The 70,000-nt window shown below is 51.7% G+C and overlaps 1 protein-coding gene and 1 long non-coding RNA gene across 6 annotated transcripts; both read left to right on the forward strand.

The window, feature by feature from the left end:
- The first annotated feature begins 743 nt into the window (after window positions 1-743).
- Window positions 744-23,322, forward strand: FRMD8 (FERM domain containing 8). Of its 5 annotated transcripts, none has more exons than XM_036860864.1 (11): window positions 744-926; window positions 1,704-1,788; window positions 3,242-3,409; window positions 6,132-6,233; window positions 6,594-6,652; window positions 6,782-6,948; window positions 9,416-9,640; window positions 11,487-11,610; window positions 12,534-12,677; window positions 18,695-18,899; window positions 21,570-23,322. In XM_036860864.1, exons 2-11 carry the CDS (start codon window positions 1,704-1,706, stop codon window positions 21,686-21,688), a joined length of 1,398 nt encoding a protein of 465 aa, XP_036716759.1. In that variant the 5' UTR covers window positions 744-926; the 3' UTR covers window positions 21,689-23,322. The 5 variants fall into 5 exon arrangements, 4 of the variants coding, with proteins under 4 accessions (XP_036716759.1, XP_036716758.1, XP_036716760.1 ...); XR_005020931.1 differs by lacking the exons at window positions 744-926; window positions 21,570-23,322 and adding exons at window positions 1,247-1,399; window positions 17,084-17,216 and having other exon boundaries at window positions 18,695-18,823; XM_036860863.1 differs by lacking the exon at window positions 744-926 and adding an exon at window positions 1,247-1,399.
- Window positions 23,323-36,217: 12,895 nt separating this feature from the next.
- Window positions 36,218-39,596, forward strand: LOC118898892. The gene is made up of 2 exons (XR_005020848.1): window positions 36,218-36,731; window positions 36,926-39,596. It is a non-coding gene; the product is annotated as an uncharacterized LOC118898892 (long non-coding RNA).
- The last annotated feature ends 30,404 nt before the right edge of the window (window positions 39,597-70,000 follow it).

A 70,000-nucleotide genomic window follows, 5' to 3' on the forward strand; every position in this document is an offset into this window, starting at 1 on the left:
CCCAGGCCGCACACCCAGTAAGCACTCAACACACTGAACTGTGTTCACACTTCAGTCCAGCTGGTTTAGGGAGGCCACCAAGCCACTGTGGCCTGTCCCAGAGCTGAGAACCTGGAGGGAGATGCCGATTCCCACTGCTCACATCTGAGCTTCCTTGAGCCCTTAGATCATGCTGGGAAGGAAAACATGATGTAATGGGCCAATCGTGGGGCAGTGTGGGTCCCGCAGGGCAGGCAAAGAGCTGTTTCAAATACTGAGGAAACTTGGACTGGGTTAGGAGCTGGAGCTGCCTTCCAATGCGCTGGAATCAGGGCAGGGCGAGCCCTCTACCTCCCACCCCCCCACCCCCCCACCCTCCTGATCCCCCAGCCCATTGTTGTCACTTAGAACAACCTCTGGCTACTCTGGCTTAGGAAGGCACCGTATGGACCTGTTTTTCTCTCTGAGGCACCTCTACACCTCAGGCACACACATGCTGGCCTTGCCAGGACATACATGTTAGTGACATGACCCTGGGGATAAGTGGTTTCACACCTGCTTCTTCGGGGCCCCAATGCCTCTCCCAGCCTGCGAACGACGCAAGGTGTCCCAGGCTGTGTGTCCAAGATAGTGAAGGCTCATGTGACTGCTCCCTGGAATAACAGGTGTGCCCAGCCTGGATTTCTGACACGTAATCTGAGGATCTCTGGAAGTCATCGAGTACAACCTCTTCATTTTACAGAGGAGGGAACTGAGGCCCGGAAGCGAAGGGGCTTGTCCAGGATGAGCCGGGACAGGGACCCTGTCTCCTGACCACCGCGGACAGCCTATCACCCCTCACGGCCTCGAGGCGCTGCAGTACAGGGGGCGGCTTGCGTCACCTTTACCCAACGCCCAGCACAGTGTGGCTCCATGATACGCACCCACGAAGCATCTCCCTTTTACAGGTGAGGGGACCGGCCCAAAGTCACACGCGTTTGAGCACCAGAGCTCGCGCCCCCATTCCCGATTTCCTTGAACCTTCGCCACACCCTGTTACCGGCCAATAGACGGGACCCGTGTGTGTGGGCCACTGGCCCCCCCCAGTGACTCGGGTAGGTGGCGAGGCAGTTTCGTAACGCAGCCACAAGAACCTGGAGGCGTGAGGCCGCGATAGCCGCGAGCGGGCAAGGGGCGTGAGCGCGTGGGCGGCAGGCAGGGCGCGTGCGCGGCGGCTCCGAGCTCCGATTGGCTCCTGCGGGCCGGAGAGGCGGGGCCGTGTGCGGCGCTTCCTCCGCCTCTGCTTCCGCGTAGCAGCCCCGGGAGCTGGAGCCGAAGCGGGATTCAGAGTGCCGGCCGGCTGTGAGGCCGGGGCAGCAGCTGGCGGCCAGGGTCAGGGCAGGAACCTGGACTGAGGCGGCGGGCGCTGCGTCTCTGCGAGGTGAGAGAGCGGCGACGCCCTGCACGGGCCTCCGCCCCGGACAGGGGTGCGCCGTGCCGTGCCTGGGCACCCCGGCGAACCGAACTTAACCCGTCTTCTGACCACCACGGCCCCAACCCCTTCCACCTGCCCCGACCTCCAGTTGGCGGAGGACTCCCACCCCTCACCCCGCTAGTCAGCACACCAGTGCCTCTAGCCCTGGTTGTTCACCTTCGTAGATCAGTTCGGGACCCCTTCCTTACTCAGTGAGAGCTTGAAGGGCTCCGGACTCTCCAGTAGCTGCTTTTTCTCTTTTCCTCTGCAGATGGACGGGACAGAAGACAATGCTGGGCAACCCGGCCCCGCTGATCGGTCCCATCGAAGCAGCGTGTCCTCCGTGGGAGCCCGAGGTGGGTCCCTGTCCCCAGTCTTCTCCCCGCTGTACCCTCCTAGGGCCCCAGCCCTGAGGAAGTGGCCCTGGCTTGTCATCTCTTTCATTGAAGAGAATCTTATTTATTAATTAACAAATAAGGTCTGTTGAGGTGTGGAAAAGTGACAAGTCAGTCCGGGGACCTGGGCTCTGTCACTAGGCTACTGGCTGAGTTGGGTACCCTTCTTGAATCTCTATTTCCTCACTTGTAAAATCTTAGGTAGCCATGAAATTCAAACGAAATCTCATGAATGAAAAATGACATATTCACTTTCTTTGTTTGGTAAATAGCCTTTTGAAAGCAGAGATCATTATCTACATTTTATAGGAAGGAAATTGGGCCCTAGAGAGGTTAAGTGACAGGATACTGGAGCCTTCACTGTCCCAGATTTCCCTTTGAATTTCAGCCTCCTGGACATTATTTTATGATCTCTCAAGAGAGTAGCTGTTAGAGCAGGACAGACTGGGGATCCAAAAAGCACCTTCATTTGTGTTAGTAATAAACTGTACTTTTGCGTTTCACAGGCTTCATCTTATTTGATTCACAGAAGCTCGTGGGGGGGTGGTGCGGGGGGGGGGGGGGTTGGTATTAGCGGTACTTTGCACCTGAGGCATTTGACACACTGACTTACTGAAATCAGTCAACTAGCCAGAGGCCAGGCAGGATTGGAACCCAAGTATATTGGCCTCGGAGCTGAGTGCTTCTTCATGGTACCTGTGGTTCCAGTGATGGAGATTTGAATCCGGCTGCTCTTTCAAGGGTCTCCTTTTGGCTCCAGGCTCCAAATAGGCATCCCACAGGCTGTCACAGGGGAACACTCAACTTTTTGGATTGTACTTCTGTTTAACACTGAAAGGCCATCGTGTTGAGTCCCGAGTCTTAAAGAGTCCTAAGGAAGCTGAGCCCTGGAACTTGCTTTACCCTGGGATGGCCTTGAGAATCTTCTGTCCCCATGTTAGCTTGGGTCAGAGAGAGATAGTGATTTGCTTAAGGATAATAGCTCTCTCCCTCCCTGCTTGATTTACTAACTACTGTAACCTCAGGATGGGTTCAATCTACCTCTGCCTCAGTCCCACCTGTAGAATGTTCTCCTTCAGGGAAGAAGCACACCAGAGTCCTTGGGGCTGCCAGGGGAGTGTGTGGGGGTGGAGCAGCCAGCCCTAATTTGAACTTTTGGGGGTCACGGTGGGTCTAGGCTGGTCCCTGGGCTGGAATTGCTGGGTTTCTGGGTGGTTTGAGGGTCTTCAGTAAGTCCTAACAGCACTCTTCACGGGGTCCTTCGGGGATGCTGGGGCTCTGCCTCTGGAATGTAACCTTGGTCACCCCAAGGGGTGCAGGCTGGGGGCTGCAGCCCCAGGGCGGGGAGTGGAGGGTGCCTGGTTGGCATGCCTGGGCAGTGGGCCCAGCTGACCCTGCCTGGCCTCCATTGCAGCAGCCGACGTGCTGGTGTACCTGGCGGATGACACAGTGGTGCCCCTGGCCATGGAGAACCTGCCCTCGCTCACTGCCCACGAGCTGCATCAGACCGTCCGTGAGGTCCTGCAGCTCCCGGATGTTGCCCTGGATGCCTTTGCGCTCTGGCTTGTCTCCCCTCTGCTGGGTAAGACTTGGCTGGCAGTGAGAAGCCCAGGCGGAAGGGCTGGAAGGGCGCTGACCGGTGGGGAAGGAGGGGGCAGCTTCTGGAACCTCTGGCCGCTATACATCAGGGGAAGGTGGGACTTGTTTATGTCCTGGAGCTAGCCTTGGCTTTCAGGACCCAGAGCCCTGAGAGGTGGCCTGGCTCCTCTGCCCCCGCCTCTCCTTTCTTTGTGCTGGAGGCAGAGGAGGGGCCAAGCCTACCCCTCAGCCTCAGTGCTGCTGGAGCCTGAGCATCAGGAGGGGTGGGGGCGGCGGACAGGGAGGGAGGGGGTGCGTGTTCACCGAGCACGTGGTCTGTGCCACAGCCTGAGCTGGCATTTTGCAAGCAGAGTTTCACCTTATCCTCATGGCCCAGCCTGGTCACGCAGATGAAGAAATTGAGGTTTGGAGCCGTGGGACCAGTGAGTGGTGGGACCAAGATCAGAATGGAAGCCTGGGTGGCCCCCAGCCAGCCTCCTTGAGCTGCATCCTGCTCGGTGGAGGCAGGGAGGAAGGTGGGACCCGGCCCAGGAAGCAGCCACCCCTGAGGATGAGACTTTTCCTGAGGGTGGGGAGGATGAGTGGGAACCCAGCTTCTCTGCAGGGGGTCTCCAGCCTTGCCTGGTTTCTGGCCCGTGATCACCCTGTCCTGCCCTTTCAGGCTGAGATCCCAAGGCGGGCGGGTGGAGTGGGGATGAGGGCAAGTGGGGGCCCTCCAGCCCGCAGGCCTGGGGGACATGAGGTGGGGGGGAGCGGGGAGCTCCCTGGGGCCTCAGAATAGGGCTGCTAGCCTGCTGGCTTGGTCAGGAGAGGGGCCAGGAGAGGATGCCCCAGCTGGTGCCGGGACCAGGCATGTTTTCTGTGCTCATTCTCCTCCCTTGTAGAGGAACAGGGGCAAGAAGGGTGTGCCTGGTCCCTGGGCCCCTAGGAGTTTGTGCCTGTGCCCTGGAGGGAGGGTGTGCCCGCTTGGTAGGAGAGGGAGTGCCTGTCTCCCCACCCCCACCCTCTAGTGGGAGCTTCCTGCCCAGCTGCCGCTCTCGCCCACCCTCTTCCTGCTGGTCGGTCTCTGGTCTCTTTCGGCCGCTCCCCACCCAGCTCAGCTGCCCCTCTTTCACCCTTCTGGCTGCTGGTCAGGACCGCGGGCCCCTTGGCTTGTGTCTCTGGAAAGCTGGGGGTGGTTTCGTGGGGCCCCTGCCCTGCCTCAGACGCCCTGTCCCTGCAGTGGGGCAGCTTATTTCCTCCCCCACTCCCTCGTCGTCGCATTCCTGCTCCCCCGTCACGGGAACATGAATGGGCTGCCTGTGTGGCCAGTGGGTCACCCTGGGGCACTGCCCCATCCCAGAGGCCCCAGCACGGAGTCAGCGCCCACTTTGTTCGCAGGCTGGGTTCAGGAAGGCTGAAAGGCCACTTCAGCTTTGACTCGGGCCCTCAGAGCTCTTGGTCCCGCACCACGCCCGGAGTGGGTGAGGCGGTGACATATGCCCCAGGGACAGGGTGCTGTCTGCTGGAGCCGCCCTTCAAGCTGGATGTTTGGGAGGGTTTGACCTTCTCCACGCCACTGTCAGTCTGCATGGAAAAGGGCTCCAGGGACTGTCGGTCTCGTTGGGGTGACAGCCTCCAGGCAGGAAGGCCCCATCTGGAAGCGTGGGACGGCAGGGTCAGCGCAGGCCTCTTCTGATAACGGGAGTCCTCTGAGCTGCTGGGGCTCAGGGGGTGAGGCTGGCTGGGGACCGTGGACAGTGTCCCGGGGTCCCAGCTATCCAGTTACCTCATTCGTCTCGCAAGTATGTGCAGAGCAACCCGCCCACAACCTCGTGCCGGGCAGAGAGCTAGATGCTAGGGGTCCGGTGGGGAACAGGAGTGAAAGTGTCCCTGCCCTCAGGGGACTCACCGTCTAAAGTGTGCTGGGAAGGCTTGCCAGGAGCAAGTTGCCAGGAGTGCTTCCTGGTGGAGCCAGTGATTCTGGTGGCAGCTGGGTGGCATGGCGTTGAGGCAGGGAGCTTGCAGGATGGAAGATCAGCTGGAGCCCAGAGCCCCCGGGGGAGATGCTGGGGTGGAGGCTGGCCGGGGCGAGGCCCAGGCAGGGCCAGGAGCAGGGGAGAACAGCCCCTTGGGCCTTTGGGCCTCAGTTACCAGCTTTGGGCTCTGCTTCCTAACGGCGGTGCTGGGGCCATCTGTACCACCGGCCCCAGCACCTTCCGTCTGCCACAGCCTCTCGGCTCCAGCCCATCCTGGGCACCGTAGGGAACAGTCAGAGACTGACTCTGCCTGGAACCTGACCCCCTCTCACTTGCTATGTGGCTTTGTTTTTTTGTTTGTTTGGGTTTTTTTTTGTTTCTTTGGCTGAGCCATGCAGCACGCGGGATCTTAATTCCCAGACCAGGGATCGAACCCGCGCCCCCTGCAGTGGAAGCGCGGAGTCTTAACCGCTGGACCACCAGGGAAGTCCCTGTTGTGTGACTTTGGACAAGCACCTTAACTTCTCTGAGCCTCATTTTTCTTCTCTGAGCCTCATTTTCATTGGATGAAATGAGGGTAGGGTTATTGCAGGGCAGTTGCCTTTAACCACTTGAAATGGTTTTGGACACTTCGTACCTACTTCAGTTAATATTGGTCATGACTGCGTCATCTTTGCATTGTTGTTGTTAGTGGGTGGCAGTTGCACTGGTCAGGGCTTCATGGCCGCTTCCCCTGTCGTCCTGCAGAGGTGCAGCTGAAGCCCAAGCACCAGCCCTACAAGCTGGGCCGCCAGTGGCAGGAACTGCTGCTGCGATTCACCGACGCCCCGGACGATGACGTGGCCATGGGTCAGTGCTGCTGCCTGTGTGTCCCCGTCCCAGGGGCCTCCCGGGGTCTGGAGCACGGGCTCCGGGCCCAGCCAGGCCTCCCCTGGCAGGTGGAGCTGCCCTGGCTGAGAGGCAGGGCCGGCATCTGCCCCGGAGGAGGGAGGGATCCCTGAGAGGAGCCCAGGAGGGGTGGGCTGGGGGGGCAGTGAGCAGCTTGAGATAAGCCACGCCTCCTGTCTCTGCACAGCCCGGGGGTTTTCTCAGTGGTGGTGGAGGAGGCTTGGGGACTGGAGACTGGGCCAGCTGGGGAGAGGGCAGAGCTGGCTGCGTGGGGCGTGGGGCGTGGGGCGGCCGGCCGGTGACCCCCTCCTCTCTCCCCAGATGAGCCTTCCCTGCAGTTCCGGAGGAACGTGTTTTTCCCCAAACGGCGGGAGCTCCAGGTGAGGCAGGGATTCCCAGGCGGTACCACCCAGGTCTGGTGCCCTGTGTCCAGCCTCCCCTTGTCCTGACCCCTGGACACTGGTGCCCCACCCAGCTGAGCCACCCCTCCCTGCCACACCGGCCTGCAGATCCACGACAAGGAGGTCCTGCGGCTGCTCTACGAGGAGGCCAAGAGCAACGTGCTGGCCGCTCGGTACCCATGCGACGTGGAGGACTGCGAGGCCCTGGGCGCCCTGGTGTGCCGCGTGCAGCTCGGGCCCTACCAGCCTGGCCAGCCCACTGCCTGTGCCCTGAGGTGAGGGCCAGCGTGACCTGAGGCAGGGGCCCGAGGTGGGGAGGGTGACCTCGGAATCCTGGGTACAAGTGGTCTTGTTAGGTCCTGGAGTCAGGAGGCCCTGACGCTGTGTGACCTTGGGTGAGTCACCCCACCTCTCCGAACCTCCTTTTCCTCGTCTGCTCTGGGCTGAGGGGCCTGGGCAGTGGGAGACGGGGGAAGTGACGTCCGTGAGAGGACCCCCAGAGGTGTGTGAGGGTGGAGCCCGGACTCCGTGTGAGGTCAGGGGGAGTTGGGCTTGTTCTTTTTGCGGGTCGCAGCCAGGGAGTGGCCAAATACTGAGTCCCAGTTGTCAGTGACAGTCTCACTTAGTCTCAAACTCCAGGGACGAGGCCCCATTTCCTGGATGCTCCAGTATGCCGGCTCTGTGCTTCCTACCCGTCTGTCTAGAAGCCGTGCTCTTTGCTGTGGGAATTGGCAGGGCCTGGGGTCGTGACGATTGAGTCTACCCTGGAAGCAGACCAGGCTGTCTCTGACCTCTGTGAACAATGATCTTGAGGTTTAGAGATATTTCCAAAGAAGATGAACTTTTTTTTTTTTTTTAAACTGGTAACAGTTATGTAGTCTTTTATTTTTAATTTTTAAAAAAAATTTATTTATTTTATTTATTTTTGGCTACATTGGGTCTTCGTTGCTGCGCGCGGGCTTTCTCTACTTGCGGCAAGCGGGGGCTACTCATTGCAGTGGCTTCTCTTGCTGCGGAGCGCTGGCTATAAGGCGCGCGGGCTTCAGTAATTGTGGCGCATGGGCTCAGTAGTTGTGGCTCGTGGGCTCTAGAGCGCAGGCTCAGTAGTTGTAGTGCATGGGCTTAGTTGCTCCGCGGCATGTGAGATCTTCCCGGATCAGGGCTCGAACCCCTGTCTCCTGCATTGGCAGGTGGATTTTTAACCGCTGCGCCACCAGGGAAGCCCTGAAGATAAACTTTGAACACAGCCTGTCCTAGACCCAGGGCTCCAACCCACACCAGCCCTTCAGGGTACAGTTGTGTCGGGGGGGGAGGATTCACAGAGACAGGGCCCTGTGTCGGGGCCCAGCAGGGGCCACCATGGGCTCAGTGGAGCCTGAGTGATCCCAGCTGAGCTGGCTGGAGGCTGGCAGCCGTAGAAATCCTGGCTCTCGTGATGGGCATGTCTGATCCTATTGCAAGTGACAGCAAATCCAGCTCAGACTATTTGGACTTGAGGTACTTTGTCAAGAAATGGATGGGTCTGGGGTGACTGAGATGCAGGGGCTCCGGTTGGGTACCCCCAACCCCAAGACCCTGTCCTCACTCTCCTCGCCCAGCCCTGTGTCCTCTGGGCCAGCTCGCACTCAGGCTCTTGCCTCGTGGTGGCCAGGTGGCCAAAATAGTTGCACGTTGGCAAGGAGAGACCTCGTCCCTCACGTGACCAGAGTCCTAAGACTCATCTGGTGACTGGGCCCAGGTCCACCCAAAGGAGACAGAGTGGCCAGGGTGCTGATTGGCTGAGGCCCAGATCCTCCCTTAGGACCTGCCATGAGCCTGCACAGACCCTGTGGACTGAGAGTGGGAAGGTGGGATTTCCAATGATGAGTGGGCGCTGTGGCTGGAAGCAGGGATGTCGGGGGACAGATGATGAAGATGCCCACGGCAGCCCTGAGAAGTGGGGGCAGCCCCCTGGATGCCCGTCCTCATGCCGCCCTGCAGTTGGGCCTCTCTGGGCATCAGGGTCTTTCCTTGCGTCAGCCCTGCTGCAGGGCCAGCCATCCCTTCCCATGGCCCGGGGTGTTGGTCCTCCAGAAGCCCCCGCAGGGACCCCTCCCCTCTTCGGTGACAGTGACAACCTCGGCCATATTTGTTTGGCACCCACCACATGCCATGCACATGCCGGCGCCCGTCCATGTGAGTAGGGATCCGTGTCCTTATTTAAACGTGGAGACATAGGCTTGGAGAGGGCGCTCACTGCTCGTAGGCTGGGCCCCGGCTGCAGTCCCCCTGGAAGGGCCAGTGCCTGGCCAGAGTCAGGGGGCTGCCTGAGGGGGAAGAACGGTGCCGTCACGCCAGGATGCTTCCCGACTCTGTGTGTGATTGAAAATGCCCTTTCCTTCATGAACCTGTGCTGATGAGTTGTAGGTTGGTGGTTTTTTTACCTCCCTATTTGGCAGAACAGAACATTGATAGCTCTAGGTCACTTGGACCATTTCTTGGTTGTAAAATCACCAGTTTAGAAATCGAAACCTTCCTCTGGCCACAGTCTGCTTCTGGGGTGGGCCTGGTTTCAGCTCTCATCCCAGTCTCCTGACTTCTCCTTCAGGCCTCTCATGCTGCAGGGATCTCGGCAGTGGGCTCTCTGGGGGTCCGTGTGCAGGGCGCCCCCTGCCCTCCCCACGCCCTGGGAACCTCGGCGCCTCCCCAGCCCGCAGGCATGGAGCCGTCCTCATGCCGGGCCCCGTTTTCCTTCCTCCACAGGGAGAAGCTGGACTCCTTCCTCCCTGCCCACCTCTGTAAGCGGGGCCACGGGCTCTTCGCTGCCCTGCGGGGCCGTGGGACCAAGGCCGGAACTGGCGAGCAGGGCCTGCTGAACGCCTACAGCAGGGTGAAGGAGGTGGCCGGCAGCGAGAGCGAGCACGAGGCCTCCCTCAGCCCCCACTACCGCGCCTACCTCCTCAAGTGCCACGAGCTGCCCTTCTACGGGTGAGCGGCTCCCTGGCCGCGGCCACGGCCCCAGGCCCACTGTCCCTCCCTCGCGGCCCGTGAGCCCATCTCCGTTCCCGCCGAGCTCTGTCCTCACGCGAGGTGTGTCCGGATGCCAGCACCTCGGGCCCCGCGGGTCCCAGGCTGGACACTCGTCCTCCCCCTTCCCCGTCACGGGCTAGGACACCGGACAGGTCCTCTCCTTCCTCCTGCCTCAGCCACATGGTCCACGGACCTGCCCACCTCCCCCTCAGCCAGCTCTCATTCATGCAGGCACGTCTAGCCAATAGCTCCTGTGTGCCTGCTGTGCGCCAGCACCCTCTAGGTGCTGGAGACACCTCGGTAAACAAAAGAGGGTCTACACCAGCCCGGCGAAAGGAGGTGTTGAGGAGGAGGGAGTGAGCAAGCCTCAGGTGCTGCTGCTTCAAGGTCAAGTTCAACTGGTCCCTAGTGGTTGATAGTTGACCTTGGCTCCAGCATCTTGGGGGTAGCAGTGGGTGGAGGACAATGAGAAGAAGAATCAGTGAGTGTAACCAGCTCTCTCAGGAGCTGCGCTGTGAGACGGAGCCCAGGGGCGGAGCAGCAGTGTGGGCGTGGGGCGGCAAAAGGTCTTTAGCTTTTATGGTGAGTGAGATGCGTGTGTGCTGATAGGATCGAATAGAGAGTGAAAAATTGAGGTGCGGGCGGCCAAGTGGCCACTCTTTGGGTTGCTTCAGTTCCTCAGCGGATTAGGAGTCCCAGCCCTGAACCGAGCCTGTGGGAGTCTTCCCGGAGTGGGAGCACCGGGCCGTGCTCAGCGCTGCTCTTGGAACTGAAGGTAGAGCGTGCTTGTCTCCAGTCCTGTCCTCGGGGCTGCAGGATTTTTTTTTTTTTTAATAAATTTATTTTATTTTTTTATTATTTTTGGCTGGGTTGGGTCTTCGTTGCTGCACACGGGCTTTCTCTAATTGCATTGAGCGTGGGCTGCTCTTCGTTGTGGTGCGCGGGCTTCTCATTGCAGTGGTTTCTCTTGTTGCAGAGCACGGGCTCTAGGCACGTGGGCTTCAATAGTTGCAGCACGCGGGCTCTAGAGCGCAGGCTCAGTAGTTGCGGCGCACAGGCTTAGTTGCTCCGCGGCATGTGGGATCTTCCTGGACCAGGGCTCGAACCCATGTCCCCTGCATTGGCAGGCGGATTCTTAACCACTGCGCCACCATAGAAGCCCGGGGCTGCAGGATTTAACTAGGGCTCTGGCTTAGCCAGGGGTGAGGGGGCGTGTGGGCGAAGGCCCAGGGCAGCCAGAGGAGAGGAAGAGGCCGTGGCGGGGCAGGATGGAGGGGGGACAGCTCAGCGGGTGGGCGTCCCAAGGCTGATGCACCCTTTCCCTTTCTCAGTGTCGAGTCCTGAAGCTGCTTCCCTGCCTGGGCAGCCCCTGGGGGACGGTGGGCAGCGGGGCTCTCCCAGCCTCCAGCAACCACACCCCCCAGACCCTGAGCCCTCGGGCTCCTGGCTGTTCCCTGAACGTAGCTTGCTCTGTCCCACACCCGGGCTCATGCTCTGCCCTCTGCCTGCAGTGCCCACCCTTCTCTGTGCCACCCAGTTCCTCCTCTGCCTGTTCAAACCCGCCTGTCCTGCCTGATCAGCTCAGATGCCACCACCTCCGCGAAGCCTCCCTCTCGCCGTCCCCTCAGTTTCTCCCTCCCCTGGGGTGGGTTTCCATTTAACCTTCAGTCACCCAAACAGCTTAAGCTTCTCAGGTGCCTGGGACAGGGCCTGGCCAGAGCATCCCCTGGTGGGTGAACCCAGACCCTGGGCCATCTGTTCTCGCTGCTGGAGGGGACAGCCTAACACCGCTTTCCCTCCCCAGGTCTGCCTTTTTCCACGGCGAGATTGACAAGCCAGCCCAGGGCTTTTTGCACCGCGGCGGGCAAAAGCCAGTGTCTGTGGCCATCAGTCTGGAGGGCGTGCATGTCATTGACAGCAGGGAGAAGGTACCTGCTGCTCCTCCAGGGTGGGACCTGGAGTGGGGGCCTCATTGCAGAGGAAGGGAGTGGGGTCATCACCCAGGCCTTCCTGGTTCCCTCGGGCTTCTGGTTGGCCTGGGAGCAGGGTGGGCGGCCTGTCTGGCCTCCTTCCCTCAGATGTCCCTGGGGCTTCCACTGTCATCCTGGGGGCTTCCCTGGGTCTGCTGTGGGTCAGCCTTTCTGCCCAGCCTGCTAGGCAGGGCGGTGGCCGGGACAGGGGGAGGCTGCAGCTGGTGGAGAGAGGCTGGTAGGGCCTGGCCGCTCTGCCTGGCCAGTGGCTGGAGACTAGCTGGTGGTTTTCCCAGAAAGCCCTGCGACTGGGAGCCCGCCTGGCTGGCTGAGTCCTGCTCCTCCTCCCGCATGTGGTGCTGGGTGTCTCGGCTGCCTGGGTAGAAGATGGTGTCAGCAGCCTGCCCTGTGGGCCTCTCTGCACCTGGGCAGGGGTCCCTGCTAAGCCAGCAGAGAAGTTTGGGGGAGACTTCTGGTTGTCCCCAGAGAGGGATCCCAGCCCTTCCTGGGCATCTGTGCCCCAACATGCCGGGCCCAGATCCGGCCTCCTGCTGAGATGCTACCCAGCTGATCTCAGGGGAAAGGTCTCCCCTCCCCACCTTCCTTCCCCTGAGTCACTGCCCCAGCTGTCAGGAGCTTGACCCGCTGATGAGAAGTGCGTGGTTTAGGGGGTCTCATGCTCCCTGGACCACAGCCTCCTTTGAGGGTCTGATGGAAGCGGGGCTTCTTCTCCTGAGAGAAGCTCACACCTGAGCTTAGGCTCAGCCTTGGAGGTAAATAGCCTGGCCAGGTGTATCCTCCTGGTGATGCCCGCGTGGGACGGGGCAGGGGAGCAGGCCTCTGCCCAGAGGAGTCCAGGCTCTGTGTCTCCCGCTGGCCAGCACGTCCTGCTGGGCCTGCGCTTCCAGGAGCTGTCGTGGGACCACACCTCTCCCGAGGAGGAAGAGTCTGCCCTGTGGCTGGAGTTCGACGGGGACAGCGAGGGCACGCCGGTCAACAAGCTCCTCAAGGTCTACTCCAAGCAGGTAGTGGTGGGTGCTGCCTGCGCCGGGGCTGGGGATGGGGCTCAGGGGTCCCAGACTACTGGAGGCTCCAGGCTGGGTGGCAAGGAGCTGAGAGGGCTGCTGAGGGCCTGGGGACCAGGCGGCCGGCTCCTGCTGACCGGGAGCCACCCTTGCGGGTTCGGGAGGCCCGGCCAGCTGGCGGGGCAGCTGCCGTCGGGGCAGTGGTTGGTGGAGGGCTGCCCGGTGCTGTGTGACCAGCCCGCACTGGCTCCCTTGGTCCTTGAGCCCCCGGTGAGCGGGGCTCTCAGGTGACGAGCAGGCATGGAATGGCTGAGACCCCTCTTTGCCTTTGTTTCACTTTCATCCGTTTGGCACCTGGTCTTCCCACCTGAACCTTCATCCCCGCCCTTTCCCCTCCCACCCTGGTTTCTCCAGGAGGGCCCTTCCAGGACTCAGAGCCTGTTGCTCTCCGCCCCAAGCACAGAGACGGGCTCCAGGGACTCCTGTGAAAGCACGTGCCCCCTCCTGCCACCACCTCGGGCCCCCCGGCCCGCCACAGCTGGGCTTCTCCCGTTGCTCCCTCTGCGCCTTCCTTCCCACCACTGCATCCACTGCTCCAACCCCAGCAGCCTCTGCCCTGCCACACCCGCTACCCGCCACCCGGGTGCCTGCTCTCGCTCCTGCAGGCTCCTCCCGCCTCCTGCCTTTCCCCCCCGGTCTCCCCTGCTGGGCCTCCTCTCCAGGGCCTCGCAAGGGAGCTCTCTCCCTGTCCAGCTCTTCCCTCTCTCATCTTTGAACACTCAGCCGTCCCAACCTTTATGCTGATGACATCATATTTTCTACATCACTCTTAGTTCCCCGATCAGGGATCAAACCCATGCCCCCTGTGGTGGAAGTGCGGAGTCCTAACCACTGGACTGCCAAGGAATTCTGTAGACTTCTTTTTTAAGTAAACGTTTTATTGAATTATAATATACATGCAGAAAAGTGCCCAACTCTCTTTTTTTTAAAATATATAAATCTATTTATTTATTTATTTATTTATTTTTGGCTGCGTTGGGTCCTGGTTGCTGTGCGCGGGCTTTCTTTAGATGCGGCAAGAGGGGGCTACTCTTCGTTGCGGTGCACGGGCTTCTCATTGCGGTGACTTCTCTTGTTGAGCATGGGCTCTAGGCGCGCGGGCTTCAGTAGTTGTGGCACATGGGCTCAGTAGTTGTGGCTCACGGGCTCTAGAGTGCAGGCTTGGTAGTTGTGGCGCACGGGCTTAGTTGCTCCGCGGCATGTGGGATCTTCCCTGACCAGGGCTCGAACCCGTGTCCCCTGCATTGGCAGGCAGATTCTTAACCACTGCGCCACCAGGGAAGCCCCCCATCTCTTAATCTCAACAAATTTCCCCAAAGAAACCTATGTAACACCTTTCAGATTAAGAAAGACCCCTTGAGCCCCCTCCCAGCCTTGCCCCCCACCAATGGACCTCCACATCCTGACTTGTGTCACCCCAGAGTCGTTCTGCCTGGTTTTGAGCCTTAGGGCAGTGGGTTCCCACAGTGTGTTCTGTTCTGCCCGGTGTCTTGCGCTCAGCCCTGTGTCTGTGAGCTCCGTCCTCGTCCCCACTGCAGGTGGCAGTGCTTTGGTCTTTCATGCGGCTCTCGGGTGTTTCCACATGTGAATTTGTTAGTGTTGACTTTTCCGTCCCATTGCGGACGGGCACTTGGGTCTCCAGTTCGGGACTGTTGCAGACAATGCTGCGTGATCGGTGTTGCACATGTCCTCTGTGTGCGTCCAGGTGCGCGCCCAGGAGCCGACAGGCCGGGTCGCAGGCAGGCGCCGTGCTCGGCGCTCGCCCACGGTGGCCGCATGCTGGCTGCTCCAGTAGTTAGTATTGTCATCTTGAACGTTCAGCCAGTCTGGTGGGTGAGGAGGGGTATCTCCTTGTGTTTTCTTCCTTTATTATTTAGTCAACTTTATTGAGATATAATTTACAATAAGAGTGAGTTGTAACACGTTCACACACCCTTGTGACCACTGCCACCGCAGGCAAGCTATGGAGCCGCTTATTTGCCATCCGTGTATCTTCCTAGAGGCGAAATGTCTATTCACATCTTTTGCCCATTTTTTAATTGGCATTATTTCCATCACCCCCAAATCTCCGTGTGGTTTTAATTGGCAACACACAAACACACACACACACACACTAATGAGGTTGAGCATCTTTTATGTGTGTATCCACCATCTGGATATCCTGTTTGTTGAAGTCTTTTGCCAATTTTTCTTTGGGGTTGTGCTTTTTTTTTAAATTGTTTTGTACATTCCGCTTCTGATTGAAGACTCATCTCTTCACCTGCTACTTGACACCTCCCCTTAGCTATCCCTAGAGTTTAGCTTTCTCCAGAATGTCATATAAACACATGCATCATATTTATCCAGGAGAAATGGAGATATATGTCCACACAAGACTTATACTAAGATATTCATAGCAACTTTGTTTGTCTTAACCAAAGAATTGGAAACAACATACATGTCTGTCAACTGGTAGATAGATAAACAAATAGTGGTCCAGCCCTACAGTATATATACTGTATGCAGCCCTTTGACGCTGGCCTCCTTCACTAAGCTTCATGCTCCTGAGGTTCATCCACATTTCGTGGTATAACAGTTCGTTCCTTTTGATTGTTGAATAGTATTCCAGTGTATGGATACACTACAGGTCAGCTCTTCACCCACTTGTTTGGGTTGTTTCCAGTTTGGGGCTTTTGTGAATAAAGCTGCTCTAAGCATTTGTGTACAGGCTATTGTGTGGGCGTATGCCTTCACTTCTCTTGCATAAATACCTAGGAATGGGATTACTGGATTGTATGATAAAACATATGATCAGCTTTACTAGAAACTACCAAACGGTTTTCCAAAGTGACTGTACCATTTTGTCATCCCACCAGCAATGTCTGAGAGTTCCAGTAGCTCCGCATCCTTACCCAGCACTTGGTGTTATCAGTTTTTGTTTGTTTGTTTGCCATTCTAATAACTGTATGGTAGTGATAAGTCATTGTGGTTTTAATTTGCATTTTCATAATGAGTAATGATGTTGATCATCCATCCGTGTGTTCATTTGCTATCCATTGGTCTTCTTTGATGGAATGTCTGTTCAAATCATTTGTCCATTTTTTTTCTTTTTTAATTTCTTTTTTTAACATCTTTGTTGGAGTATAATTGCTTCACCATGGTGTGCCAGTTTCCGCTCTACAACAAAGTGAATCAGCTATACATACACATATATCCCCATATCTCTTCCCTCTTACATCTCCCTCCCTCCCACCCTCCCTATCCCACCCCTCTAGGTGGTCACAAAGCACCAAGCTGATCTCCCTGTGCTATGCGGCTGCTTCCCACTAGCTATCTATTTTACGTTTGGTAGTGTATATATGTCCATGCCACTCTCTCACTTCGTCCCAGCTTACCCTTCCCCATCCCTGTGTCCTCAAGTCCATTCTCTATATCTGCATCTTTATTCCTGTCCTGCCCCTAGGTTCTCCATAACCAATTTTTTGTTGTTGTTTTTAGATTCCATATATATGTGTTAGCATACGGTAATTGTTTTTCTTTTTCTGACTTACTTCACTCTGTATGACAGACTCTAGGTCCATCCACCTCACTACAAATAACTCAATTTCATTTCTTTTTATGGCTGGGTAATATTCCATTGTATATATGGCCCACATCTTCTTTATCCATTCACCTGTCGATGGACACTTAGGTTGTTTCCATGTCCTGGCTATTGTAAATAGAGCTGCGATGAACATTGTGGTACATGACTCTTTTTGAATTATGGTTTTCTCAGGGTGTATGTCCAGTAGTGGGATTGCTGGGTTGTATGGTAGTTCTATTTTTAGTTTTTTAAGGAGCCTCCATACTGTTCTCCATAGTGGCTGTATCAATTTACATTCCCACCAACAGTGCAAGAGGATTCCCCTTGTCCATTTTTTTTCCTTTGTCCATTTTTAAAATTGGGTTATTTGTTTTCTTACCGAGCTGTAAGAGTTCATTATGTATTCTACCTACCAGTTCCTTATCTGATACATATTTTGCAAATGTCTTCTTTCAGTCTATAACTTGATTTTTTTCCCTAAAAAATGTCTTTTAAAAAGATGTTCTTAAATATTCCAGTCCATTTATTTTATATCTCCATTTATTTGTCTTTGATTTCTTTCACTAACATTTTATGGTTTTCAGCATACAAGTCTTGTGCATCTTTTATTAGATTTATCTCCCCCTCCCCCTCTTTTGGTGCTACCAGAGATGGTACTATTTTTAATTTCAATTTCCAGTTATTCATTGTGGTGTATAGAAATGCAGCTGATTCTCTTACCATATATCCTTTTATCCTGTAACCCTGTTAAACTCACTCACTATTTCTAGTATCTTTTTTGCAGGTTCTTTGTGATTTTCTGTGTGGACAGTTAACATTGTCTATGAACAGGGACAGTTGTATTCTCTAACTTTCCAGTCTGTGTGCCTCTCAGTTGTCTTGGCCGATAGCACTGCCTCGGATCCCCGTTAACGGTGGTGAGTAGGTGTGAGCAGACATCCTTGACTTGAGGGGAAGGCATTCAGTCTTTTTTTTTTTAATATAAATTTATTTATTTATTTTTGGCTGTGTTGGGTCTTTGTCGCTGCTTGCGGGCTTTCTCTAGTTGCGGTGAGCCGGGGCTACTCTTCATTGTGGTGCGCGGGCTTCTCATTGTGGTGGCTTCTCTTGTTGCGGAGCGCGGGCTCCAAGCGTGCGGGCTTCAGTAGTTGTGGCACGCGGGCTCTAGAGCGCAGGCTCAGCAGTTGTGGTGCACGGGCTTAGTTGCTCTGCGGCATGTGGGATCTTCCCGGACCAGGGCTCGAATCCGTGTCCCCTGCATTGGCAGGCGGATTCTTAACCACTGCGCCACCAGGGAAGCCCAAGCATTCAGTCTTGCTCTGAGTAAGTGTGGTGTTAGCTGTGCGTTTTTCATAGACGCCCGTCATCAGGTTAAGGAAGTTCCCGTCCATTTCTAGTTTGCTGAGTTTTATCCCGAATGGATATTTCATTTTGTCGGATGTGGCTGAGGTACAGTGGCCGCGTCCCCGAACCTCAGGAGCATCAAGCGGTGTTAGAGAAACTCAGAGGGCTCAGGGCCTGTCCCCACCGGCTGCCCGCTGCCCAGCGCCCCTCTCAGCTCAGCGCAGTTCCCTCAGGGAGGAGAGGAGGCCGGTGTGGAGCCCGGACCTGCCTGTGCACGGTTTCCTGCCCTGCTCCTCCTGCGCAGGGCGGCTTGTGTGGCTCTGGGGAGGCCTCGGGCCACCCCGTCGGGCAGGTGGGCACCGGCTGCCCCCTTGGCCTCTGACCCTGCTCCCCAGCGGGTTCTCTTCTTACGACACGAGGCAGGCATGTGTCCACCTCAGTCCCTGCTGTGTCCTGCCGCCTGCAGCGGGGTGACACTTCATAAACACGTGCTGCCTAAGCGACACCACCTGCTGGCAGCTTTCTGTCTGTGGGTCTGCGATCCCCTGCCATCCCCACCATCTGGTGCCCAGACCGTGCCCGCTGACATCTGGTCACATCACCTTTTATGTCGATGTGCGTAGTGTTTCCAGTTTGTTGAGAAGACGTCACTTTAGAAGAATGTGCCCAGAGGGAGCCGCCTTCCCACCCGGTGACCTCACCACCGCCTTCTCCTTGGCTGCGGGTTCTTCTCTCAGCAAATGCACATGCCGAGAGCCCTGCCCTCCTCCTCCCTCCCGACCTGCGCCTTCTAACTGCGTTCCTTCTTTCCCACCCCATCTCTGACCCCTGAAGTCCCCCCACATGGGAGGCCTCCCCTGCCCCTGGCCCACAGAGCACACCCCCCCCCCCTTCCTTCCTTGCGTAAAGGGTGTTGGTTTCCTCACTGCCTCCCCCACCAGAGGGCAGGGGGCTGTGGGTTCGGTTCATCTGGCTCTGCAGCAGGTAGGGAGAGGTGGGCCTGGGCCAGGGCTCCCCCCCAGGCCTCACGCCGGCCCCCTCTCCCCCCCAGGCCGAACTGATGAGCAGCCTCATCGAGTACTGCATCGAGCTGAGCCAGGCCGCGGAGCCCGCGGCCCCCCAGGAGAGTGCGGCCGGCGCCGCCTCGGCCCCTGGCAACTCACCACCCGCCACTCAACGCCCCCAGCTGCGGAGGCAGGGCAGTGTGGTGTGCAGCCGGATCCAGCATCTCTCCACCATCGACTACGTGGAGGAGGGTGAGTGACCCCCTCGCGGTGTACACGTGTACCTACACGCGGGCACACGCACGCCACGGGGAGCTCTGGAGGGTAGGGAGGTGGGGAGCAATTCCAGACCCGGTGAGTTAGCCTCCAGCGGCAGGACCTGGCTTGGGGGGTGGGGGGCAGGCTGGGCACCAGTGTCCCATCGTCTGGACTCTGCGACAGGGAATCTGAGGCCTCCGGGGCTCCGGCAGTAAGAGCCCCTCTCCATCCCTTCTCACTGCTGCGTCCGCAGACGTGTCCAGATGTGAAAAACTAGAAACTACCGGTGCCTGTTATTAAAGGTGTGGGTACAGGAACGATGGGCCCACACCCTGTGGGATCAGTGCAGCTGGTAAAGATGCCATACGTACCCTAGTGCACTGTGGTGTCTTAGATCGAGTCCCAGAACAGACAGCGGACATTGTGGAAGAACAGGTGAAATCCACAGGTTTGCAGCTTAGTTAATAAAGCTGTACCAGTGTTCTTAGCTGTGGCACGGACTGTGGTAACAGACGGACCGTGCTAACACAGGAGAGGCTTATGAGGATATGCAGGAACTCTGTGTATTATCTTTGCAACTTTTCTGTAAGTCTAGAATTATTCCAAAATAAAAAGGGTTTTTTTTGTGGTTTTTTTTGGTTTTCAAATGGCAAGATGTTCACAAAATAGCACTGAGTAGAAAAAATCAGGTACTAGGAGAAAATCAGGTACGAGTACTAGGTACTAGGTGCTCATTAGCATGCGAGACAGCGTCCACGTGCACAAGGAGGGAGAGACCCCTCTGCAGCCATCAGCTGCTGTAACTTTCCTTTTTTATTCGTGCTTCTTTCTGGCATTTAAATTTTTACAAGCATGTCATTTTTATCATCGGAAAAAGCAAAATAATTTATAATTTTTCTCTGACACACTTGTTACCACAGTTGCTGTCTTCCTCTCCTAGTGAGCTCAGCCCCTTCCCCCCCCATCCCCTGTCATTGGACATCATAGTTACAGTTGACCCTTGAACAACACCGGTTTGCGCTGCGCGGATCCACTTACACGCGGGTCTATTTCAGTAGTAAATACTGTAGTACTACACGATCCATGGTTGGTTGAATCGGTGGATAAGGAGGAACCATGGGTATACGAAGGGCCAACTATAAGTTATACTCAGATTTTCGACTGCGCAGAGGGTTGGCATTGTCCGAGGGCTGACTGTATTTCTGGTTCTCAGCTACTACAAACAACATACCTGTAGCCAAATCCTTACCTGGAATCTGAACTGTTTCCTCAGGATAAATTCCTAGAAATGGGGTTGCTGGGTCAAAGTGTGTGCCCACTGTACCCGTCCCAGGAGAAAAGGAGGCACCTGCCTTCCCCACCCTCACCCACGATGGGTGTTATCGTCCTGAGGGGCAGAGAACTCATTGGAGTTGGGGTTTGGATGCTGGTGAAGTGGGATCATTTTTACATGCTTGATCACGTACAGTTTCTTCATGCATTACTGTTCATTTCTGTTGCCTATTTTTCTTTTGTTGCTTGATTTTTTAAATTAACGTCTTAGGTTAATATGGTGTATTTGTTAGAATTAATGAACCGATGCGATGCAGTATTATTAACTGAAGTCCTTAGTTTTAACCTAACGTCCTTTTTCAGTCCCAGGGTCCTGTCCAGGACACCACACTACATTTGGTTATCATGTCTCCTTAGGCTCCTCTTGGCTGTGACAAGTTACTCAGACTTTCCTTGTTTTTTGATGACCTTGACAGTCTTGAGGCGTACTTGTTGGGGATATTGTAGGATGCCCCTTTATTGGAATTTCTCTTATGATTTTCTCATTATTAGACAGGGTTATGGGTTTTGGGGAGGAAGATCACAGAGGTAACATGCCATTTTTACTACATCATATCAAAGGTACCTTATCAACACGATCTATGACTGTTGATATTAACCTTGATCACCTGGCTTGAAATTTTTAACTTTTAAGAAGTCTTTTTAGGTACTTCCCTGGCGGTCCAGTGGTTAGGACTCCAGGCTTCCACTGCCGGGGCCCTGGTTGGGGAACTAAGATCCCACAAGCCTCGTAGTGAGGCCAAAAAAAGGAAGTCTTTTTATCTCATTGAGGGTTACCTTCAGCCAGTAGTATATGTTATAGGTATTTTGTGGTTTTGGTCTGTTCTTTTTTTCTTCTTCTTTTTTTTTTTGTAATTGAATTATAGTTGACATACAATATATTATATATTGTGATATATATAGTGATTTTGACAAACATAGTGATTCAGTATTTTTATATGTTACGAAATGATCATAAGTCTAGTTACCATCTGTCACCATACAGAGTTATTACAATGTTATTGACCATATTCCGTATGCTGTATATTACATCCCTGTGACTTACAGCTGGAAGTTTGTACACCTCTCTGGTCTCTTCTTGAACAGGTTTAGACAGCACAGCAGGCCCAGCATCAAACGCAAACCCTGGTGGCCTCTGATTTGGAGGCTGGCCACCCACCCCACGTGTCCTGTCGCTGGTGGGAGAGCTGGGGTGGGGCTGAGGCTCACAGAGCCGGCAGGAGTGAAGAGGGGAGCTCATCCTGAACAGGCTCCAGAAGGGGCTCCCCTGGGGCTGGGCCCCCTTCCCGGGAAGCCCTCCCCTCAGTGTGTGTCCCTCTTGCTCCCCGACAGGCGAGCAGATCAAGCGGGTGAAACCGAGACGCAGCACGTCCTTCTTCAGCCGGCAACTCTCCCTGGGCCAGGGGAGCTACACCGTGGTGCAGCCCACTGAGAGCCTGGAGCAGGGCTGAGGGCCGCAGTGCCTGGCAGGAGGGCATGGGGGCAGCCCCCGGGCCTGGCCCTGCATCATGCTACCTGAGGGGGAGCGCTGGGAGGAGGGCAGCCTCGGCGTGTGGCCAAGTCACTTCTGTACCTGGGACGCTGCCCGGGCTGTGCTGTGCGGAGCCGGCTGGGGGCTCCTGCAGGGTCCCTCCCCCCGGACGCCAGGCCCCGCTGCAGTCTCAGGACCAATCTGACCAGGTTCCGGCCGCCCCCTCCCACCCAGGGACTCGCCTTTGTGCCCCTCTCAAAACGGACAGTATCCCCTGCCCTGAAGTCCCCGCTGGAGGCAGGTGTCCCCACTGGAGGAGGACTAGGGCTCAGGACACTTGGGCGTACTGTGTGTCTTTGGTCTTTCCCCTGGACTTTGGTGACCACACCCCCGCATTCCTTCTGCTGCATTCCAGCCCACACCACCAGGCTGGGACGTGGCCCTGCAGGGAGAGGGCAGGGGACCTCCCTGGATTGAAACACAGCAGGAACAGAGAAGGTGAGGCCCCCACCAAGCCCTCCCCAGCTGGATGGAACTGGATGGCCCCTGCGCCCTTCACTCAGGCCTCTCTTGCGGGCAGGAGACACTCTGACCAGAAGGAAAGTGTGCTTGCTCATCTTTGGTGATGTCACTGTGCTGGGAGCTGGCTGTCCTGTGGACCAACAAGTCCACTGGACCCACACTCCACACCCGGAGGAGCTCCCAAACCCCCTTGGGCTGCAGGTTTTAGTTTTGATCTTTCTTTGTCTGCTTCGGTTCCATGAAGCTGTGAACTTGGGCAACTCACAAGGATGCTGCCGCCGGCCTCGGAGCCGCTGGCGCTCCTTCCAGGATGGCGCTGTGGTTTCACCTGGCCTGAGCCAGGGGGCCGGCCCATGCACGGGAAACCCCAGGACGGGAGTGGTCTCCTCCTTCCCGAGGACCTTGTAGGGAGGCTGGATGTGGCCTGGGCATGGCTCTTCCCACACCCACCTGCCTTCCCCCAGATGAGCTGGCCTCGGGGAGGGCCTCCCAGCCCTCGGGCTCCTCCGTGGTAGGTCCCTGGCTTTCCTGAGTGCTTCCTGGGACTTGAGGCAGTCCCAGCTCAGCACAGGCTTTGCTTTGTCTTCCCTTCCCAGGGGAGAATGTGGGGGAGGAAATGTGAATCTCTTGTCTCCGGATTTCCAGTCACCTCCTTCTCCCTTTGGTGACTCTTGAACACTCCAGATGTTTCGAGGTGGCTTGCCTTTCAGCAGTAGGGACTTTGTTATCTGTCATCATAAATAGGCATCTCCAGTCTTTTGGAATGTCCTAGCCAAAGGACGTCTCATCTCTCCTCCTGGAGTCCCTCTCTGGCTCCCAGCCCTCTGGTTATCTTATCCCACTCACTGTTTTGATGCCAGGTGAATTCTTATCTGATGGGTTGAGGGGCCTGAGGGTGTGTGTGTGTGTGTGTGTGTGTGTACACACAGATTACTTGTTTTGACTCTTCAGCCTCTTTTTCCTATTTTCTTAGCATCCATTGTGCCTTAACTTTTTCTGCCTGCCCTTTCGGGCAAAGCAGTATTTTACTAAATGTCCTTTGAATATTCTTATCCCTTCGTATCATGTGACTTATTAATAATAAAATCAATTTCCAGCAAATTTTGGGGTGGTTTATGATATGAAATAACGAGAGTGTGTTAATTACAGCCTGGGAGTTAATTATAGGCTGTGTATTTGCTTTTCATCAAATGTGCATGAAGGAATGCAGCCCGCTGGGCTTGCCAAGCTAGACACAGTTGGAGAACCCAGAGTAAAGCTTTTTAGTCTCAGCGGTTGGTGAGGGACTCCCAGGGTAGGAAGGTCCAAGAGGGCTTTTGGGGTTCATGGTGGGAGCCAAGGTGACAGCTCTGCAAGGAGCAGGGGAACGAGAAGCTGGCGGTGGGCAGGCAGACGCTTTGTCCCTGTCCAGTGAACCTAACTGGCCCAGCCTGCTGGACCCTGTGCTGTCAGCTCACACCTCACACTCTGGGCTTGGGACCCAGGGCCCAGTCTGGATGCCAGTGCCTCAGGGGAGAGGCCAGAGAACCCAGGAGGTCTGGGGGGTTCTCCTGCCAGCCCTGAGGTCTCCTCGTGCCCCCGGCCTGGCCAGGAGGCAGTCTGTTTCCCACAGGTGCTGTTGGCGGGTGGGCACGGGACAGCACGAGACCCACACACCAGAGCACTGGGAGTCCCGCAGGAGGCAGCAGTGGTGACTGTGGGCTTGGGCCCTGGGCAGGTGGGGCACTGTCTGGGGGCTTGGGGTTCACACTGAACATTCAGGAGCTGGAAGGAGCAAGCCACGTGTCCCGGTAATAGTGCAGTTCCAGGACTAGGGCCCCTCCCCTTGGGCGTCTGTGACAGTGAATGGGGTCCTCTGCGTGGCATGGGCAGCAGGACACCACGGTCGTGGGCACTTACATGAGGCATCTTGAGCCTCTTCTTCTTGATGGGAATGATAATAGTACCCACCTCCTAGGGTTATTGGGGTGCTTCAGGGCCTGGTGTTGACAGGCACTCGATAGGCATTAGCTATTTTCATCATCTCTAAAAGTCCTGTATCTGGAAAGCTGGGTGGGAGAAAGGGATCCATCTGAGAGGCCAGGCCCTGCCGATGGCACACCCCCCCCCCCCCCCCCCCCCGCCCTGTTGGTGGGAAGGGAGCGCCAGGCCGACTGCCTGGGGCCTCGGCAGGCCTGGAGCCCTTCCTCCTCACCCAGGCCCCTCTTGCCCTTCACCCACCTGCGCTAGTTTCCTAGGCTGGTGTTGTGTAGCAAATGACCACGACCTTTTATTTCATTTTTTTGGCCGCTTGCAGGATCTTAGTTCCCTGACCACGGATTGAAGCCGGGTCCACAGCAGTGAAAGCTCCGAGTCCTAACCACTGGACTGCCAGGGTATTCCCAACCATGGTCTTTTAAAACAACACACAGTGGGGACTTCCCTGGCAGTCTAGTGGTTGAGACTTCCCCTTCCAATGCAGGGGGTGTGGGTTCGATCCCTGGCTGGGGAGCTGGGATCCCACATGCCTTGCGGCTGGGAAGCCAAAACGTAAAACAGAGGCAATGTTGTAGTAAATTCAATGAAGACTTTTTAAATGGTCCACATCAAAAAATTAAGTAAGTAAATCTTTTAAAAAATAAGTAAAACAACACACAGGGAATTCCCTGGTGGTCCAGTGATTAGGACTCCATGCTTTCACTGCCGAGGGCTGGGGTTCTATCCCTGGTCGGGGAAGTAAGATCCCACAAGCCGCGTGCTGTGGCCAAATAAATAAATAAATATAAAACAACCACATTCAGGATCTCACAGTTCTGGACATCATAGTCTGAAATGAGTCTCCCTGGGCTGAGATCAAGGTGTCGGCAGGGCTGCATTCCTTCTGGAGGCTGCGGGGAGAATCCATTCCCTTTGCTCGTGGCCCCTTCCTCCATCTTCACAGCCAGTCATGTAACCTAACATTCATCGGCCCCGGGGTTAGGATGCAGACATCTTGGGAGGCCTTTTTCTGTCCACCACACCACGTTCTCTGCCATGGGCCCCCCTGCTTTGTGCTCCGGGCAGCGATGCTTGCCTCTTCTCTGCCCGGCTCTGACAAGGCCTCCCTGCGCTGTGGCCTGGTTGTCAGGTGAGAAGGAGCGGCTGCCAGTCTGTGCGAAGGCTCAGCAGACTCAGGGACCCCCTCCCAGGGCCGCGGAGGCACTTGTGCTCCAGGCTGGCCTCTCTGTGGCTAGCTCCGCCCAGGCCTCCTCCCCAGGACCACCGCCCAGTCTCCCCCTAGTTCTGCAGGTGTTTCATGGGCATAAATTCAGAACGTGTCTCTCCCACCCCACGGGCGCACACCATTTCAGTCACCAGCGGGCTCTCCTCCACAGAAGGGCCTTTGTGCTCTCCTGTGCCCACCAGGCTGGCAGAAGGAGAGAAGGGGGACACTGCCCACCCAGACCACCTCACTGTCCTTGTCGTTCCCCTGCCCCGCCCCCTTCTCCCAGGCTCAGTTCAGCCTTCACTGCTCGTGGCGTGCCGGCCACGGCCATTGCTCCAGGTGCAGCTGGAGAGAGACCGGCCAACCCCTGGAGACCCCGCCTTGTGTCCTGGAGGGGGACGTGCACACGCGAAGATGGAGAGGCCTCTTGGTTCTCTGAGTGCCGGGAGCCCATGATCCCAATTCCATGCACCCGTGAGATGGCCAAAGGGGACAGGGCAGGGAGCCCCGCTGGGAACCAGATCCTGGTGGGCAAACTGGCTCCGCGTGGCCGGCAGGGTGGGTCCTGCAAGGTCCCCTGGGAGTCAGCTTCCTGGTCTGTGACACACTCTGCCCCCCTCCCTTCCATGCAGGTGGGGCGTTTTCCCACTGCCTCCCCATGGGCACCCCAAGGCCAGGCCCCGGTTTACCCATCCCCACGAGGCAGCACTGGCCCAAGTCCAGGCTCCGTCGCAGCGGGTGCTTAGCAATGTGGACAGGACAGTGAGGGCAGCAGCATCGACTCCGGGCCTCCCTCCCCCACCCTCTGCACACAGACACGGGCTTGCCCGGGGCTGAGTCACCTGGACTGAATGAAGTTCAAGCTTCAGGGCCCTTTCTTTGGCAGGAGTCCCTTCCGAGTCCCTGGGAGGGCCTAGCAGTGTGTTCTATGGTTTTGTAAAATTTTTGAAAAAGTAGGATTTAAATAATTTTCTTTTTTTTTGGCCACGCCACGTGGCTTGTGGGATCTTAGTTCCCTGACCAGGGATTGAACCCGGGCGCCTGGCAGTGAAAGCGCTGAATCCTAACCACTGGACTGCCAGGGAATTCCCTAAATAATTATTTTTTTTAAAGGAGGCCCCTAAAATTATTATTTAAAAAAAAAATATATATATATATATATATTTTTTTTTTTTTTTTTTTTTTGGCTGTGCTGGGTCTTCGTTTCTGTGCGAGGGCTTTCTCTAGTTGCGGCAAGCGGGGGCCACTCTTCATCGCAGTGCGCGGGCCTCTCACTATCGTGGCCTCTCTTGTTGCGGAGCACAGGCTCCAGACGCGCAGGCTCAGTAGTTGTGGCGCACGGGCTTAGTTGCTCTGCGGTATGTGGGATCTTCCCAGACCAGGGCTCGAACCCGTGTCCCCTGCACTGGCAGGCAGATTCTCAACCACTGCGCCACCAGGGAAGCCCCCCTAAAATTATTTAAGCTTCAGGCCATACAAGTCCTGGATTGGTCCCCGCCCACCAGACACACTGGCTCCACTTGTTTCTAGAACATGCCCTGCAATCTCCCTGCTCTGGGCCTTTGCTCTCCAACTGCCTCCCCATCTTGGCTTCTCAGCACACCCAGCCCATTCCCTTCACCCTGGCCTGTGAGACTGGACGGCTGTCCTCCCCTGGGAACAGACTGGTCACTCAGTCACCCTATTTATTGTTAAGTCTCCTCTGTCCCTGCTGTGCAGCCTTTGGTGAGTTACATCACGTTTCTGGGCCTCCATTCCCTCATCTCTACACCAGGGTGGCACTACCTACTTCTTCAGGCTAGTGGCGGAGGTATGATGCCTGTCTAATGGTTTCTTCTCCCACCCCCCAAGGGCAGAGTGTGGTGCTCTCACACATGTGCAAATGAGAGGCAGGCACCTGGTTTCCAGACGTGGGGCGGGGGGAGGTGGTCCTCAGGGTCAGCAGCCCCTCCCATCGTTGTGGGGCCACAGGTCAGCTCCCTGACCTCAAGTTTCTTCATCTGTGAAATGGAGACAATCACCCCTGCTTTCCAAGGTTGTGGGTGACACACGTGAAAGCATCTGCGGCCTGCATGGCTGCCTCTGTGTGTGATCCTGTCAAGTTCATTCAGTCACTGATCCCTTGAGACCCCCCTCGCGCCAGGACTCATTTTCATGCACCCTTCGTTCCCTCCTGCATGAGTTTCCTGGAGCTGCCATGACAAAGCACCTCAAACTGGGGGCTGAAAACAAGACATTTATTGTCTCAGGTTCTGGAAGCTACAAGTGCAAAGCAAAGATGTTGGTTGGCAGGGCCACACTCCCTTTGAAAGCTGTAGGGGTATCCTTCCTTGTTCCTTCCAAGCTTCTGGCGCTTTGCTGGCAACCTTTGGCCTTCCTTGGCTTGCAGCTGCATAAATCCAATCTCTGCCTTCATCATCATGTGGCTCCTCCCTGTGTGTCCGTCTTCACGCAGAGTGTGTCTGTCTTTTGGGGGTTGGGGGGTATTGTATTAGTTTGCTGGGCTGCTGTAATAAAGCACCACAGACCGCGTGAACAGAAATCTATTTTCTGTCTTTGGGGCTAGAAGTCTGAGATCAAGGTGTCGGCAGGGTTGATTCCTTCTGAGGCCTCTCTCCTTGGCTTGCAGATGGCCGTCTTCTCCCTGTGTCATCACATGGTCTTCCCTCTGTGTGTGTCTGTGTCGTAATCTCCTCTTCTTATAAGGATGCCAGTCATGTTGGATCAGGGGCCCACCTTACTCCACTTCGTCTTAACTACATCTGCAAGGACCCTATTTCCAACTCAGGTCATAGTCTGAGGTCCTGAGGGTTAGGACTTCAACTTTTTTTTTTTTTTTTGGTGGGGAGGATACAATTCAATCCAAAATACCACCCTAATGGTTTATTGTCTTGGTCTTCTTTGGGGCTTTTGAGAAGCAGTAGTGGCCTACCCCAGCCAGCCTGGCACATACAGCCTGGCTCAGCCAGCACCTGGCTCCAGTGGCCCCCCAGACCAGAAGAGGCCCAGCCGAGGCTGCCCATGGAGGTCGGGGCAGTGGGACAGGGTCTTCCCAGCCCACAGACACCCCCTAACCAACTCTGCTGGTTGCCCAGCAGAGATCACTAGGACAATCAACACAGGCAATCCCGTTGTCCCTTCTGAGGCTGGGGCATTTCTGGGTCATCCTCCACCACTTACAGCCTCTGGGACACTCCTGTAGGCCTTCCCATTTCTGGCCTCTCTGGGCTAGCTGGGTACAGGCAGCCCTGGCCACACTGCAGCTCACCAGGAGGCCAGCTCAGATCCATCCACAGGAGGAGGGCTTCCTGCTTTGAGCTGCAGTGGCCCAGCAGCATGCTGACACATGGAGAGATCCACAGGAGGCCAGAGGCCCCACTGGATTCAGAAAGGCTACAGCTGGGCAACCAAGGAAGCTTACATGCTCAATCTGAAAAGATATAAGGCTCAAGAGACAAGATCATATAAAGCTGGGAAGGAGTGGGCTGGAGTGACTGTCAGGGAAGTCTGATGTGTGTTAGTGAGTGACAAGGATTCTACATGCCCTTGCACAGGGAGTTGCAGAATTAATGACCAAGTTGCCCAAGAGGATGTCAGCTCAGAGTTCAGTCAGCTTTTCAGGGAACACTGGGGATGGGAACACAAAGGACCAGGAAATCAAGCCACTTTGCACATACATGATAGCCCTGATAGATGAGCCGGCCACACCCAACACAAGACAAAGGGGAACAGACCACAGATGGGGTGGCAGTCAGTGATCCGGGAAGGCTTCCTGGAGGAGGGGGCTGAAAGGTTCAGTAGGATAGAGACAAGTGGAGCAAAGTGAGAGGGTAAGGGGGCAGGGCAGTGGAGCCAAGCAAAGCCTGGCTGTGACCTTGATGCTGATGGACACTGAAAGCTCTGAGCCAAGGAAGGACAGATTCTCACTGCTCCTTCTTCTTCCAGGCCAGAAGGATGCCTTAGAGCCACCTGGCCCTCTCTCCCTGCCCAAATCAGCCCATTTCAGAGAAGGCAGGCAGGCTACCCAACATCACCCAGAACTGGGGTGTTGGGGCCGGGCCTGGGTCAGAACTTCAGTTTTAGGCAGTAAGTCTGGTGCCCCGTGGTCCCCTGCTTTTCTGGCCCCCACCAGTTGACAATTCTGGGCGGAGGGTGGGGGGGTGGTGTTTGGAGGGGAGTTGGCCACGGTCACTGTCTGTAGGGTGCTGGTCCGGCTGTGGCCGGCAGGGGGCAGTTGAGCCCGCCCTTTCCTCCTCCAGCTCAGCTACAGAGGTGGAGCCGGCACTTCCTGTCCAGATCTACACAGCCTGGAACCCAGGGCAGAATCTGGGGTCCTTGGGTCTGGCGCTGCATGCCCACCCCCTCTCAGAGTGGGACCCCTGGCTCCTGACCGCTGCCACCTTCCTCTGGTCCATGATCGGGGGTCCCGGACCTCCAAGAGCACCAGAAAGAGGGTTTTCCCCCTGTGGTCCCCAGTTGGTGAGGAGACCCACATTTTCCAAAGATCAGGATGCATGTCCCAAAAACAGATTCTGCTCTGGAATTTTTTTTTGGTTTTTTGTGAAATGAAAATTGAGTCAAAATATTTAAAACAAGGGCTATATGGGGGAATCCGGGAAGTGGGGTGGGCACACCCTGGGGCTAGTCATCTCCCCCCGGCTCCACCGCTTGCCCACATGAGCTGACTGTCCCAAGCCCCTGCCCGCCAGGTGCCCCCCTTCCCAGCAGTCCCGCCCCTCTCTCAGCACCTCCTCCCCTCCCTCACCCATACTGAGTTCTTTGGCTGTTTTATTTTATTTTAAATTATTTATTTATTTATTTTGGGCCGCGTTGGGTCTTCATTGCTGCACGTGCGTGGGCTTTCTCTAGTTGCACGAGCGGGGGCTACTCTTCGTTGCAGTGTGCGTGCTTCTCATTGCGGTGGCTTCTCTTGTTGCGGAGCACAGGCTCTAGGCATGCGGGCTTCAGTAGTTGTGGTGCGTGGGCTCAGTAGTTGTGGCTCGCGGGCTCTAGAGCGCAGGCTCAGTAGTTGTGGCACACAGGCTTAGTTGCTCTGTGACATGTGGGATCTTCCCGGACCAGGCCTCAAACCCGTGTCCCCTGCATTGGCAGGCGGATTCGCAACCACTGCGCCACCAGGGAAGTCCTCTTCAGCTATTCTAAACTACTTGTCAAAGGTATAATTTGCAAGTGGGAGAATAATAATAGTCCCCGCTCTTCCCAGGACTTCTGTGTCCCCTGCCCATTTGACCTTTGCGTTTGGGGGTGGGCCATGACTGCTGGCTCTCTGGGTCAGTAAGAGCACAGGCCTCCCTCAGAGCATTAAGGTCAGCAGCCTCCAGGGGCAGAAGGACCACTCGGAGGGGTTCGCTCTGCCCACAGAAGCCACGGCACCACACACACGTCTCTCGCGGATGCCACTCAGGCAGGCCAAGGGGAGTCAGAACAGAAAAGTCTCCTTCAGAGGTTCAAGGCCAGTCTGAACAACCAGCGCTCCAGTGGGGTCACGTGGCGGAGAAACAGGCCTGGGCATGAAGACGTTTCCATCCACGGGGATGCAGCTGAAGCAGGCCCCGGCAGTGGGGGAGGCAGGCGGGCCCAGGAGACAGAGAGTGTTTCCTGGGGGGCTGTGCAGCCCTAGGCGTGGGAGGTGGCGCGCGTCAGCACCACCGGGCTCCTGAGCCAGAGGAGCTGTGGCCAGGATTCCTGATGGGTAGGGCTTGGGGCGAGGCTGGCAAGATGGACACAGGCCAAAGGGTGGGGCCTACAAAAGCTGGGACTTGCTCAGTCGGCAACAGGGAGGCTGGCCAAGGAGGTCTGGGGGCCACTGGTGGGGCAATGCCTGTGGGACCAGCTCCCTCATTCCACAGGCCTTCCCTCGGCTGGGGGCGGGGGTCTGGGGAGTGAGGACACAAGCGCTCCGGTGGGGGAGGGAGACAAGCGGGTCCGGTGCGCACGTAGGGGCAGGGGCTTCAGGACACAGGGAGGTGACCATGAGACAGTGAAGGTGCTGGCAGGAGAAGGGCAGTGTGAGCTCCAGGCAGGAGGCCAGCTGGGGCAAGGCTCAGGGACAAGGGTAGTGGGGTAGGAGGGCTGGGGCCCCGAGGGCCTGATGCCCTTGTACGGGGCAGGGAGTCCCAAAGATGAGATGCAGGAGACTGACACCATCAAAGTGATTTCCTGGAGCCAAGGCCCGAGGCCTGAGGCCTGGCCCTAAGCGCAGGGGGGCTCGTGGTTGGAGCTGCAGCAGTGGCTAGGTAAGGGCTTCAGGAACCCAGAGCCCACAGGCCCTGCGACCCCCAGAGGAGGCATGGGTCACATGTGTGAGAAGCCCTCTCCTAACTCAGGATACCCTCACTGCTCCTCCCCTCTCCTTTTGACACACATGGACCCCAAAAATGAGAGCATGAAATGCAGGTGGGCTGGCCCACTTCCTCCTCTGCTTTATAAACCAGGGCCTGGGGAGTATCCACCCCGACGCCCTCTCCCTCGAATGCCTCCTGCCAGCGTTGGCCGAGAGACGCTCCCCTGGTTTTTTAGCTGCACCAGACACTTCGTGTGAGCTGCTGGGCCCAGGCCACAGGGAGCAGCGCCTCCCCTTTCTCCTCCTCTCCAGACCTGGGAGTCCAGGGCTGGACAGGCCCCCAGATCTGGGCCTGTCATTGAGTTTGTGGGCCTGCTGCTGACCTGAGAACTCATTTCCTTCCTTCAATCAGTCCCGAAACATCACAAATATTTACTGAGAGCCTCACAGTGGATAGTGACCTTTACTGTAATATTGATAATTGTTTGGTCAACACATTGATGGAGGTCTGCTCCATGCCAGGGCCGTTTCAGGGACTGCTGGACACAGAGATCCGGGGGAGGACAAAACAGACAGAAACCCCTCACTTGAGGAGCTCAAGTCCCAGTTGGGCAGGATTGGGGGGCTCAACGAGAAGGTGACCTCTGAGCAGAGGCCGGAAGGAGCTGAGGGAGGGATGGGCCAGGAGGCCACTGGGTGAAGCGCTTTCAGGCAGAACAGTATTCATCAGAATTATGAAGTGAGCACAACAAGGAAAGCACGCTGGGGGAGGTTAAGGGCCTGCCAGGGTCATGCTGCAAGGGGGGGTAGGGGGACCTGGCCAGAGCCCAGGCTGAGGCCCTGCTTCCTGCCAAGGCAGGAGAGGCCAGTGGGCGTTGGGCGGGGAGTTCCTGTTTGTTGTTCCTGCTGGGCTGCTGTGAGGTGAGCCAAGGCAGGAAGGGCTCTCAGCCAGCACGCGGTGACTATGCAGTTCCTCACCCAGGCTCACCCAGGCCCTGAAACCAGGGGCCTCAGGGCTCAGAAGGAAAAGGCCTCAGACAAGAGTCTCCTGTGAGTGGAGAGCCCAAGGTGATCCAGGAGGCCACGGTTCTGGAACTGGACCTGTGGGGATGGCGGCAGGGCTCTGGCACATTCTCTAGTGGCAGCAGCAATACTGTCATCCTTCTACCCATCTTGAACCTGAAGTATCACCTCTTTCTCACTCTTCCTTTTTTTTTTTTTTTTTGGTTGTGCTGTGCAGCTTATGGGGTCTTGGTTTCCTGACCATGGATTGAACCCGTGCCCCCTTCTGTGGAGGTACAGAGTCCTAACCACTGGACCGCCAGGGAAGTCCCTCACCCCTCTTCTTCTGTCTCCTGGGTCCTTTCTCGGGCTGATGTGAGTTCGGAAGCAACAGAGCTGAGCTAGCTTCAGAACAAGAATGGGAGGTGACCATGGCTGTGAGAAAAGGCTTGGAGCCTGGGTCCTGACCCTGAAATCTGGATGTTGCCCAAGGGGTCCTTCCTCTCCTCCTTACCCCTCCAACCCTGAGCCCTTAAGTGGGCCGCCCAGGAACGAGCAGGCTTCTGCCACCCACCTGGGTGGGGCAGACCTATCACCACCCAGCCCCACCCAGGGAACCAAGGTCCTCTTGTTTACTGCTGTTTACTGGAACAGCTTGTTTTGATCTAGAAAAATCTGCTGACGCACTGGCTGCCCTGCCCTCCCCCTCTGTCAGGGTGGAAGTATTTTTAGCCCCATTTGCAGAGGAAGAGGCAGAACCCAAGCCCCACATTTATCCACCTTACTGTGAGTACTGCCTTGGCCCCTTCAGGCAGGACAGAGAGGTCCCTGTGTGGTTTTCTACCCTCATCTCTCCTCAAACACATTCCATCTCCAAAGAACTCCGAGGCCAGGAGAAACTGAAACCAGGACCCGCTGAAACTGTGCCATTTTGTCCTTGAAAATGGAGTCGGGCCCCTCCAGACACAAGGGCACAAAGCAGGGCCTTAGTTCCTTTTGTGTTGGGACTCCTAAGCTTTGTAGTATCCTAATGCTTTGTGTGTTGCTAATTCCACTTACTCCTGCTCTAAATCTAAGATAGTTTGCTTCTGGAATTTGGGAATAATATGTGTGAATGAGGAAGGTTATTAGACCAGGTAGAGAACAGCAAGCTGAGACATCAAGTTGGGCCTGGGAAGCTGACACACAGCAATGACCAGCTCCTCTCAGGCGCCGCCCGTGTAGATAAATACAGGGCTGGGCCCACAGTCTGGCACAGTGACACAGCACAGAAGGCACTTGCTTGATATTACACACACCTCCCGGCCTTTCTAGAACACTCTGACAAGCAATTCCCTCTTTCCACACTGTTCTTTCAGGCCAAGTCTTCCCAACCCACCCCTAGCAATGTTGCCAGTACAAGACAGATGAGGCAGATCTTGGGGAAAAGTGAGCTGCCAGAATCTTTCCCTGGCAGGAGAGGGCAGCTGAGCAGCCCTGTGAACAATCCTGGGCTTGCCACGTACTCGACGTTCTGTGACAAGGGTCACAGGAGAGTCACCAGTTTTCCAAGGACTCAGGGAGGGTGCCCCAGCTGGGCCCGGCCCCACCTGCAGATGCCATCTCATAGAGGCAGGGGAAAAAACCTGCCCCAGTTTCCCCCTTGCTGCCAAGGGAGCCTGTTGTCACAGGCGGGTTTGTTTGGGGTGTGGGTGGTTATCCTGGGAGGAGACAGGCCCTTCTCAGTTGTTTGGCACCACTGTCCTTCCAGCTGTGCGCAGGGGGCCAGGGCTGAGAGGAGGCCCCGGGGGGGTCTAAGGCTGTGGCTCCTCCTCCCTCTGGTCCCACACTGGCAAGGGAGACGCCAACGACCCATTTCAAAATGGGTCGCCTTGGTGGAGGGGACAAGAGCTCACCGGTTTGCTTTTGCCTCCGCTTTGGGAGACCCAGGTTGGGGGCCTGCTCCACGTGGGCAGCCAGCGAACAGTGCCCCCAGCAGCCACCAGACGGGCTCCCTGAGGACCATCACAGGCTGTAAACTGACCTGCATAAACTAGTTTTTCCCCCCAAATCTCCTTTTTCCCCACCTCGCAATCCAAAAGGAAAGCGGGTTGAATATCTATACTCTTTTGGTCTTGTTGCCACCGTGCGATTACACGTATTGTTTTCTGCACAAACAAGATCTTGCTTTCCACTACCTTGCATCTGCCTTTTCCCATTTAATACATAATGAATAATCATCAAGTATTCTTACCCAGCAGGGACTTTTCTGAGGAAATACTTCAAGCCTCCAAGCCCCTGGTAACAGAGAATAACAAAGCCACGACACACGCCCCTCAAGCTACCAAGCAGCAACGCGGTGGCTTAACTTTTTTTTTAAATTTATTTTTGGATGCGTTGGGTCTTGGTTGCTGCACACGGGCTTTCTCTAGTTGCGGCAAGCAGGGGCTACTCTGCGCTGCGGTGCACAGGCTTCTCATTGCGGTGGCTTCTCTTGTTGCGGAACACAGGCCCTAGGCGCGGGGGCTTCAGTAGTTGTGGCACGTGGGCTCAGTAGTTGTGGTGCACGGGCTTAGTTGCTCCGCAGCATGTGGGATCTTCCCGGACCAGGGCTCGAACCCCTGTACCCCTGCACTGGCAGGCGGATTCTTAACCACTGCGCCACCAGGTAAGCCTTGAGCTTAACTTTTTAATGAACTTTTAAAATTAAAAATCACAGCAGGGTTTCTTAACCAGCGACACTAAGCACAGTTACGGGTGCGGCTCCCCGTAGGAGTGTCCCTGGATCCAGCCCCGCGGAGCTCGGGCCGCCCCACCCCCCACCGCAACCGGCGCGCCTCAGCACTGACATCACAGGCGCTCACGAGGCCCAGCCGACGCCCGAGGAGTCACGCGCCTCCACCCCACCCCCACCCCACCCCCACCCCCACCCCGCCGCGGGGAGTGATGCGCCCTCTGCAGAGATCCCTCCGCCGCCGCCTGGAATTTTCCAGACGCTCTGCCGGCCCTTCTTTCGGGCTGCTTCTGGGCGGGGTGACCTGAGGCGACCCCAGAAGTTCCCTTCGACTCCAGCCCGCCTCCGCCATCTAGCCCCCCCTCTCCAGGACCGGGATGCCTCCCCACCCCTGGCACCATCACCGGCCGAAAAGAGGACTTACTCCCCTCTCCCCGTTGGAATCCGCCTCCCCAAGTGACCTTGACATCTGTCGTCGATCTCAGGAAGCATTTGCTAAGGAGAGTGGGGGATAACTGGAGAATCCGAGAAGGTGGACACCCCGGAAGAACGGGAGCCGCCCCGAATCGTCTCCTTGGCCAGGGTCGGGGAGGGACTTTTTTTCCGGTGGCAGTGGAGGAGTCGTCCCGTTGAGCAATGCCCCGGGTAACGCGGCCCAGCCTATAAAAGCAAAAGTTGTGGGCCGTCCAGCAGGAGTTAGCGAAAGGGAGGGCCGGGGCCTGGGCTTAGTTTTGGGGGAGGAGTTGGCCAGTTTAGGGTCTCAGGGGACAGGTGGGGGAGATGGCAGAGTTAGATGGGACTGGGGGGGTGGGGGGTGCCAGGAGAAGGAAGGTTAAAGGGGAGACTAGATGTTGGGGGAACTGTGCTGGGAAGAGCTGCGTCGGAAGTGCCCACAGTAACCCGGGGGAAGGACAACACCCCAGGCCTGGCTGTCGCAGCTGCCTGCTGGAGAAGGGGAGCCTGACCTCTAGAAGGGCGCCGCTCCTTTGTAGGCTGAGCGGCCCCCAGTGCCCTGGTTTGTATGGAAGGAGGAAGGCAGAGAGACAGGAGGAGGAGGCTGATGGTCTCGCGGCCCTTGCTGGAGGCACACTTGGGCAGTCGACGCCCTGAAAATGAGCAGGAAGGAAGGCAGTGGGGTACAGGGACGCAGATGGGCAGGGAAGGCAGAACTTGAACTTGTCAATACCAGCAGCCCCCTTTTTTTCCAGACAGAGGGTTGTGAACCCGCCTGGGGATGAGGCCTGGTGTTGTGGAAACTGAACTTAGCTTCGCGGGGCTGACAGTTCTGGCCCAGGGCGGTATGTAATTCTGGCTCGGCCTGGGACATGGTCCAGCCAGACCCAGCTGGGTGGAACCCAGGTCTGGGTGTGAGGGTGGTCTAGGGAGTGATGGAGGTCAGGTGCCATCCTGAGCGGTTACTGGTATGGCGCCTCGTGTATCTGACAGGCGGGAGCTGTAGGCAGACAAAATTGACGCCCACTTTATTTTCCAGGTGGCAGTGCACCCCTTTGGACTTTTTCTCTAGGTTCCATGCTTACCTCTTCTGTGACCTCACTCTGCCCCTCCTCCTCCCTCTAACTCTCTCGAGGTTACCCCTTCACTTAAAACGTTGCTTCTGGTAATCTGGTAAGCCGGGAAAGTTGCTGGAGTCCCTGCCGGAGTCGGTGTTGTCGGTAATCGTGAAGGAGGAGAGGCGCCCCCAGCGGAGACTCTGGGTGGGCGGGTTGGTCTTGCTTGCCGGTGGAGAGGGTGGGGATTGAAGGTGCACCCTTGGGTGGACCCACAGCGATGGTACCAGCTGAACGCTACAAAAATGCTTCATAGACCGTGGTTTGTTACTATAGTGTTCATCATGGCGAGCTGATGGCACCAGGAGAATGGAGCCCCTGGCCAGTGTGCGTCGTAGCAGTGCAGGAGGGGAGACCCTGGAGGAGGAGAGAGCCCGCCTAAATTGATGTCTACAGATTGAATTTCCAGAGGCTTAGGAGGAGGAGGAGTTCTCCAATGTCCTGTTTCCAGGCCTTGCTCAGGAATCCCTGTATTCATTCAGGAGACCATCCTTTAAGGTTTTCAGATGAGCTTATGAGGGGGCAATCTTTAAAAGTCCAAAGCAGATGCATCCGGGGCCTTCAGCAGATGTGTTGCTTTGAGTGTGTAATCCAGGAGCAGCGATCTCTGGGCACATGAATGCCAGCAGGCACCTCTCCTGTTCTGGGGTGGAGGTTTTCAGATGCTGCATCTTCTAAATTCAGCTTCCTGTTGTACTAGTTCTGTGCTACGAACCTTGCTTCCAGAGGACTCTTAAGCTGTAGAACATTTTAACGCGATGCCACAACACAGAGTGCTGCCTTGTAGATGGAGCTTGCAGATGGATCCCAGTGACCCTCTCATCTACCGGCCTGCCTTCCTGTGCATTGGTCGGAGGAATTCTTAGTGTGATGATAATCTGTGTGTTGGGAAAGTGTTCAAGATTGAAATGAATGCCTTAGGCAAATACTTAAGTGAGCCAACTGGCAAATTGAGGGGGTCATTGTACTGTGCTGGAGGTACGAGTTGGTCATGCCCAAATTGTGATAGAAATGGCAGGTCTAGTTTGGGCATTCCTACTAAGAAGGGAGTGGTCAGGGTACCCATAGTGATCTTTGATTCATCTTGCTCTATGTACTTTTTAACTTCAATTTTACTTGATTAGATTTCAGAGTAATCTTAGTGTTTAAATGGGAGGACCCTGAGGTGAGGGGTGGTGGGGAGGGAAAAGCCTGCCACAGGTGCTGGGAGGGGTGGGCGTGAAGAAAGGGAGAAGCGGGGGAGGGTTGTGGTTAGGTGTGGGTTGTAGTAGAGGGTGGGAGTGGTAGGGGGGAATGTGGGTTGAAGGGAATTCTCTGGAGAAAAGATCAGTAGGCAGAGCTTTGGGGAATTATATAGAGCTCATGGGCGAAGAAAATACTAGTTAATAGTAAATTGTTAATGCTAGTTAAATTGTTGCTTGGAAGCACAAAAAAAAAGTTGCTTGGAAACTTTCTAAAATGCTTAGAACTCTGCTAAGTGCAGGAGAAAAAGCAAAATTGTTTTGCTTTGCTGCAAGATGGGGAAGACTGAAAAGGTAACTGAAGACCTGGTCATTGGTGATTTGAAAGATTGGTGTCAGCAACTTGCATCAGCAGGTTAACATCCTTCACTGCTTTCAAGCTTAAGTGGTTTATCTGGAGGTGTGTGGTATTTGGGAGAGGTCTTCGAAAAGACTTTAAATACCCATATTGTGGGCTTTTAAAGTAAGCTTGAGATTCTGGAGTGCACTTAAGATGGTGAGATGTACTCTTCTGGGTTTGCAACATTTTTATTCACTGAGGTTTTGCAGTTGAAAACTTGAGCAAAGTGAAAATGCAATGATTTCTAAAGGAATTTTGTGTTACTTCCTGCCTTATAAGCACATTTCTTTTTTTCTTTGTGATGAGTATTAGAAACAGCAAGAGTTTTTAGTTTTCGTCGTCATTGTAACAAGGAGAACTTAATGACTTTTTGTGATCACTGTAAAATTACTGTAATATTTGGTAGCAAACAATCCATGTAGCCTTGCTAAGGTTACAGTTAGTAATCCACTGTATCTTTAGTTTGAATGTTTGTGTTTTTTAAGTGATAACCGTACTAGAGGGGAAACTATCAACCAAAATCAGTTTGGGAAATAAGCAAAACTGGGGATGGGGAGGCGCTTTATTACTAGATTATGGTCTGTGAAAATTCAGGGAAAGATCTGAATCCTTTGTGATAAAGTAATACCAGTGGCTTTTTTATCATGTTCCTCTTGCCATTGAATTTCACTTTGAAAATTTTAAATCCCCAATATTTATGACACTTGGGATCTTTCTGGGTTCTCTTTTTAATGTTTAAAAATATGTTGACATGATAGTTCAGTTCTTAACCCGTGATTTGGGCATGATACAGTAACTGTCATTGGAATTTAAAGAATACTAGTCATGCATGTATGGGGAAATGTGTTCCAGTAAGCTGTTGTGAAATTGAAACTGTAAAAGTAGGAGGAAGAAGTACTTTTATGTTGCTCTGTATGGGAAGAACCAGTCTTGTTACACCATGTATGTGACTACTAATCGTTTTTCTTCCCCTTTACAGCATGAATAAAAGTTTGAGTTCTAAACTCATTAGAATTGTTTGTATTGCTATGTTATATTTTTTCAACCCTGATCTTGTCTGTCTATCAAGTTGCCTTCATAAAGAGACTGTGGAGTTAGGTGCCCACCAGCAAGCTGCCTGTGCGGGGCTCACGGCCCTGCCAAGAGTGGGCACCGCTGATCTTGTCTGTGTATCAAGTTGCCTTCATAATGAAGTTGAATGTACCTTCATATTGTAGATTTAGGCCTAGATTCACTAAAGTAGCTCCAGATTGAGGGCATTGAGTGGGGTGTGGTAACCTCAAACAACTGGTACATCCTGAATGGCCTGTAGTCTGGTAGATGGGGAGGGGCTCTGCTCGCTGGGAGTGTGTGATGGTTGCGCAGAATGTGATGTCAAACCACCAAGCCAATGAAGGTTAATGTCAAGGTGGGGGAGTACTTCGTAACATCCTGGAGTTTTTACCTGGTTATATTTCCAAATGGTATTGTCAAAAAGGGGACCGCTTTATTCCTGTTTGCTTGGAGGAAACAAACTAAATAGAATGGACATGTAATATGTATTTGACATATCTGTGGCCTTTGGGAGGCCGGAATGTATCTGGGATTTGGGTTTAATGCACATAATTCTCATTTTACTACAGAATTTGACGTTGGCTTAAATTTTTTCCTTTTGGTGAGTGATAAAAGAATTTGGGCTAAGTTGTGTAACTGCTGTGCTAAGCAGGCCAGGACCATGCACAGGGCGTGAGTAGAGCGTTTGGAATCCAGAGTATGTGTTGTGATTCTAAGTTGATCCTGTGTCCTGGGTGGGGAAGGCGCAGCAGCAATGCGTCCTGGGAGCTCATTCTTGTACCACTGTTCTGTGTTCATTCTTTGGGGCCCTAAGGTTTTGCTTCCCAGGAGACAAACTTTGGGCTTGGAATAGAAACCACTGCCAGCCTCTGCTGAGGCTATTGTTTCCAAGGGAGTGGAAAGGGGAATGGGACAGGCTGTGCTGTGACCAAAACAAAGGGCTGGGAGAGCAGCTGTTGTCCTCACTGGTGCCTCCTGTTTGCCTGCCTCCTCTGTCCACGTGAACCCTCACGTGTTTGCTCCTGAGACACTGTGGAGTTAGGTGCCCACCAGCAAGCTGCCTGTCCGGGGCTCACGGCCCTGCCAAGAGTGGGCACCGCTGTGCAGCTTCGAGGATCCTTCCCCTGCTCGCCACCCCGCTCCTCAATTTCCCCAGAACAGTCTAGGCTTCCCTTCCTACCTTACCCTTCTTGCTTCTTACCCCGTCCTCCTCCACCTGCCTTGCCCCCTTTTCAGAACTTGTTTCTCCTCCTGTTTTTATATGGTGATTACTAAACTCTTGCTTCCAGACTTGAGGGTAATTGCGACCAACGCCTCTGGGTACTGTTTCTTAGCGACTGTGGTGGGCTGATAAAGAATTTCTCCACAGGGGTGTAAATGTTTGTCATTGGAAGGGGTTGTAAAGTGGGGCCTGATAGTACAGGCACACAGCAGGCAGCTGAAGGCCATGCCCGTGCCCTCCTGGCCTCTGCTCTGTCTGGGGCCCCTGGGCCTGTTCTTTACCCTTCATTATCCTCAGGTCGGGTGGGATAGGTCGCAGGTGTTGATGACAGCGTTGGTGATCTTTGCTAATCAGCTTGCATCCTCGTACATAGATCTGACCTCAGCCTTCCCTCTGAACTCTCAGAGGTGGTGGATGGTACAATGAAATTCAGTGAGTGGGCTTGTGGAAGTTAGATAGAAAATGGTGATCTGATGCAAATTAAAAGTGATGGGGTATAAGAATAGCAAGAGTTGAATTTGGAAGTTCTTTCAAAAAGGAATAGCCTGAGAGGAAGTATTGGTTGAGGCTCCTCTGTGGGCCCAGGTTGGACACACTAACTGCAGAAATGGCCTGTGTTACCAAAGGAGTTGGATGGTAACTGCCCTTCCCCACCCCCCGACCTCACGCCGTTGTCTGCCCTTGGTTTGTCTTATGGCTGTGAAGGGACTCCTAGGACCTCTTAGGCATGCCAGGGCTAACTTCTCTGACTGTACTTTAGTTTCTGGAGGAAATGTTAACCTCTGGCCTTGAGTAGTACTTGTTATTGTGCAGTGCTGACATTAAATGAGATGCCAAAACAGGCTTCAGGTATTTGTGGTATGTTTTAAATGTTCATATTTAACACAAAAATATACTGATGCAGTTTGGAAGTGGCAAGAGGAAGATGTGAAGATGTGCGTCCCAGGGAGTGTGGCCTTGACCTTCCTCTGGGTGAGGGCAGCCCCCTCTACCACCTTGTCTTCTGCGTAGGACACTGCCAGCTGGAGGCCTCTACCCTCCGGGGCCCCTCAGTGCTGCACCGACTTCCCTCTCTTATCTTTTAAATAACTCTTAGTTGAGTTCTCATGTTGTAAAAAGGGTTTATTATTGTAAGGTTTACAAATAAGAAAATTGATATAAACAAAATCCTCAGTAATCTATTGACAATTGTTCTTGGCATCTTTGCTTCTAGAGGTTTTTTCCCCTATGCATAGGATATATGCCTTTTTATACAGAAGTGGAATTATACTGTAAATTCTGTTGTGCAACTCTTTTCACTTAATATACAATGAACATCTTTTCCTGGCACTGGAAGCATCTTTTGTAGTGACATAATGTCTATTGTATGCCTCTATCAATTTAGTCTCATTTAGATGACATATGAGTTATTTTCCAGTTTTTCTTCTCTAAGGAAGTAATGGTGTGATGACCCCTGTAGCTCAAACTTTTATCACATCTGATATTTCTTTGGGATACATGAATACATTTCTACATGTGACTTGCCTATGTCAGACTTCTTAAGACTTTAGGGTCCTATTGCTAAATTGCCCTCCAGGGAGGGATTTTGTAAATTAGCATTTTCACTCTTGAGGTGAACCTAGCTGTCTCCCCTTTTTCTCAGAGTGGGTAGTGTCATACTAAAAACCTTTGCTTCCTGGGTGGATCCAGGCTGCTTTACCAGTGTGTGTGAGCACTGTTAGTGACACTGAATATCTGTGTGTTGATTGGCCATCCACAGTGTTATTATGCGCGTGCATGTGTGACTTTACACTTCTTAATGGTTCATTTTTCTATTGATTGTTTTGTAAAAGCACTTGTATATTAATAATGCTTCGTATGTTTGATGCAAATATTTTTCCCAGTTTGCAGGTTGCCTTTTCATTTGTTTATTGTGTTTCAAACATACAAAAGTAACAGTTTTTCTGAGGTTGTCACTCTTTATGGTTTCTGTACTCGTGTTATGCTTAGATCTCTCCTACCCCAAAAGTATATACATATTAATCTGTATTATTTTGTGACAGTTGTATGGTTTCATTTTTTACATTTAAACATACAATCCAACCGGAGTTTACTGTGCAGCCTGTTGTGTGTGTGTAGTAGGGGAGACTTGCTCTCTCCCAGCGCCCACCCCCCTGTGGCCAGATGATGGAGTGGCAGAGAGCGCCGTCAGCTGGGAGGCTTGTTGTCACAACGGGAAGGTTCACTGAAGACCAGAGGGGCAGGTGGCTGCTGTGTTAACTGCGCCCAGCAGGCAACCCTGGGTGGGGGCGGGGTGGTCAAAAGCAGGTGCAGAAAGACAGATGTGGTTCTGCTCCTGACTGGGGAGCTTTATGACTGGGAGCACATTAGTGAACCTCGCCGGGCCTGTTTTCCTCACCTGTGAAATGGGGGAAACGGACGTCTATATTTCAGCCACTCCTCGCTGAGCACGTAAGGTGATCCCTTCTTGTCCTTCATTGCCCAGCCTCAGATCAGTCTGCTTCCTTCTGGTTCCCTCTCCTCGTCCTCTAGTTGCCCGCCTTGCTCTGGGCCTTTTACGTAGTGTAATCCGTGTGCGTGTTCTGGACTGTTCTGGTATTACACTTAATTTTGTTTGCATCCACATTTCCGTATATCAGCGGAGTCCACAAACTCATTGGAAGTGGTTTTTTCTCAGGATTGTTAAATTCTCCCACAGGAATTCCATGGAGGGCTTCTAGAGGTCTGTGAGTGCTCTGAAACTGTATGTGCATTTTTCTATGGAAAGCATAAGCTTGCTGAAGGGGGCCATGACCTCCAAAAATATCATTCAGTTGCATCGTTTTATCCTATTGTGCTTATGCTCTAGGATGTTGAGCCGGTCTCTTAAGTTGTAAACAGTGTTTTGACTATTTTCGATTGTGGTGCTATGAGCATCTGTAAGTTTTGTGAAAATATGTATTGGTACAAGTATATGCATACATTTCTCTTCTCTAGGGTGGCATTGCCTGGTCACTGAGTACGCATGGTGTTCTAACTCTTGCCACAGACTCTCAGATACTCTCCAGAAACCTTACACTTCTCGTGTGAGTTTATCCATTTCCCTTCATAATTGCTAACATCAGGTTTTTCTATTTTATTTATTGCTACTTTCTAAAAAAATGTGTGGTAAAATATGCATAACATGAATTTCACCATCTTAACCATTCTACTGTACAGTTCAGTAGTGTTAAGTATATTCACATTGTTGTGAATATAACCAATCTCCAGAACTTTCTCATCTTGCAAAATTGAAGCTCTATACCCATTAAACTCCTCATTCATTCCCTTCTCCCCCAGCCCCTGGCAACCTCCATTCTACTTCTCTGTTTCTATGAGTTTGACACTGGGTACCTCATATTAAGTGGAATCATACAGTATTTGTCTTTTTGTGACTGGCTTATTTTACTTAACATAATGTTCTCTAGGTTCATCTGTGTTGTAGCATGTGTCAAGATTTTTTTCCTTTTTAAAAGAGTATTCCATTGTATGTACATACCACATCTTGTTTATCCATTCATCCATGAACATTTGGGTTGCTTCTACTTTTAAGTTATTGTGAATGATGCTGTTATGAACGTACCACATCTTGTTTATCCATTCATCCATGAACATTTGGGTTGCTTCTACTTTTAAGTTATTGTGAATAATGCTGTTATGAACATGGGTGTACAGATACCTTTTTGAGACACTGCTTTCAATATTTTGGATACACACCTAGAAGTAGTATTGCTGCATCATAGGGTATTTCTATTTCTAATTTTTGGGGGAACTGCCATACTATTTTCCGTAGCAGCTGCACCATTTTACACTCCTACGGACAGTTTACAAGGTTCCACATCCTCACCAATACTTGTTTTTTAGTAGCAGCCATCCTAATGGGTGTGAAATGATATTTCATTGTGGTTTTGATTTGAACGTCCCTAATGATTAGTGGTGTTGAGCATCTTTTCATGTTATTTGGCCATTTGTATATCTATGGAAAAATGTCTTTTCAAGTCCTTTGCCCATTTAAAAAAATGGTTTATTTTTTTGTTGCCGTTGATTTATGGGAGTTATTTATATATTTTGGATATTAACCCTTTATCAGATATGTGGTTTACAAATACGTTTTTCTATTCCATAGGTTGCCTTTTCACTGTTGTGTCCTTTGCACAGAAGTTTCTGATTTTGATGTAATTCAATTTATCTATTTTTACTTTTGTTACCTGTGCGTTTGGCGTCACGTCCAAGAAATTGTTGCTAAATCCAATGTTATGAAGTATTTATTGCTACTTTAAAAAGTAGTTTAGTAGTCAATCTGTACTTCTGTAATTACTGTCTATTTTACCACTTGATTTACCATCTGCATTCTTCCTCTTTGACCATTTACCATATAAAATTTCTATATTGATTTTTATAAAGATCACGAAGCTTTTGCCAGTGATTGTCAAACTTAATCTCATTTTTTCCTTTTGTATTTGTGCTCAAAAAGTATCTATTATACAAAAACTTTTTAAAAATTGTTGTAACAAGTCTAATAATAACAAGAAATGAGACTGTTGGGTTTGCTTCTGATTACTTTTTCTTTAGTAGCTAAACATGTACGTACTGCCACATTACAATAAATGCTTTTCTCCATTTAAGGAGTTATGAATCCAGCCTATAAAGTGTATCTAAATTAATTACACTGATAAAGTTGAACTATCAGACTTTTACAGAGTAAATACTGTCATTGCTCTTTTGTTCCAGGTCTGTCAATATCAGCTTCTTGTAATTATCTGCTTGAATCTGCTTCTCAAATTTTTAGTCTCTAGTTTTTGTTGTTTCTAATCAAATGCAATGAATTTTAATGACTGTTGCTATTCATTATGTTATAAAATCTAGTAAGTGGAAGCTATGATACTCCTCTCAAGGCAAGAATATTCCCTCTCCTTGTTGGAACTTGAGCACACAGAACTGGGTTAATCTTTGGTTCAAGACATAATATGGCTCTCTTTTATTTGGTTCCTTGATGTTTTTAATAATGTGGCAAGCATTTTTGAATCTTCTGTTCAGTGTATAAACAGGACTTTAGACAGTAACTTCCTCTGCTTGTGTGGTCCTGGTCATATCCCCCATCTCCCTCCCTGCCTCCCTCTAGGCCAAAGTAATCATCATCCTCAATACTAGGTTTATCTTTTACTTGCTTTCTTCTGATATAACTTCGCAAAAAGAAAAAACTTACCTAAATGTGTTTTTTAAACTATAATTTTCATTTCAGTTGTTTTGAACTTTATAGAAAAGGTATTATGTTGTATATAAGCTTACGGAATTATTCTCATTTAATGATTTTAAGATTCATCCTTTACCTTGTATGTAGTTCATTTGGAGTCTCTATGTGACTATAACAAAATTAATCGATTTTTCCCATTGCTTCTCTTACTCTGGTCAGTGTAATTGGATAAGTGGTAGGTGGATGCTCTCATGTTATACAGAATTAAAACCTGACCGACCGGGGCGGCACTACCAATATGCACCGCTGCCCTCACCCTGCCTGCTGCTTTTCCTGCCAGACCTTTTTCTGTACGTTTTTATCCACATCTAATATTAAAAGAACATAGGTTATAAGTGGGAAAATACTGTTTTATACTGTATATCATTATTGACTTGCTTTTTTCACTTAGCAGTAGGGAGAGTCACATGAGTACATGTAGAACTGCCGTCATTGTATTAAGCTGCTGTGTAGTATTCCTTCACTTGGACGTTCCACGAGTTATTTAGCCATTCGGCTACTGGTGGATATTTACACTCTTTCCAGTCCTTTCGGTTGCTGTGTGATCATCATCATGTGTGCCCCGTGTGCCCACACATGAGTGCCCACACATGAGAGGAGGTATCAAAAAGTGGAATTGCTGGGTCAGACATTTTGCTCAATTCTGCCCTGTCGTCCTCCGGAGTAGGCGTACCCGAGTATGAAAGTATCTGTTTGTCCATATCCTCTTGGACACTCTGTATGGCAAGCTTTTAAATTTCTGCCAGTTGCCTTCTTTGATCCGTCATATATTCACAGTAGTGACCCACTGAGTCCTTGATGGGTACAGTGGACTCTTGGCATCTGTGGACTTAACATTTGTGGGCTGGATGCTGATAGGGGTGCCAGAGTCCAAGGCACATAATCATTTGTGATTTTCTTGAGGTATAATTTTTTAAATTACTCATCTCATGAGGGTCCCCAGCCGAACGGTCTGTTCCATGTCACACTATGGCTTTGTTCTCCACTTGTCTCTGCATTGCAGCAACTCTGAAAGGGACCAAAACTTTGCAGATTTGGGTAAGTTCATGGCTCATGTTACTATACTATGTACTGTAGTAATGGATGGGACTGTGGAGTGTATGTTTGTGACAGAATTTATTTTAATCCCTTTATAAATTACTAACCTTGCATTTAAATTTTAAACACTATGGGAAAACAATGTAGAAGATGAAAGTTTCTCTATAGTTCTTCTCCCAAGAATAATTAGTAATGGCAACTTCATTTATATTCCTTCAGATATTTTCCCTCCATGGACATACAACAGTTTATCCTATTATTATTATGTGCTCTAAAATGGAAACATACAATATGTCCTGTTCTGCAACTACTTTATTATTTTCATGACTCTGTAATATTTAATCTTGCACATGTTGGTATAGTCATTTTAACCATTTTCCTGTTGATGGGCTTTTAAGGTTATTTCTAGGGTTTTCTGGCCTCAGCAAACAGTGCTGCAGTGAGCTTCTTATAAATACTTCTTCGTGCACATGCTACGCAAGCCCTCAGATCCTGATGCCTGCAGGAAACATGAGCTCCAGACGTGCACACCTGCTCCGCACAGCCCCGCACTGCAGCCTCCCACCCTGGTGCTGTCAGGGTCTGGGGCGCTCAGTCTTGTGGGGTGGGTTGCGAGTTTCTGCTGCCAAAGTAGAATAATGCTGGCCTTCTCCTAACGTGTCGGGGAATTCAGTTGAAACTGCTTGTCCATACCAGATTTTAGCTTAAGACGGTGTCTGACTTACTTAGCACAAAACAGAAAGACCTAACAAACCTCATAGTACACTTCCCAGTGTTCTTCCCCTAAGCAGGTTGAAAAACAAACTCTTCTAGGAAAGCAATTGTGACATCTGCGAAAAGTAGCATTTGATTATGTTACTTGTTTGTTTGATCTCTTGAAGTCCTGTCACCTGGCATCTGCCTGTAGGCGTTTCTGGTCCTCGGGAAAGCAGTGTGTTCAGGTGGGGCACAGTCTGGCCTGGCTGCTGTCTGATTTAAGTACATGCTCCCTCTCTAAGGGGCCACCAAGTGCCAGGAGCACAGGGGTGAACCCGCTCTGTCTGTCACTCACCTCTCAGGATCACGAGGAACTTGAGGTTGGGAACTACAGGGCGGGCACAAGATCTACCCCAGCAGCCTTATTCTGTCCCCTCAGCTTCTGGGGTGATCCGTGCACTGTCCCCCATACTCTTCTGTCGATGAGACAACTGTGTGACCCGCCGTCTGTATGTCAAATCAAGGCCCTGCCTCTGCCCTGAGCTGACCCCAAGGGCAAAGGCTCTTTTAATTTGTTTAACTTAAAGGTGTAAAAAAATGTTCAAAGTAATACCTGCACATGTTAAAGTTCAAACCCTGTAGGAGATACTGTGACGTCTTTCTCTAAACCCCTGGCCTCCCTTCCCACAGAGGCAGCTCCTGTGGCCAGTTAGTTGCTGGAGTTTCCTGCCAGAGAATTCTTGTACCTATTTTGCTGTGAGGTCCTGGTATACCACATGCCCTGTGTTGCACTTTGGGTGGTTCAGTTAACAGTACATCGAGGAGCTCACTGTGTATCTGTGTTCGTGGTCTGCCTTGGCTCTTCAGTATCTGTGTGGTAGTGCGTGTTTGAATTATCCATTCCCCTTTTGAGGAACAATTAAGATTGTTTCTAGCAATTTTTGCTGTATATAATGTCTATCCTGAGTATCTGTCTCCGTGTGTTTTTATGTACATGGCAACTATGTCTGTGGGGAACGTTTCCTTTGAGGGGGATTCTGGGCCACAGCCCATGCACTTTTCCAAACATGAGGGAGCTGCCAGCTTACACTCTAGGGAGGCTGTTCCGGTTGACGGTTCCCTACACCTTGTGTTCTTGAACTAGATTATTTGTCTATATGAAAAGTGAAAATAGTATTTCATTGTAGTCTGATTTGCGTTTCTATTGGGATGTGTACTTAGGGATTTTTAAGAGCTCTTTACATATTAAAGAAGTTAACCCTTTGTCATTTGTGCTGCAAATACTCTTTGTCATTGACCTTTAAATTTTATGCTTTAAAATTTTTTGCTGTTCAGTTTTAAACATATTTATACTTACTTATGAATGTTTTCTTTCATGGCTTCTGGATTTTATGAGTAGTTCAGAAAGACTAATCCAGCTCAAGATTATTTTTTGTTAAACCTCGTGTTTTGCCCAGTTCTTTTAAGGTTTTATTTTTATTTGAATCTTAGCTCTAGCTGGACTTAATTTTGTCATAATGAGTGACTTAGGGATAATCAGTCTATTGTCCCTACACCATTTACTGATTAGTACACCTGTTCACCATTTATCTGTTCATGTGCCAGTTCCAGTTTTAAATATTGTAGTTCTGTGCTTTACTATATGGTAAGGATAGTCCTACCTCATTATTTCACTTTCCTGAATTTTCCCGGCTACTCTTGCATGTTTACTTTTCCTTCCTTATGATGTCTTCATGCTGTTGTCTTCCTGTGCAAGGATAAGGCATGTCCTCCCATTTACTCAACGTGTGTTTAATTTGGCTTCATGGGGTGTGGAAAGCTGTGGTCGGTTAGGCTGATCTTAGTCTTTCTGCCATTACTTTATTGTTTTCATGGCTCCATAATGCTCTTGCACATGATCATGTAGTGTTTTTTTTTTTGATTTTTTTTTTGAATTATTTATTTATTTATTTATGGCTGTGTTGGGTCTTCGTTTGTGTGCGAGGGCTTTCTCTAGTTGCGGCAAGCGGGGGCCACTCTTCATCGCGGTGCGCGGGCCCCTCACTATCGCGGCCTCTCTTGTTGCGGAGCATAGGCTCCAGACTCGCAGGCTCAGTAATTGCGGCTCACGGGCCCAGTTGCTCCGCGGCATGTGGGATCTTCCCAGACCAGGGCTCGAACCCGTGTCCCCTGCACTGGCAGGCAGACTCTCAACCACTGCGCCACCAGGGAAGCCCGATCATGTAGTTTTTTTGTTTTTTGTTTTTTGTTTTTTTAAATTTTATTTATTTATGGCTGTGTTGAGTCTTCGTTTCTGTGCGAGGGCTTTCTCTAGTTGTGGCAAGCGGGGGCCACTCTTCATCGCGGTGCACGGGCCTCTCACTATCGCGGCCTCTCTTGTTGCGGAGCACAGGCTCCAGACGCGCAGGCTCAGCAGTTGTGGCTCACGGGCCCAGTTGCTGCGTGGCATGTGGGATCTTCCCAGACCAGGGCACGAACCCGTGTCTCCTGCATTGGCAGGCGGATTCTTAACCACTGCGCCACCAGGGAAGCCCCCGATCATGTAGTTTTTTTAACCATATTCCTATTAACGTGCGTCTGGGTGTCCTAACCTGCCTCCTGAGAGCCCCTGACACCCATTCTAATGACCACCCCCATCATAGCACTTCCATGTTTTTTTGTTGTGCCTAATGATTACTTGTCGCTGTTGAAGTGATAACGTCCAGTTCAGTGGACTTTACAGATGAAATGCTCTGAAACGCACTGCTAAAAATGCCAATACATTTATGCAAACCCAGTGTGGAGAATGCATTGGGCATATTCTAGGAGGTCACGTTCTAGGAGGGGAGTTTGGCTGGGGGGCTTTGCATTCTAAACCTCTGCCCCTGTGTGGCTGAGTCCTGTCACTGGGACGGTCTGTGTACGTGGAATGTCTAAGTGGAATCCTGTTCTAGTAACAAGCACCTGACCCCGAACTGCCTTTTTCTCCTGTCCACACCTGATGGACTGTTTACAAAACGTCTCGCATGCTTTCCTGCCTTATCAGAGCGATTACACAGACCAGAATTTGCCCTTTCTCTGGTGTCTCAAGGCCACCATCCACATAATGTCGTCCAGTCCGGCACACGGCAGTTACTTCAGGGGCTGCCGCGGTGGCCTGTTTGTCCCCTCACTGACCGTCCTCCCCAGCCCGGCCCTTCCTCGGGGTCAGCCCAGCCCTCCTGTACTGGGCTCGCGGTGTCTGTACTAGAGGCGAACTGAAGGTGCCTGGAGGTGAGACAACCAAGCCTTCCCTTCTGTTATTTTACTGTCTCCCCCGTGTGTCAGTGGTGGCCTGCGTCTCTTCAGAGATGATCCGTATGGGCTTGTTTTTCAACCAAACACAATTCTGTTTTCTGATTATGATTTTTTCTGATTTACTGTTGAACTTCACTAGGATGCTTTTTCTCTGTTTTCTAAGACTGTGATTTTTTTCCTTAAGGGAATTTCTTAACAGTGACATTACTGGCTCAGAGGGCATGGCCAGTGTGAAGGCTTGTGAGTCACGTTGCTAAGGCCAGCACAGCTGAAAGGCCAGCACAGCTCAGCCTGGCCCTGCGCTGTTTGTTTTTATCTTGGCTGACCGGAAGTTTAAGCAGTGCCTCGGTGTTTTAATGTGCACATTTTGACTCTGTAAAGCTGAATGTGCACTCTTTGTGTTTGCTAGCTGACCTGTGCATCTGCTTTGTGCTTCACTTTTATTTTCATTTCTTCCTGAGAACTCTTTTTTATGTTGAGGACATTTACCCACAGATACTACGAAATGTTTTTCAAGTTTGTAGTTTACCTTTTAAATTTACATCTTGGATCTTGCTGATGGTTTATTGCCGATGGTTTAAAATTTTGTAGCCAAATCTGTCTAATTTTATTATTAGGGTTATGTACTTTGGTGTCATGTCTGGTTCTTTTGTGGTTTTATTTTTGACATTTAACTTTTTACTCCATCTAGAAGTTGTTTTGGTCTATAGTATGAGGTAAGAATCTAATTTAGTTCTTTCAAAATGGTAAACAAATTTTCCCACACTTTTACTGAATAATTCTACTTTCTCTACTGATTTGAAATGCTGCTTGTTAATTATGGGCTAAATACTTGAACTGAGTCTGTTTCTAAACTTTTCAGTCTGTTCCACTGGTCTGTCTTTCCTTGTGCCAACCCAGTGTTTTAAGTATTTTAGCTTTATAATATCTGCTTTTAATAATATGGTAATACAGGCCCCTGCCATTCTTTTTAAAAGTATTTGGATTTTTATTGGGATTGAATTACATTTATAGATATGTTACTGAGACTGCCCATTTAGGAACCGGTCTCCCTGGTCATTCAGGATAGAATGATTTTCATGTCCCTCAGGAATTTTAGACCTCAAACAATTAAAGCACATTTACAAAGCTTGCTCCTGGAAATGTTCTGTTCTGTATTGTGGTTGAGTACGTTTTTCTATTAAAATTTCTGATTATGGTAGCATATGGTAAGACTTGTTTTACATATGTATTTTATAAATAAATATGCTGTACTTCATTACCAGAGTCAGTTGAGAGGCAGTAATAGCATCTTGGCTAAAAGTGTAGTCTTTCGAGTCAGATGACCCTGATTTCATGCTGGACCTGCCTCATTTCTGTGTGACCATCTCTCTGCCTCAGTTTCCCCATCTATAAGAGGGGATAATCTTATTATCTACTAAGAAGTGGGTTGAGGAGTTCTCTGGCAGTCCAGTGGTTAGGACTCGGTGCTTTCACTGCTGTGGCCCCGGGTTCAGTCCCTGGTCTGGGAATTAAGATCCTGCAAGCTGAGTGGTGCGGCCCAAAAAAAAAAAAAGTGGGATAAGGGTTAATGAAGCAACGTAAGCATTGTGCTTGGTGCTCTCCAGACATGGAGTGAGCACTGTTCTCTTGGGGTTTCCAAGTAACTAACATCATCTTTTTTTAATTTAATTTATTGTTATTTATTTTTGGCTGCGCTGGGTCTTCGTTGCTGCGCGCGGGCTTTCTCCACTTGCCGCGAGCAGGGGCTACTCTTTGTTGCGGTGCGCGGGCCTCTCACTGCAGTGGCTTCTCTTGTTGTGGCGCACGGGCTCTAGGCACGCGGGCTTCAGTAGTTGTGGCACACGGGCTTCAGTAGTTGTGGCTCGTGGGCTCTAGAGCGCAGGCTCAGTAGTTGTGGCACACGGGCTTAGCTGCACCGCGGCATGTGGGATCTTCCCAGACCAGGGCACCCGTGTCCCCTGCATTGGCAGGCGATTCTTAACCACTGCGCCACCAGGGAAGTCCTAGCATCATCTTTAATGACTGTATTATCCATGTGATTTATTCCATTGTCATGCTTCTCTCCTGTCTTATTGGCATTGGCTCTAATTACACTGTGGTCTTGTTCCCATCTGACCCTCTAGTGTGATCTGTCATCGGCAAATGGAGGAGGAGGCTCAGGCTGGGCCCTGGGAGGTGCACATAAGCCCCCGGCAACCCGCATCAAGTCGCCCAAGGGGGTGATTGTCCTGCTGGCGGTCCTCAAGACGAGTTGGGGTGATCTGCTGATATACATTTTAAATTTTAATATTTGTGTATTTTAACATGTATTTGAAAATTCCTTGTTTTCCGTTTGTGGTGGTAATACAAAGTTACATTTTAAAATAGATAAAATAGATTTATTTTTCCTTTTTTAGATTGAAATATTCACAATACCATAAAATTCATGCTTTCGAAGTGTACGATTAAGTGGGTTTTAGTATGTTCACTGTGTTGTGAACATGCTGTGTGTTCACATTAGTGAACATGCACTAATGTTCCGTTATCCATTTCCAGAACTTTTTCATCATCCCAGACAGCTCTCTCCCCAGACAACTTCCCATCTTCCCCCCACCCCAACCCCCCAACTGTCCCTGGTAACCTTTATTACACTTTCCATCTCTGAATTTGCCTATTCTTGATACGTCGTCTAAGTGGAATCATATGATATTTGTCCTTTTGTGTCCATCTTATTTCACTTAGCATAATGTTTTCAAGGTTCATCCATGTTGTGGCATGTAATAATACCTCATTTCTTTTTTGGCTGAATAATATTCCATTGTTTGGATATACCGTATTTGTTTATCCATTCATCGGTTGAACATTTGAGTTGTTTCCACTATTTTGGCCATTAGGAGTAATGCTTCTGTGAACATTTGTGTACAGGTTCTTGTGCAAACAGACGTTTTAAACTCTCTTTGGTATATACCTAAGAGTGGAATTGCTGGGTCATACAACTCTATGTTTAAGTTTTTGAGGAACTGCCGAAGTGTTTCTCAATGTAGCTGTACCATTTTACATTCCCACTAGTAATTTATGAGGGTTCCAATTTCTCCACATTCTTGCCAACACTTGTTCTTATCTAACTTTTCGGTTGTAGCCATGCTAATGAACATGAAGGTAGTATCATACAGTTTTTTTTTTTTTTAATTTATTTATTTTATTTATTTCTTTTTGGCTGCGTTGGGTCTTCGTTGCTGCGCCCAGGCTTTCTCTAGTTGTGGCGAGCGGGGGCTACTCTTCGTTGCGGTGCGCGGGCTTCTCATTGTGGTGGCTTCTCTTGCTGCGGAGCACGGGCTCTAGGCGCACGGGCTTCAGTAGTTGTAGCACGCGGGCTCAGTAGTTGCAGCTCGTGGGCTCTAGAGTGCAGGCTCAGTAGTTGTGGCGCATGGGCTTAGTTGCTCCACGGCATGTGGTATCTTCCCGGACCAGGGCTCGAACCCATGTCCCCTGCATTGGCAGGCAGATTCTTAACCACTGTGCCACCAGGGAAGCCCTATCATATAGTTTTGATTTACCTTTCTCTGATGACTAATGATGTCAAGCACCTTTTTATGTGCTTGTTAGCCATGTGTATATCTTCTTTGGAGAAGTGTCTATACTGATTCTTTGCCCACTCTTTAATTGGATGGTTGTCTTCTCATTATTGAGTTGTAAGAGTCCTTTATATATTCTGGAAACTATACCTGTATCAGGTATATGATTTGCTCATATTTTCTCCCATTCTGCTTACTTTTTTTTAATAAATTTATTTTATATTTATTTTTGGCTGCATTGGGTCTTCGTTGCTGCGCGGGCTTTCTCTAGTTGTGGCGAGCAGGGGCTACTCTTCACTGCAGTGTGCGGGCTTCTCGTGGTGGTGGCTTCTCTTGTTGCAGAGCACGGGCTCTAGGCGCAGGCTCAGTAGTTGTGGCCCGCGGCTCTAGAGCGCAGGCTCAGTAGTTGTGACACACGGGCTTAGTTGCTCCGCGGCATGTGGGATCTTCCCGGACCAGGGCTCGAACCTGTGTCCCCTGCATTGGAAGGCAGATTCTTAACCACTGTGCCACCAGGGTAGTCCCAATGATTCTACTTTCCTGATATTGTCCTTTGAAATAAAATAAATGTATATTTTAAAAGTGAGTTGATTTAAGGAAAAAAATAGGACTGCTGAACTCAAAAGTGGCAAAAAAAAAAAATCTCAAGATGTTGTGTGAATTAAGATTTGGGAGAGTGTCTTCTGTGAACCACAATTGTTTGGAAGCAGAGAAAAGAGTGCAAACCTTAAATAAGAAGCGGATGAGGAGTGCTGTCCCTTTGTGTGTGATGTCAGCTGGCATCACTGCCAGACACGTTGGGATCATTTGTTATTAGATTGTGAGGAAGTTTCTGGTTTTTTTTTTAAATCAGTAATAGATATAGATTTATTAAAATGTCTTTCCTGAATCTTTGGAGATGAGCATCATGTTTTTCTCCTTTCATCGTCTAATGATTAGTTGGATTGATGGAATATTAAGCCCTCCTGTGACTTCTGAAACAAACCTTTCCGGGACTGGAGCTCTATTTTGTCGACAGAGAAATGAACCAGAGGGTCCACTTTGACTCGGGGCCTTGCCAGGCAGGTGGGTGTCAGGATCTCAGGAAAGGCAGACACAGTCCAGGGCAGCAGCTCTGAGCACAGCTCTGACAGCTGGTCCCTATTTCCTGCTCTGCTGCTTGTCAGCACATGCCTTTGGCCAAATTCCTTAAATTCTTGAAGCCAGTTTCCTCCGTCACCGTGGGAATTCAGGATGGGACCCCCGGGGCACCTGAAGGCCTTCTGGCTGTATTTGGGAAAGAGCTTATTGTCCTTATTTCCTACATGCTTTGTGATTTCAGTTCTGATGTATAATTTGACCATAGTTGTTTAAGAGTATGCTTTAGAATGTCAAAAAAACTACTTAAAAAAGCAAAAAACTACTGCTTTTTTGAATCAATGTCCCCCTTTCTTCATTGCTTGAAGTGTGATTATTTTCATAAATGTTCCATGGCCGTCAAGAAGGTGTTCTGATACGTTTCACATTCTGGATTAGTCCCTCCGCGTGTTTTTTGGTCCAGTCCAAATCCACTATATCCTTTTGTAGGTGAGAAGTGTGATTACATTCTCACCACCACTTCTGGTTCTCTCCCCTTTCCCCCAAGACGGCTTATCAGTTCTGTTCTATGTTCCGCAGCAGCATTATTGGAACATTGAGATTCCGCCTGTGTGGACTGCTTTCTGCTTGGAATTCACTTTGTCTGATATAGGCAGGGAGGACCTGCACCTGCACCCCACCCCACCGCCAGCCTGGCCGTGTCTTGTTTGCACTTGACTGAAGTACCTGTCGAGAGTTATTTTCAACTGAAATTTGAAACTATCTATTTTTACACCTTTCTGCCCATGTATGTGTGTTTATTTTACACGGTTGTGATCGGTAGTTACTTTGCTTTTTCCACTTCAGGTTATGTTTTGGGCACGGTTACCCTGCTGAAATCATCCACGCGTTCTTGTTGAGGCCCTCTAGGGCATTCCAGGGTGTGAGGCTTCACTGCTGCCTTGCAGGCCGAAGCGGCTGAGTCTGGCATTTTGTGATGATGAATGACACAGTCACAAACGTCTTGGGGCAAATCCCCTTGTATACCTCATGGCAGCTTCTGGTTTGCATTCCCCACTGGCCAACGGGAAGGGGCAGTTGCTTAGTCCTCCTTGCTCACTGCCCTGTGCCCTCCAGGTGGCTCTAAGAAGCCAGCGACACACTTATCTTGCTCATTGACTATGAGTGTGTGGTGGTTTCTTGAAGCCATTTAATTTTTACTCTTTTAGCCAGTGCATATTTCCCTGTGTAGATAACTCTCTGGGTTTCCCAAGGTAAAAATTGCGAGGGCCTCGTCACTCACACGCTGAAGTAATGCTTTCTCATCTTACAGAGTGTGTTTTGACTACCCCCACTTCTGAGGCCTTTTAAGGTCAGAGCTTTGTTGCTTCATCGTCAGGTTGGGACTTAGATGGTCGTGCACATCCCTCTCTCCTGCTGCAATAAGTAAGTGCCCGCCCTTTGTGGTGTGTCTGGGGGACGAAGCTGAAGGGAGGCTGTGAGGGGAGATGGGCTAGAAAGAGGGACAGGGACATGAGGGAGATGGGCTGAGGGGGACGGAGGCTGGGCCCACGGGCCTGGCTCTGAGCGCACCTGCTGGGCCCCAGACCTTGGGGTCGGGGTGTGTGTGTGAACGGGGCTCTGCTCACGTTCCTCAGCCTGGCCTGATTGTTCTGTGTGACGCTGAGCAGGTGTCAGCCCTCTCTGGGCCTCAGCCTCTCGTCTGGACCTTGCTGGGAAGAGGCTTCTGAACTCCTCAGGGCTGGCAGGAGGGGTGCAGGAGCCCTCCCCCTGGGAGAGGCCGGGGCAGGACTCCTGGACGAGAACTACAGAGCTGGGGGCACGGAGGAGGGTAGTGCACCCACTGGACCCGCCGTGGGCCCAGGGCAGGCAGAGCCCGGCCCGGAAGCAGTGGGTACTGCGGGGCCGTGGGCTGGGGGGGAGGCCTGGGGGCAGGTCCGGGGTGAGCTCCTTTGTAACCTCTCGGGGCCCTGGCGACTGCGACCTGCCCTCCCCGGAACTTCAGACTCCCGCAGAGAGTCAGTGAGAGGAGAGAAGGCGGCGGGGGCGTTCCGGCCTCGTTTTCAAGTAACGGCAGTTCCCAGGAGGGGTCCACAGCTGACGGGGACGGAGAGATGGGGGGCAGCAGGTGTGGCAGGTGGGTGCGCCTGCGTGACCCCACGTGGCCGGGGCACGGCAGACCTGGAGGACCGCTGGCATTCAAGCTAGGCCAGAGTGCTCAAGTTTCCCCTAGTTCTTAGATTTCCTGTTCTAACGAAAAATTTAAGATTTTTGCCTTTAATTATAAAAGTAATTTGCCTAGAGTTAAAAATTCAAGGCATGGAAAAAGTATAAAATGAAAGTAAAATTCCTTCCCCCGCCCCCCATCCCCATCCCGGCCCTGCGACACAGAGGTGACCTCTCAGTGTCTTAGGATCTTGGAGGTTTCTGTGCACATGCACATCTTGTCACTGCTGACACTGTCCTAGAACCATTAGGACCGTAACTTGCGGTTCAGTCTGCCCGTCTGATTTCATGCACTCCTGCGGTTGGGCTATGCAGCCAGCACGACAGGAGACGTGTGGCCATGAGGCTGAGGGGCCGTGTGTCCCCCGGCTGTGCCTTTGCAAGGGGTGTCAGGGGAGGGAGGAGTGAGCCTGGGGGGCGGGAGGCACGGAGCCGCCGCAGGTGTTTTTTTTCCTGGACGCGCTGGTGGCTGCGTCCAGGTTTTGCTTTTCACCTTTGAGTCTGTGAGAAAATGAGCAGGAAAAAAGCAAAAGGCGCTGGTGGAGGCACGCCTGGTACTGCTGGGCCAGGGTTCAAGTCCCTGCGGTGTCCCTGCTTCCTTCCAGCTCCCCACTCCAGGCCCTTCCCACCCCGTCAGGGACATCGTGGTCCCCAAGGAGAGAGGGGTCCGGGTGGGGCGCCCGTGGCCTCTCTCCCAGGAGCCCTCACGCGCTGGAAGGGGGCCTGGCCGAGATGCGTAGACGTGGACGGGGGGCTCGGTGCTCAAGGGCTCTTGGGGCTGCAGCCCGCCCCCCCACAACCCCTGGGCCACATGTGGCACGGGGATGTGGGAAAGGGAGGACAGCCTGGGGGCTGTGAACCCCAATGCTGGGGGCCCCGCCTAGAGGCCACCCTTGTCAGGGTGTGCTCCGGACCCGGCCTCGTCCACCCAGGGCTCCCGGGATCAACTCACTACCGCCCTCCTCTCTGCCTCCGAGGACCAGGACGGCTGTTCCAGGAAGGGCTAGGTGGACGAGGTCTAAGAGGAGGAGGCCTGGCTGAACTGGGCAGGTCGTGGCATGGCCCTGGGGAGCAGGAAGAGAGAGGCCGACAAGCAGGCCCTGGTGCAGGAAATGCAAGAGGGGCCTGGGTGGCCCTGAGGGTGCTGAGCCTGCACTGTGCAGGTACCTGGGACCTGGAGGAAGGACCCCAGGAGACCCCAGCTCAGGACCCAGCAGGGCCAGCTGTGATCCCAGGCAAGCTGACAGTGGCTGCCTTGTCTCTCAGTCTCCGAGGTTCCTCTGCCCCTCTCCTAGCTGTGGCCGGCCTCCTCCATTCCCCTCTCCCCAGAGGTCAGAGGATCACAAGCCATTTTGCTGGTCCTGTTGCTGATGCTGTCTGCACCTTGGAACAGGGCTGCTCAGGCTCTAGCCAGTCCCCATGATTCCCCAGGAGCCCCTGCCCATCACTGCAACAGTCTCTTCCTTTAACAATCCACATCCCAGAAGGAACAGCTGGAAGCAGGAGGGGAGGCGTGCAAAGTTGGCCGGGACGCAGGGCTCTCAGAGCCCAGTTTGAACACCAGGCCCTGGTAGGTCTTCTCAGCCCAAACTCAAGTCACAGGATGGTACAGGTCCTCCCAGGAGAGCTGGGCTCCCATGGGGTGGAAGGGACCCCACACCTGGACAAGCCCTGAGGGAGATGCAGGATGCCAGGCTGACGGAGGGGAACTAGGAGACAGAAAAGGGCAGGGGCCGGTCAGCCTTGTTGAGAGAACCCCTTAATAAGAGGCCTTGGCTTGGGCCTCCTGAATGAGAGCAGTGGTTGCTTTGCCATCATCTGCAGTGCCTTAGCCCCTTGGCAAGTTTTGGTGACGGAAAACCACCCTTTGGAGGTGGTGTTTCTTGAGGGTGGTGAGAGGAGGCAGCGGAGGCCGTGGTCCCGTGAGCAGACTGTCCTGGCCTGGGTGGTGAAGTCACGATGTCCACCAAGGTGCCTGTTTATCTGAAGTGCGGCAGCCACAAAGGCAAGAAAGAAACTGCGGGAATTGCTGTCCTCAGACATGATCAGCCCGCCGGTGGGGGCTGACAGGCTTATGCTCACACATAAGCAAAGGCACTGAGGCACCAGAGTGCATTACAGAGAGGAGCCAGCACGTGGCAAAGACAGCAAAGGCCTCTGAGTCCAACCTAGCCTTGTGAGGCTCAGTTTCCCCATCTCTAAAGTGCAGTCAGTGATACCTACCTAACAACCTTGCAGGGCTGTTAAGCAAATCAGGGATAACGTTTATTAGCTTGCACATGGAAGGTAGTCAAACATGGTTATGGTGTGAGACATAAAGGAACCTGGGGCTTGGGAAAGGCAGGACTGTGAAGCTGGAAAACTGGGTCGGAGTCGGCTTAGAACAGTTCTGCTTGCAAGGCTGAAGCTGAGGCCATGGGAGCTGCTGAAAGAGTTTAAGCAGGAGAGACGTGGGGTCAGACCCAGGTTTTAGAAGGGTCACCAGCCAGGCCGAGTGGGAGACGGACCAAAGATCAAAGAGGAAGAAGCCGTTGCAGGAAGAGGGCTGGCTCCGCGTGGGGACAGTGGGGACCGAGAGGAGGGGAAGGTGCTGGGGCGGGGCTTGGTGTCTGACTGGTACAGACCACGTGGGCAGCTGGAGGCCAATGTCGGCCTCGGTGATCCCGTCTTCCATTCTCTGCTGGTTCTTTTCCATCCTTTTGATCCTGTCAATCCCAGAACCCCCCTCACCCCCAGCCTTTCCTGCTTCCAGTCCTCGCGAGATTTCATAGTGGAGGCTGAATTTCAGCAGAAGGCATTTTGCTTGGCCATGCAGGGTTTTCTTTTAATGTTTTTAAAAATTTTATTCTATCAATAGATACACACACAGACACACACACACACACACACTCGTATATGTATAACATAAAACTTGTCTTCTAATTTTTTTAATTGAAATATAGGTGATGTACAATATTATGTTAGTTTCAGGTGTGCTAGCGATACCTAATGATTGGACATTTGCATACATTATGAAAAGATCACCACGATAAGTTTAGTAACCATCAGTCCCCATGCAAGGTTATTACAATATTATTGACCATATTCCTTATGCTGTATATTATATCCCCATAACTTATTGGATAATTGGAGGTTTATACTTAATTCACTTCACCTATTTCACCCCTCCAGATATTTAATAATTTTTAAGTGTACTATTCAATGGCATTAATTACATTCAACCATCACCACTAATTCCAAAACCCTTTCATCACCCCAAACAGAAACCATATCCATTAAGCAGTTAATCCCATTCCCCCTTCCCTCCAGCTCTAATCTACTTTGTATGAATATGCCATATTTTTTAATCCATCTCTCTGTTGACATTTAGGTTGTTCCCACCTCTTGAACAGTGTGGACAATGCTGCTATCGACATTCACATACAAGTATCTGAGTCCCTAGTTTCAACCCCTTTCAGAAGGAGTGAAATTGCCGGGGTCATGTGGTAATTCTACGGTTAACTTTTTGAGGAGCCACCAGACTGTTTTCCACAGCGGCTGCACCATTTTACATTCCCACCAACAGTTTGAGGCTTCCAATTTTTCCACATCCTGACCAACACTTATTTTCCTTTTTTAAAAAGATTATAGCCATCCTAGTAGGTATGAAGTGGTTTCTCAGCTTTTTATTTTTTAATCTGAAATTTCTGCCATCATTTAGAGACTAGGGGTTTTACCATCTGTAGTGGGATTTGAATCCAGGTCAGTGAGACCCCAAAGCCTGTACTTGATTGCAACCCTCTACTCCCACAGGGGTTCAGCTTCAGATCCTGGTAAAGTGTGAAGGCAAAGGGTGGGGAGCTGAAGGCCAGCACCGTCTTACCTGCAGACTCCCACTCAGTGCTTGGGTGGCTTGTCCCCATCTGCCCAGGAGGGGAAGACAAGAAAAAGGACACCTTCCTTATAGTTTCACCCAGCTGGAAGAAGGACCACCTCACCCTGGACTTGAGGTGAGACCAGAGTGGCCATAAAGGAGGACATTCTTGTCCTGGGTCCCCTGGAAGTGCTCCCCACCTACCTTGCATCAGGCATCAGCCCAAGGGCCCTGGAAAATTGGTAGGCACACCATGGCTGGTCTCTCACCCTGGGGCCTTTCCACCCAGGGGCACTGTCCTCCAGGCCCATCTCTGGGCCAGCTCTGTAGGGCTCAACACCACCTGGCTGGGCACAGCGCAGAGGCTTAGCCATACTCACAGGAGATCACAGGGAGAAGGTCCTAGGAGGGGAAGGCCCACCCCCTCCCAGTACCACACCCACTTCCAGAGCTTAAATTTGCCTCCTGCTGGAGCTGGGTTAGGATATATACTCCCACCAGGCAGAAGAGCCAGTGGCCCCGCCCGTGAAGCAGGAGGGAACTGGACACGGGTGCCAGCAGCCCTCCGCACCCCTTCTTGGCTGCTCCTGGGGGGTCTCTACGAGCACCCCTCCCCGAAGGCACCTAGTCCTTGACCCCAGCCGGGTCTGCTCTCCTCCACTGTTGATCCCTCTGTGGTTCCCACCCCCACCCTTTTCAGGGCAGGGCCTGGTCCCAAGGATCCAGTCGCTGTGCTCCCCGTGTCACAGTTCCAAGCACCTCTCCCCAGCTCAGAGGCCCCTTGGGCTTGTCTGTAATGCAGGGGACACGAAGGCAGGCTGCTTGGGCAAACTGCAGAATCCCTTCTCGAGGGGCCAGGATGAAGCCGTCCGTGGCCAGCAAGGTCCCTATTACCTCACTGATGTGGGTGATGGGCATCAAACCCAGCAGTGCGGTGGGGAAGCCCTCCATAGCCTGCTGTGGGACCAGGGGGAAGGTCAGGCAGGCCCAGCCAGGGGCCTCATGCCTCCAGAGGGCAGAGAGGGCAGCCAAGCCTTCTGGGCTCCTACCCCCTTTACCCAGAAAAGGCAGAGACCTGAAGTCTCCCCCACTGGCCAGATGTCTCCCCCCTTCTCATCTGGAGCTGCTGTGGGTGGTCGCTCTAGACAAGGTGGGTGATCCTGTGCATCTGGAAGCACCCCATAAAGGAGGCAGGTTGTGAGGGGGGCAGTCTGTGAAGGGTAGGGATAAGGCAGGTCTCCTAGGCCTCATCTCCCCACAGCAGACTCCCCTCAAAGAGTCTGCGGAGGGTCAGTGCACTCAACCGGCCAAGCCGCCTCCAGACTCAGGTCAGGAGTCTCCTCTTTCCCTAAGCTTAGAGCCAGGGCAAGCTAGTTCACCCTAGTACCCCAATGTCCACCAGCACCGGGCCTGGCACTGAGTAAATGCTCAGTAAGTATCTATGGAATGAACAAAGAAATGAATGTATAAGTGAAGAAACCAGGGCCACAGTTGCTGTGGGTCTTTAGGTGACCCTCTGAGGCTGATCTCTGTCTTCTCTAGGCCAGGAAGGCTCAGTTAAATCCCTGAAACAAAGGAACAGAGTTCTAAGTGATTTATGTGCATCTTCATTTTATCCTCCCAACGGCCCTCTGAAGTCAGAGGTAGGATTATCTCCATTTTGCTGAAACTGAGGTTGAGAGAGGCTAAGTGATTAACTCAAGGTCACACCAGCAGTGAATGGCAGGGCCAAAATCGAACCCAGAACTGCCTGACTCCCAAACCTGTGTTCTTTTCATTATGCCACGTGTCCTTGAATTATTAACCACAGTAGGGATGAAAGAGAGAGCCAATGCCAAGAACACAGGCCTGCTGGGGGCATCCAAGCTCTCAGGTCTTCTCTGTGCTTCACTTTTTCCCATCTGGGAAGGCCCTGCCCCAATAGTGTGGATGGGCACCAAGGAGACAGAGGGCTCTACTTCTGGCCCCTACCATGGGCCTATGGCAGATGCCAGCTCTGGGGGATCTTATCACAGGTCCTGTTTCCACCAGGCAGACCGGAGGTGTGGGAGCTGGGCTCTTCCACGAATGCTGTAGGCTAAGGTGGTGGATGCTATTGTCCTCGCAGTGCCCCGGGAGGTCCCCCACAGCCTACAAGCTACCCCCATGTCCTGGGCTCACATGGGGTGGAGGTGCCAGCACTCCAGATGAGACGTTGTATGTACCTTGAGGGCTCTGGGATGCTGCTGGGGGCAGCAGGAGCTCCACAAAATAGCCCTCGACCACAGAGCCTACCATGGTAGGATGATTAGGCAGCCCTTGGGTCTGCGTCTGAAGCAAAGAAACAACCACCTTTCTCTCAGCCACTGGCCTCCAAGGATGGGTAGAAACTCAACAGGTGAAAGAAGAAGGGCATTCCAGATAGTGATAAATGGAATATCTGTAAATGCAATGGAACATTTATAAACGGGATACTTCCTGCCATATCAATAAACAAAGGATGTCACGGTCATCAACGATTGCAACCCCCCAACTTGAGATGGTGAGCCCTGAGGAAACTCAGGGCTGAAAACGATACCTGCCATCTAGCAGCCATCAGACTGCAGCCACTCCCTGCAGTGAGCCCTGAGGAAACTCAGGATGTGAAAATACAGGACGCTGGCCCCAGATGGCTGAGGTGCACATCAAAGGAATGATTTCAGTGAGTCCAGACTCTTGCATCTTCCCATACATAAAAAGCGCTAAATTCCTTAACTTGAGATATCTGGTTTTCTTTAATTAACAATAATCTTTTGACATCCCGACTACATGTCCTTCGCTGCACAACTCCTATATATCCTGGCTCCTCCCCTCGCCTCCTCAGAGCAGTTTCTCAGTTATCTGAAACGCTGTCTCCCGGGCTGTAGTCCTCATTGTGCCCCAAATAGAACTTAACTCGCGGGGGCTTCCCTGGTGGCGCAGTGGTTGAGAATCCACCTGCCAATGCAGGGGACATAGTTTCTATCCCTGGTCCAGGAAGATCCTACGTGCCGCGGAGCAACTAAGCCCCATGCACTACAACTACTGAGCCCGAGCGCTAGAGCCCACGAGCCACAACTACTGAAGCCCGCACGCCTAGAGCCCGTGCTCTGCAACAGAAGCCACCGCAATGAGAAGCCCGCGCACCGCAATGAGGAGTCGCGCCCGCTGGCTGCAGCTAGAGAAACCCCGCGCGCAGCAACGAAGAACCAAAGCAGCCAAAATTAATTAATTAATTAAGAAAGAAAGAAGAAATAAAGGAAGGAAGGAAGGGAGGGAGGGAGGGGCAGAGAGAGAGAGAAAGAAAGAAAAAGAAAGAAAGGGAAAGAAAGAAAGAAAGGGCAAGCGTATTTCTTTGTGGAAGTAAGGAATAGCCGGCTCTTTGTGCTTAATATGTAACCAAACTTTGTGTCAAAAGAATACAACTTCAGGGGCTTCCCTGGTGGCGGAGTGGTTGAGAGTCTGCCTGCCAATGCAGGGGACACGGGTTCAAGCCCTGGTCTGGGAAGATCCCACATGCGGCGGAGCAACTAGGCCCGTGAGCCACAACTACTGAGCCTGCGCATCTGGAGCCTGTGCTCCGCAACAAGAGAGGCCGCGATTGTGAGAGGCCCGCGCACCGCGATGAAGAGTGGCCCCCACTTGCCGCAACTAGAGAAAGCCCTCGCACAGAAACGAAGACCCAGCACAGCCATAAATAAATAAATAAAAATTAAAAAAAAAAAAAAGAAATGTGGCCCAAATCAAATTCAAAAAAAAAAGAATACAAATTCAGACGCCATTATGAAACAAACCATAGTAAGAATTTTGACTGGCATACAGAAAAGATGAGTGGTGAAAAACTTAATGAACTAAAACAAGGACTAAACTTTCTACAGCATTTATCATCAAATGCAAATAAGATAAGTGATGCTGCTGTGAAATGCAGTTACGTAATAAGTGAAAAAATTGCCCGGGCATCAAAACCTTTTATAGATGGTGAGTTTATAAAAGACTGTCTATTGAGTGCAGCTGAAATCATGTGTCCTGAACAGAAACAAGCACTTGCAAACATAAGTCTAACGGGAAACACTGTTGCTCATCAAGCAAAAGATATGGCTGAGAACTTACAGGACAAGTTGCAAGAAAAAGTGAAATCATTTGTGACATTTTCTATTGCAGTCGATGAGAGCACATATATAAATAATACGAGCCAGTTAATTATATTTATCTGTGGTGCTGATGAGAATTTTGACATCACCGAAGAACTTTTGGACATTGTACCTATGACAGACCCAACATCTGAAGATGACTTATTTTTGTATGTTGAGAAAAGTCTTGCAAAGTTTAACGTTGACTGGTCAAAATTAGTAAGCGTGACCACAGATGGTGCCCCTGCGATGGTCTGTGATAACACAGAACCTGTTGCAAAACTTAAATCCAAGATCAAAATGTTTTGCAAGGATGCAGAACTTAAATCCATTTACTGCATTATTCATCAGGAGTTGTTTTGTACTAAGAAGTTAAAACTAGAACATGTCATGGACATAGTCATTAACACAGTGAACTGGATACCCTCCCGTGGCGCCAACCCGAGACAATTCAGTGCTTTGCTTGAGGAACTAGAGGCACAGTATGGTAATCTCCTTTACTATACAAAGGTAGGGTGGCTTAGTCGTGGCATGGTACTGAAGAGATTTTTTTTTTTAATATAAATTTATCTATCTATTTATTTATTTATTTATTTTTGGTTGTGTTGGGTCTTCGTTGCTGCACGTGGGCTTTCTCTAGTTGCGGTGAGCGGGGGCTACTCTTGGTTGCGGTGCATGGGGTTCTCACTGCAGTGGCTTCTCTTGTTGCAGAGCACGGGCTCTAGGCGTGGGCTTCAATAGTTGTGGCTTGTGGGCTCTAGAGCGCAGGCTCAGTAGTTGTGGTGCACAGGCTTAGTTGCTCTGCGGCATGTGGGATCTTCCTCGACCAGGGCTCGAACCCGTGTCCCCTGCATTGACAAGTGGATTCTTAACCACTGTACCACCAGGGAAGTCCTGAAGAAATTTTTTAAATTGATAAAAGAGATAGATTTGTTCATGTCATCCAACGGCAAATCCCTTCCCCAGCTCACTGTAAAGATTGGATCAGAGACATGGCCTTTTGGGTTGACATTACAAACCATCTGAACCTTTTGAATATTTCTCTGCAAAGACATTCACAGGTAGTTACACAAGTGTATGATACAGTTTGCTCTTTCCTAGCAAAACTGAGACTTTGGGAAACTCATTTGGCAGTAAATAATCTAGCTCACTTTCCTACACTGAAATCAGTTTCCAGAAATGAAAGTGATGGCTTAATCTATATCCTGAAAATTGTAGAGTTGAAGACTGAGTTCCAAAAAAGGTTCCTTGATTTCAAACATTATGAAAATGAACTCACATTGTTTAGCTCACCTTTCTCAATTAACACTGATAGTGTTAATGAAGAATTACAAATGGAACTTACTGAACTGCAGTGTAATACAGTACTGAAACCTAAATATGATGACATTTGAATACCAGAAATCTACAAGTATCTCAGCAAGAGTTACCCTAGATATAGAAACCATTGTGCAAAGATTCTGTCCATGTTTGGAAGCACCTATGTCTGTGAACAGCTGTTTTCTGTCATGAAATTGAGTAAAACTAAATTTTGCTCCCAGTTAAAGGATACAAGATTGAATTCAGTTCTACACGTTGCAACTCGAACTATGAGACCGGACATTGACATCTTGGTGCAGAGAAAAAGGTGTCAGGTTTCTGGTTCCAAACCAAAGGAGTAACAGGTTATGAAAGAAAATTTTAATTTATTTATGTATTTAGTTATTTTTGGTTTTGGCTGCGTTGGGTCTTTGTTGCTGCGTGTGGGCTTTCTCTAGTTGCGGCGAGCAGGGGCTACACTTTGTTGCGATGCGCGGGCTTCTCACTAAGGTGGCTTCCCTTGTTGCAGAGCATGGGCTCTAGGTGCTCGGGCTTCAGTAGTTGCAGCACTCGGGCTCAGTAGTTATGGCGCACAGGCTCAGTTGCTCCACGGCATGTGGGATCTTCCCAGACCAGGGCTCGAACCAGTGTCCCCTGCATCGGCAGGCGGATTCTTAACCACTGCGCCACCAGGGAAGTCCTGTTTTTTGTTTTTTTGTTTTTCGTTTTTTGTTTTTTGGTATTTTTTTTTGGCCGCACAGCATGCGGGATCTTAGTTCCCTGACCAGCGATCGAATCCGTGCCCCCTGCGGTGGAAGCACAGAGTCCTAACCACTGGACTGCCAGGGAAGTCCCTGTGTTCTTTATTATATCCTTTATAATAACCCAGTAAATGTGTTTCCCTGAGTTCTGTGACCCATTCTAGCAAATTATTGAACCCAAGGAGGGGGGTCATGGAAACCCCAACTTACAGCCAATTGGTCAGAAATCTAGATGACAGCCTAGGACTTGAGACTGACATCCGAAGTGGGCGCAGTCTTATGTGACTAAGCCCTTAACTTGTGGGATCTGATGTAACTCCTGGTAGATAGGGCCAGGATTGAATTGAGTTGTAGGACACCAGTTGGTGTTGAAGAATCACTTGATGTGTGGAAAACCCTAAAAAACTATTTTTCATTATTGATTTTCCAATCATTTGACTAATTGTCCACATTTAAATAAAATTTTAAAAATGAAGTGTCGAACATGAAGTGAAGTGTTGGGTGAGAAAAAAGGAAAACACAGGAGAGTTTTCCCCAGACACAGCCAAATACAGAAAGGCAATAGTGTAGTCATGTAAGATGTTACCATGGGGGAAACTGGGTGAAGAGGACAGACCTCTGTTATTATTTTGGGAACTTCCTGTGTAACTATAATAATTTTATTTCCTGTTCACAGAGAATGACAGCCCAAGGTACACGCAGGCTCAGTGGGCATGAGTGGGCTTCTCCTGCACTGCCCTGTCCACCGGCAGACACTGCCATCCAGCACAAAAGGTCAGGGTCCTGCTGAAGACCTCCTGGTGGCCTCCTCATCAAACCCCCTGTGGTCCGCAGCTCACACCAGGGCTTTCCCACCACTGGAAGCCAGAAGTGGCCCGGCTTGAGGAAGCCCTGGTAATTCCAAGGGCTAATCTTGCAGCCTCATCTCCTCCCCACCCCTTATGAGCTGACATTTTGCTTGACACAGGAATGTCCAGGAGCGAGATCCACAGGCTGCAGAAGTTCCTACGACCTGGAAGCAGACCCAGTAGAGGAGTGCATGCTCCAGGACCGTCTCCACAACACGCCATGAAATGCGTAGAGTCCCTCTGATTGAAAATGCCCAACTCCTGGCAACGCCTGTCTCCCAATAACATACAGGGGCCAGAAGGGTTCAGGAGCGCAGGAAAAGCTCAGCAGGGCTCATCAGGAAAATGGAAACACACTAGAACCAGAGATACCATGCAGACACATGAGCAGAGCGAGCTGCAGAAAAGCCCCTGTTAGCCACACACTGGGTCCGCGCACTGCAAGCCCTCCAGTTACAGAGCATGGGAAATGAGTCAAGGTCATGCTGTCCCCATCTGTAGTGAGGGCTGAGCTGGGCAGAGAACCTGCTTGCTTGCCCGTCCCTCTCTCTTCAGCTCCTGTTTCTTAAACTCACACTGAACTTCAACATCTAGACTTCTGGAGCCTGTCTCTGTCCTTGTCCTCTGTTCCCCCTTTGCACTTCTTCTGGCCTGGTCTGACTCTGTTTTGCTTTGACCTTGACACCAGCTTTTCCCTTCCAGTCTAATGAATCCAGTATTTGGATAACTTTGAAATACCTCCCGATGGTCCCTTCCAGTTGTAGCATTCCACAGCATGAGTAAATCACAGTAAACTGTCAATCTTTTCATCCTTGTTAAACCAGTTTAACTAGCATTTCCTGTTCCTTATGTACAATACAAACCACTTAAGTGATGTGAGAAGGCTTGTCTGAGAGGAAGCCACGCGGAGGGTAGCAGAGCCTCAAGGTGGGGAGCCATGGAGAGCGCTGGGGCCAGCTCTGCTGGAGACGAAGACCACCTCTACGTTTTTCAGTAACAATACAATAAATATCCTTTTTGCTTAGGTCCTCTTGCGGTGGGGTGGGAGTTTCAGGTGAAACTGAAGGAGGTCCGGTAGACCTTGACCTGGTCCTAGTGCACTAGTGCTGACTT

The sequence above is a fragment of the Balaenoptera musculus genome, chromosome 8 (assembly GCF_009873245.2).
Source record: "Balaenoptera musculus isolate JJ_BM4_2016_0621 chromosome 8, mBalMus1.pri.v3, whole genome shotgun sequence".
NCBI lineage: Eukaryota > Metazoa > Chordata > Mammalia > Artiodactyla > Balaenopteridae > Balaenoptera > Balaenoptera musculus.

Excerpts from the sequence above, each read along its gene's own strand:
- FRMD8 (XM_036860864.1), top strand. The coding sequence starts at position 1,704 with ATGGACGGGACAGAAGACAATGCTGGGCAACCCGGCCCCGCTGATCGG. Across the intron at positions 3,410-6,131 it reads GCTTGTCTCCCCTCTGCTGG|AGGTGCAGCTGAAGCCCAAG; the intron begins GTAAGACTTGGC and ends GTCGTCCTGCAG. Across the intron at positions 12,678-18,694 it reads TCAAGGTCTACTCCAAGCAG|GCCGAACTGATGAGCAGCCT; the intron begins GTAGTGGTGGGT and ends TCTCCCCCCCAG.